This window comes from Saimiri boliviensis, chromosome 9 (genome assembly GCF_048565385.1).
Source record: "Saimiri boliviensis isolate mSaiBol1 chromosome 9, mSaiBol1.pri, whole genome shotgun sequence".
Lineage (NCBI taxonomy): Eukaryota > Metazoa > Chordata > Mammalia > Primates > Cebidae > Saimiri > Saimiri boliviensis.
Window position 1 is genome coordinate 41,652,327 of NC_133457.1, and position 72,089 is coordinate 41,724,415.

Below are 72,089 nucleotides of genomic sequence, written 5' to 3' on the forward strand. Positions count from 1 at the left end.
CTTAATGCTTTCCTCGTGGTAATGTGCTCATGGAAATGCTGGTTGTTTAAAGAACCTGGTGACTTCTCTCTCTGTCTCTTTCAACTCCTCTTGCCATGTGGCATGCCAGTTTCTCCTTTATCTTCTGCCATGATTATAAGCTTCCTGAGTCCCCACGAGGAACAGGTACTGGTGCCATGCCTGTGTAGCTGGCAGAACCATAAGCCAAATGAACCTCTGGCCTTTGCAAATTACCCAGCCTGGGGTATTCCTTTATAGTAATGCAAACAGACTAGCACAGGCTCTGCTTTCTCTGAATCCTTGCTAGCATTTGTTATTTTTTCTCATTTTTGATAATAGCTGTTCTAACAAGGCTAAGATGATAGCTCATTGTGGTTTTCATTTGATTTTCCTAATGTTGAGTAATATTGAGCCTTTTTTCCTAAGTACATTGGCCATCTGTATGTCTTCTTCTGAGGGATGTCTATTCAGCTCATTTGCCCATTTTTAAATTGAATGACTTTATTTTTTGCTTTTGAGTTGAGTTTTCTAAATATCCTGGATATTAATCCCTTGTTGTAGAAATAATTTTCAAATATGTTATCCCATTATTCAGATTGTCTCTTCACTTTTGATTATTTCCTTTCCTGTGCAGAAGCTTTTTAGTTTGATACAATCTTATTTATCAATTTTTCCTTTTGTTGCCTGTGCTTTTAAGATCCTCTTCATAAAATCATTGCCCAGATAAATGTTCTAAAGCGTTTCTGTAATGTTTTCTTCTAGGAGTTTCATAGTTTTAGATCTAGGATTTTAATCCTTTTTTTTTTTTTTGAGCGGGAGTCTCACTTTGTCACCCAGACAAGAGTACAGTGGCACGGTCTTGGTAGAGTGGCACGATCTCGGTCCACTGCAACCTCTGTACCCCAGGTTCAAGTGATTCTCCTACCTCAGCCTCCTGAGTAGCTGGGATTACAGATGCATGCCACCATGATCAGCTAATTTTTGTATTTTTAGTAGAGACAAGGTTTCACCATGTTGGTCAAGCTGCTCTCCAACTCCTGATCTCATGATCCACTCGCCTCAGCCTCCCAAAGTGCCGGTATTACAGGCATGCGCCACCAGGTCAAGCTGGATTTTAACTCTTTAATCCATTTTGAATTGATTTTAGTTTATAGTGAGAGGAAGGGATCTAGTATCATTTTTCTGCATGCAGTTTTTAGTGTTCACAGCATCATTTATTAAAGAGACCGTCCCTTTCCCATTGAATTTTTAAAAAATCTTTTTCTAAAATCAGTTGGCTGTAAATACATAGATTTACTTCTGATTCTGTATTCTGTTCTGTTGGTCTATATGTCTTTTTTTAGGCAAGTACCATATTGTTTTGGTTACTATAGTTTGGTAGTATATTTGGAAGTAAGGTAGTGTGATGCCTCCAGCTTTGATCGTTTTGCTCAGGATTGCTTTGGCTATTCAGCTACAGGATTTCTGTTTGGTTCTATTTAATGATTTCTATCTCTTTGTTCAATTTCTTGTTCATATTGTTCCTGATTTCATTGGATTGTCAATCTGTATTTTACTGCATTGCATGTAACTTCCTCAAGATTATTGTTTTAAATTCCTTTTCCTGGCAATTTATTGAATTCCTTTTCATTGGGGTCTGTTACTAGAGAGATAGTATGTTCCTTTGGTGGTGTCATATTCCCTTGCTTTTTTCATTTCTTCATGTGCCTGTGTTGATGATTCTACCTCTGGTGGAGCAAACTTTCTAGAGTACTTATATTGAGAAATGTTTTCATCTGCAGTTGGGAAAGGGGTGGTGACTCTTTTCACATAGGTGCAGTGGTATAGTTTCTATGTAGCTTCTTCAGCAGCATTCAGTGTCAGCAATAATTGTGAGCAGCCCAGGGGATTAGGCTATCAAAGTTTGTGACAGCAACCATGGCATCTGTATTAATTCATTTTCACATTGCTATAAAGAACTATCTGAGACTGGGTAATTTATAAAGGAAGAAGTTTAACGGACTCACAGTTCTATAGGCTGTACAGGAAGCATGGCTGGGGAGGCCTCAAGAAATTTACAATCATGGTGGAAGGTGAAGGGAAAGGACTCATGTCTTATGTGGCTGGAGAAGAAGGAAGAGGGAGAGAAGGGGAAAGTGCTATACACTTTTATAAATGAGATCTTGTGAGAACTCATTATTATGAGAACAGCAAGGGAGAACTCTGTCCCCATGATCCAATCACCTCCCACGAGGCTCCTCCTCCAACACTGGGGATTATAATTTGCCATGAGATTTGGGTGGGAACAGAGACCTAAACCACATCAACAGCATAGGTTGTCAGTATCCTCTAACTCAAGGGCTTTTGGAATTCTATTATCATTTTCTCCACAGTTGGGAGACAGCTCAAGTGATCTCTTTTGGTGTCAGGTCTGACATAGCCTACAAGCAGCTTCAGTAGTACTGGGTTCCTGGTGCTAACAGTTGAAGGACTATAAGCTGAGGTCCTAGGCTCAGAATTTCATGAACCTAGCGTGCACCTGGGTCTTGTGTGAGGTTCGCTTCCTGTGGCAGAATTAGTTGTAGATTGCCCACAGGGCCACGGTCTGTGACTCTGAGGCACCCCTAGCCGCTTGAGTCCAAGGAGCCAGGTTTTAGCTCCTACGGTTGAGGAGAAATGCAAAGTACTGTAATTTTACATTTGGGGAGAAAGGCACAGTACTTGCCTGACTCTGCAGAAGAAAAGGAGTTCTGGATGATTGGGCTGGGGAGCAAGGTATAGCTAAAATTTGGGAAACTCTGCAAGTAGCACTCCGTGGCAACTTGGGTTTCAAGGGATGAGGTGCCAAGTATTAGTGATTCTAGACCCTGGGGTTGTGGGGCTTGACAGTATCCCAGGCTCTGTGAGGCCAGGTGCCATGGCAGCAAGTACCCCAGAATGGCAGCACACAGGTGTTATTTGAGCCCTACGGGACAGGGAACAGCATAGCAATGACTTCACTCCCTAGGGAGAGGGGAGTCTCAGAAGCTCGAACTCTAGGGGAGTAGTCAAACTCCAAGGAAGCAGTTTAGTCAAGTAGTTTGGCTTGTAGGGCAGCATGTCTCAGCTCAGCCTCTGCACTGTTTATTTAGCATGTGGCATATTATGTCAGGTCAGCCCTGAGATGTGTAGCTGCTCAGCTCAGCCAGGGCACCAATTCCTCATGGGATGATACTTCACTTCACTTCAGGCCTGGAGATTATGACTATTCTGGGTGGCCCAAGCCCCATTTCCCTGAATACAGGGTACCACTTGAGCTTAGGTACTATGGTGCATGACTACTCTGGTGGTCAAGGAACCATTTCTTGGGATGCAGGCCACTGCTTCAGTTTGGGCACAGGGAAAGCGTGACTGTTCTGAGTGGCCTAAGTACGGCTTTCCCAGGAGGCAGGGCATCACTTTAGCTCAGGCCTGAGGAGGGAGAGGAAAGGGTAAGTTGAGTGGCTCCACTATCACTCAGTCCCATAAGAAAGGATGTAACAAGTGTTCAAAGCTTGGCTTAGCAAGGTTGGGCCATCAGGTAGGGGTGCTTTGGCGGTGGCTTAACTTCAGGATTGAAGACGTTCCATGCCTACTCACCCCTGAAGCAAGACACACTCCAGCCATAGTCCCATATCCAAGATGGCATAGTGCAGTAGCTACGGGCCAAAGGGGACAGAGTATAGTGTTGGCTCCTCTGGGGGAGCACAGCTATGTGAAACTTAGGCAGCTCCCTCAGCTGAGCATACTGCCTGTGATGATTTTAGGGGACCCCAGTGGGAAGGTCTGTAGGTGTTCAAAATATTGATGGGGATCATTGGGGTCCTCTTCCTTACCACCTTGCCATAGGGAAAAGTTAATCCTGGTTCTCAGCTGATTTCAGTTGGGGGAATAGAGTGGCCGAGACCTGATGTTTCCTTTCATTCTTGACGTGGCTATTCCAAGCTTCTGTGCTCATCAGAGTTTCTGTTATTCCTTTGATGCACTTTGGTGCTCTACCTCAGTTATTTTCGTTAAAATGTAGTTGTTTATTCATTATTCTGTCTGCTATTATGAAGGGAATGAGGCTTCTAATGGCCCATCTTGTTGACATCAGCCTCCCCTCCCAAATTTCTTAAAATCTATTTCTAAAAAGCTGTGATATCCTTACACTTCAACTACGCACTTGGCATAAATTAAAATTACGACATTATATTAAGTTGAACCAGCCAACGTTTCCTGTTTAAGGTCTAGGGTCTTTAAAAAACTGGAGCACGACCAACGAGATCAGTGGTTCACCAACATAGGCGTTTATACACTTGCACCATTGCACAGAGTTGACTTGTTGTAAAATTTTGTTGCAGTAGATTAGGGGAGAAAATTAAAAGAGGCATTGCTAGAGTTAAGCACATCTAAAAAGCAAATGTGAATACTAAGAGCCCGATATCAAAGAAAGAGTGAAAAATACATATAAAATGGCAAATGCCTATATGTTTGAAAAAAATCATAACAGACTTTTGGAAAAATTGGTCAGAGTAAATGAAAATAAGTTTCAATTTGGGATCATGTAGCATTGGGGCAAATTGTCAGTAGACTGAATCATTAGAACAGAGATGTTCAGAAAAAAAAATCACTTCTTTTGATAAATACAAGATTAAATTCAAAACACATGGCTAAAGAAAGCAGAGAAATATTTTAAGTATTAGAAAAATTTCATCTAAAGTTGTCAAAATATATTTTAAATTATTGTTTAAAGGGAGTGATAAATTCATTACTCATTCACCAAGAGCTTTAGTCTGATAAAATTCTACTGCAACATAACAGTTATTTTTAAGGAGTTTAAAAAATGTACAATGCTGTTAAGTCACATTATACACTTTGCAAACTTTCGACGAATATGCCATTAGATAGAATCATACTTATTTGGTTGATAGAAACTATTCACCAAATTGTTTAAACAATTTTATTAAAATCACAGAACACTGTGATGGTAGAACTAGCAGTCACATCTGTTGAATGACACTTGAACACATCCTAAATTTTCTGACCAATTTACTTCTAAATAAATATATCTATCTGTATGAAATATGTGAAACCAAAGTCATTATATCTCTCTACGTCTGTTTTTTACTGCCAAAGCTAGCAACCTGGCAATATCCCCAAACTCACCTCTTAGACCCATATGCCAGTCACCTACTGCTACTACCTATGTACTGTAAGTATGCCACCTGGACAGCTTCTGAACCTAGCCCCCAGAATCTTTCTTCAATTCTTTATCTTAACTTACCTTGTCTGCGACTCTAACCTTAACTCCTCTTCAGGATTTTTTCTCTCTTCACTCCTTTTCATTAGATATATCTATCTGTATCACTGAACCTTTAACATTATTTTCTCTGGATTCCAGTCTAATTACTTTTACTCCCTCACTTGAAAACTTCCAGGGCTCCTTATTGCCTCCAAGAAAAAGCCCAAATCTCTTAGTATGAGCTGAAAACTTTTCATCACATTGCACCTTGCCTGCATCTCTGATTATCTATCCTCTGCCATTTTTTTCATGAGAATGTCTTCTAACCCATATTCTTATGCTCCTTCCTGACTTCGTACTTGCTGTTATGCCTGCCTGCCCATGAATTCCTTTTCTACTTGATGCATTCCCATTATTCTTTTCCTCTGCTTAAATTTGATCCTGCTCAAACATATATTTATTTGTATAGATTTACTCAAATCCTCCAGGAAAAATTGGTTGTTTTGAGTTCCTTGCCTTCCTAGTGTTTAATCTACCTGTCTTCTATTACATATTATAACATATCCCTCCTTTTGCCCTCTATTTGTGCATTTTCCCCTTAGACTTAGTCCTTTATTCAGTTCAATATCTTCAGCACACTAGCACAGAAACTTGTACGTGGTAGATTTTTAATAAACATCTTACGAGTGGATTTATCATTTTTCAGTACTTTTGAATAGTAAAAGAAAATACTTTCTCTCAGTGCTTGTTTCTATCTTACAGCAGACTTGATTCTCTTTTGAATCATGTTATAATTAAGAGTAAAGGGCATCCATGTTTCTTCATGCTCAACTTCCTATTATCATCAAGCTGATGAAAGTGAGCTGATACCATTGCTCTATTATTAGCTGTTTTATAATTGGTCAGAAATTTCACGTTTTATTGACACAAGTCGCTGTACCTTTCCCACTAGCATGAATTATTGAGTGTTCAGTATGCATGACTCATATGGCTAGGAAAATTATATTTGGCATGCCTGGAAAAGTCAGACTATGATCTTGAAGTAAGTTGGAATAGAATTAGAATGAGTGAGGGGTATTAAAATATGTAAAATATCATAGTTCATTTTCCTAAAAGGGAACAAGAGACCCCACATCTCATCAAGTTGTACTAAATGCGATGCCTAAAAATGTTGCTACTAGGTTTTTAAGTAGCAGGTCAAAATTAGGAACTGCAAATGTCTGGCAGCAAAATACCTTCTTTTTAAACACGCATCACAAATGAGCTAATTAGATTTACTCCAGGACATTTCTGGCATGATTGAAGGCATATGAAAAAGACCAAAGAGAAACAGGGCACATTTGCTAGATCTGGAATAATACCAACAAAATGTGTTAGATTAGGAAATTTCCATGGCACTGCTTTTTAAATTTTTTAATGGATTTTTAAATGTCCAATACATATATAGTTTACAGCCTTGAACTTTGGATGTCTCATTTTAATCTCTCATAGTATCAGTAGAGTATGTTTTTATGTAATTCCTGCTGATATCATGTAATGTTTATTCCCAGAATGATTAGATGGTTGATTGGATAGATGGAAGCGAGATGGATTTTAGATATTTGATGCTGTTGTAAATGGGATTTTTTCTTTCCAAATTGCTTATAAAGGTAGAGTATATTCACAATTCTATTCACAGTATATTCACATGTACATAGTATAAATTAGAAAAAATATTATAATTAATTTGATCTGCCTCAATAGCTCAGACTTATTTATTTGTCAAGGCAAAGAGAAACTTCTAATCATATACATTTAAAAATTTAATCTATTCTGTTAACTAAGCATCCCTTTTAGTTTTTATTTTATATCTTTTTTTAAACAAAAAATTATTTTGAGATAATCATCAACTCGCATATATTTTATATGCAAGAAATAATAATGAGAGCTCTGTATATTCTTTCCCGTTTTCCACAGTGGTAACGTCTTGTAAAGCTGTAGCACAATATTCCAACCAAGATGTTGTCATTGATACTGTAAGATACAGAATCTGTCTGTGACTTAAAGCATCATTCATGCTGCTCTTCTTTAGCCACACCCACTTCCCTTCCAGCTCTGCTCCCTCCTTAACCATTGGCAACCACAAATCTGTTCTCCATTTGTATAGTTTTGTCATGTCAAGAATGTCATATAGCTGGAACCATGTAGTATGCAACATTTGGGGGTTGACATTCTTTACTTAGCATTATTCTTTTTTTTCTTAGTATTATTCTTTTTTAAAAAACTTATTTTTAATTTTTGTGGGTACATAGTAGGTTGGTGTATATATTTATAGGGTACATGAGATGTTTTGATTTAAGGATGCCATGTGAAATAAGCACAGCCTAAAGAATGGGGTATCCATCCCCTCAAGCATTTATCCATTGGGTTGCAAACAATCCAATTACACTCTTAAATAGTCCTTTTAAATGATGTTCTTAATTTCCAGATTTCTCTATCCTGTCTGCTTCCTTTTTTAACTTTTATTTTTACCTGAGATTTTATTACAAAAGCATGTGCTCATTGTAAACACTTCCAAGAATACAGAAATAAACAATGAGAAACTGGAACTATGGAATGTCAGCTTGCCTTATATATAGCCACAGAAACATTTTTAAAGGGACGTTTTTATTCTAGTTAGTATTCCTGGGTCGGTTTCTGCAGATCACCTTGGGAGTCCTACAGGCTGAACCCCATCTGTCCCCATTGTGACTGGGCAGCCCTCATTGTCTGCTTCCTGGGCATTCAAAAACCATGGTCCTGGATGAGGATGCCCTCAGCACGACTTGGACAAATGGAGTTTTGACCAAGAGCATCTCCATCACTGAGGGAAGGCTATCCCCATCACCCTCCACCAGCCAGGCCCTGCAACCCTGGTCCTTTCTGCAGGGAGAGGCTTTCACATTTCCTGTTCCTGACACTTCCGGACTTTCTTCAGGATGCTTGCTATTCCTTGCCCTTTTTGTTTTGTCTTAGAGGCTGCTACAAGGAGGGGGACACGTGAGCACATCTTGCAGGTGAGCACATGTTGGAGGGGTTCAGGAGGTGTGTAGGACGGGCTCTGCTGGGTCAGAAGAGGTACAGCCTCAGATCCTGGCTGCCCTGCTTTCCCTCACGAGGGAAGAGCAGACCTGAGAAGCTATTGAGCACAAACCTGGCTCATGCATAGCCGGGATCACATGGCCAGCCCCCTTCACCATTGTGTTTTAATTTTTCAGTGGGTGAAATGATTGTCTTTGTTTCCCCCTCTTTTCAGCTTTGGAGTCCTTATTAACAGGGATTCTAACTAGAAAGTTAAACATGACACCATCATTGCCGTCTAAACCTTTCATGGTTTTCTCTTTTACACACAAAGCTGATAACCTTTATTTTTTTCCAACTGGAAAACCAGTTTTTCCAATGCCTTTTCTTGAATAAATTATTCTTTTATCATATACTGAAAGCTCTGCACATAAAAATCCCACTTCTGGCTTTTGACTCTGTTCACCCACCCTTAATTGCTACCTAAACAGACCATTTGGGGATGTTCAGTGAAAGGGATGGCTTTAAAACTTCTTCAGTTGTAAATCATCCAGAATCTTTAGGTCAATCTGAAGGTTAGAGGTGCCCCCATGAATTGGCACAAGGTACCATGCCAGTCATGGACTGTGGCCACCCAGATGTGAACAGGAACAGAGTGCTTCTGATAGGCACCGGTGGCAATCCACACATACCGCTGGTGTGGGACGGCATGCAGTCGAATGCACTTCTCTGAAAGGCATTCTCTGTCTCTAGTGGAGCACATGGGCCCCAGGAACTCATGACAAGGCTGGTTCCAGCATGTGCACATGGCTCCCAGGGTCGGGGAGGTGGTGGGTCAGAGGCTGGCTGCGGCACAAGGCCCATGCAGAGGCCAGGGTGTCTTGTTCACTTGGCAGAGACCCTAGAAAAAATTAACGGGCCATCATCAGAGCCAGGGGTTCAAGCAGGGTGGCCTAGAGAAGCTGCAGGCCATTGGCCAGGACAGAAGATTGTGAGTAGAAAGCATGAGGCACTTGGAGAGGACCCAGAAGGGGTAAACAGCTCAGAGCAACTCCGAGTCCTGCATTTGACGGTTGCGTTTCATTCGGTAATTCCTAAACCAAGTATTATTATTATTATTATTATTATTATTATTATTATTATTTTTGAGACTGAGTCTCTTGCTCTGTGCAATGGTACTATCTCAGCTCGCTGAAACCTCCAGATTCAAGCAATTCTCCTGCCTCAGCCTCCTGAGTAGCTGAGATTACAGGCACCCGCCACCATGTCTGGCTAATTTTTGTACTTTTTAATAGAGACAGGGTTTCACTATGTTGGTCAGGCTGGTCTTGAACTCCTGACCTCAGGTGATCCACCCACCTGGGCCTCCCAAAGTGCTGGGATTATAGGCATGAACCACCGTGCCCGGCCAAAACCAGGTTTTTATCTTCACCTCTGAGAATTGCATCTTCTTGGCCAGCTTCTTCCGCTCCAGGCAGCCCAGGTAATGGTGGTGCTGGAAGACACCCTCCAAAGTGTGGACCTGAGCTGTGGGAAAGTTGTGTAGATGCGCAGGGCTACCAGGGGTTTGGCTCCTTGCTCAACTCAGACACATGTGTCTCTGGCACAGAAGGATATGAGGACTTAACCTCCTTGATGCTGACAGTGTGAGGAAGCTCTCTAGTGCTGGATGCCTGGCCTGTGTCATGGACACTCCCCCAAGAAACTTTAGCAGGCATGGAGGTGTGGGTCAGCCCTGAGCAGCTGCCTGAGAGAGCTAGTCCACTGAGCTAAAGCTGGAGGGCTGGGGACAGGACAGAGGAGAGAGACACGATGGTCAGGTGGACCCACCAGGAATGGCCCAGTGGGGTTGGCAGGATGCAGGATCTGCTGTCTTCTTTCTAAAATGACATGTGAACCTAGTGCCATAGGGGAATGAAGCTTATGTAATTCTGCTAAGAGAATAGTGGAGATACTCAAATGTGTTTTCTTAGGGCTTCATGGTTCTCAGAGGCGATGTGTCTGTTATTAGCTGTTCGCTGTTCATCCTGCAGCCATTCCCTACTGAAACTGGCAGTTAGAACTTAGAATCTGTCTCTCTGGTTGCTGAAGGAAACTGGTAACTCCTAGTGACCATATCAACCTTCGGTTTCTACTGACTCCTAAGTCTATGGCATATTCACCCCCAGCTTCTTTTAGGTCATCTCATCCCTCACCATGGTTAGTGTCATAGCAAGGAGGGTGGCTTTCAACTTGGCTACCTTCTGATTCCCCTCAAGGGGCTGAAGGAAGTTCTGGACCCAACTGATGCAACCTCTAAATCAGAAAAACATCAAGGGGTTTTGCCTGCCAAGTTTAGTTGATGGTTGTAATAATGAGAAATACGGCTATTGAAATCGGTTTCCCCATTTCATTAGAGCTCATAGAATTCTGGAGCTGATGATAAAGACAAATCATCTACAAAATGCCTAGAAAGGAATGGTCCTATAATAATGTCAAAGGATCAGAGTGAATTGGCCTTCGGAGAATTTTGAAAGTAAGTTATAGATCATGGAATTCCTAAGACCAAAATACAAGGTCAGTCTGTTAAAATCTTTCTTGGTCTGAATAACTGGAAAAAAAAACGTGAAAAAGAATGACTTACATTACCATCCTCAGAGCTGCTTAATACAATGACAGGTGGGGCCTGACACTGTGACTCATGCCTGTAATTCTAGCACTTTGGGAGGCCAAGGTGAGCAGATCACAAGGTCAGGAGTTCGAGACCAACCTGGCCAAAAGAGCAGCTTGGCTAATATGGTGAAAACCCATCTCTACTAAGAATACAAAAATTAGGCAGGCGTGGTGGTAGGTGCCTGCAATCTCAGCTACCTGGGAGCCTGAGGCAGGGAAATTGCTTGAGCCCCGGAGGTGGAGGTTGCAGTGAGCCAAGATTGCACCATTGCACTCCAGCCTGTGTGACAGTGTGAGACTCCAACTCAAAAAAAACAAAAACAAAAAAACAAATGACAGTTGAGTCCCCTTAAAGAAGAACCATGCTATAACATCTGAACTTGGTAATATGACTTTTCAGTCATCTATAAGGACAGCTGAGATCCTTTACTAATGAGATGGTGCCTTCAGGCAAGGGACATATTTAGACTTTGTGTACAATACTATACATTCATTTCATTTTTTTAAAAAATTAACATTTTTTATTTTTAATTAACAAGGAAAAATTATACATATTTATAGTGTAAACACAATGTTTTGGTGTTTATATACACTGTGGAATGGTTAAATGAAACTATTTAGCATAGGAATTACCTCATATACTTATCATTTTTTAATGTTGTGGGAGCACTTTCAATCCACTCTTTTGGTAATTTTCAAATATGCAATATATTGTTGTTGACTGTAGTCACATGATAGACAATAGGTTTCTTGATTCTTCCTCAGTTGTTCTTCCTATCTAACTGAAATTTTGTATCCTTTGACCAGTATCTCCTGAATTCCTCTACCACTCAGGCTCTAGTCACCACCATTTTTTATGACTTGAGCATTCATTTGGACTTGATGAAAATTCTTTGAGATTACCAATACTTCTGAGGTCCACTGGTCATTGGGAGGCTCATGAGGATCAGTTAATGAATGGAGTTTTGTTTCACGTTTCTCTCATGGTAGGCTTAGCAAGGCCATTAGGCAATTCTGTAGATATTTTCCAAATTTCTGAATGCAAACTTGGCATCAGGATCCCCGTAATGGCTTTTTGACGTAGGAAGAAAAGGCTTTTTTATAGTACAAAGGATCAAATGGAACTCCCTGCAGTGTCCCCTCCCTGTAAGAATTATACCAGAAAGTGATACTGCATCCATGGGAGAGTCCTAAAAATTAATGCAATTAATAAAGATTTGGAAGATAAAAAGTTATACTCTCGATCACATCCTCATTTCAAGTCCTTTACGAGCCTCTGCGGAAAGCAGATGGATTTTGAAGAATGGAAAAACGGCTGAGGCTATAATAAGGATTGTTCCAAATATACTTTTTATTTTTGTTTTTTCATGGAACACACACCCTGGCACCTGTATTTTAGTCTGAATATTCTACTGATTTTTATTTCAATTAATGAGTTCTTGCTGCTGTGTCAAGCCTGCTGTAAAAAAAAAATCTATTGAATTTTGTATTTTTGTTGTTGTATTTTTAATTTCTAGACTTATTAATTTTTTTGTTTTGTTTAGTTTTCTTTGAGACAGTGTCTTGCTTTGTGACCCAGACTGTAGTACGTGGCGTAATAATGGCTCATCATTTAATTTTTGTTTTGTTTTGTTTTTTTGAGATAGAGTCTCAGTCTTTCACCCAGACTACAGTGCAGTGGCATTATCGTGGCTCACTGCAAACTCTGTCTCCTGGGTTCAAGTGATTCTCCTGCCTCGGCTTCCTGAATAGCTAAGGCTACAACCATGCCTAGCTAATTTTTTTGTATTTTTACTAGAGACAAGTTTTCACCATGTTTGCCAGGCTGGTCTTGAACTCTCAACCTCAAGTGATCACCCACCTCCCGTCTTACAAAATGCTCGGATTACAGGCATGAGCCACCACATCCGGCCAATTAAAAAAAAATTCATTTGGCTCATAAAGAACTCCAGAATGTATTAATCACAGTTATTTCCTTGTATGTACCTAATTACTTATAACTAGGTCGCCTGTGGTTATAACCTATTGTTTGTTTTTTTCCTCTGGGTCTTATTTCATGATATAGTTTATTTAACTCTGTGATAAATTGTGGATGCTCTGGATGATGTAGAGGCAGATCAGCTTAATCCAATCAAGGACAGAATGGGCCTAGACTAGGTTTTTGTAAGACTTAGTCTATTTCTGATATCCTTTTATTTTTAGGACATATTTCTCCATAGTTTTTGACTGAGAGCATAGAGACAATACTACTTGGGAACCAATTCTGGAATTTCAATTTTTAGCTCATTAGCACCATGAAACTGCCAGAAACATCTTTGTGCCTTTTTTAGACTTTGTGTATGGAATTTTAACCTCCCCGATTGAATAGCTTGATAATTCAGTAAATGTCTTTGGGGGATACCAAAGTGTCACTATTCTGTATTATCTTTCTCTGGAATATTGGCTCCTCCATTCCTGGCTGCCTCCGTCAGTCCTGAATTCTATTTTTTTTCTTCCAATTCCTGAGAGATTGGCAAAGCCTTGCTGATTTTTCTGCCTCTTTTGAGTATTCATTTGCTTGTAACCCCAGGCTTCCATTCCTGTTCCATGAGTCAGCAGGTGCTCCAAAGAGAACAGTAAAGTACAGAGCATCAGCTCACCTCTTAGGGCTTCTTTCTTTTTGGTATTTCAATTCTCCAAGGCCTAAATGCCTTTGAATCTCTACAGTTACTTCACAAAGATGTACTTTGAATTGTAGCCTGAGTTCTCTAATTGTTGATGAGATCATCGTTTCTACATGTTCCTTTATGAAAGGTAGATGCAGTAATCCTGATTTAGTCTGCAGTGAGGCATCACTGTTTTTGGAAACCCTAGATGATTTTCAAATGAAGTCCAAATTGAAATACATTGGGTTTTTTTTTTTTTGGTGGGAGGGGTAGTATTTCATAAAACACTCTTTTTATATTTTTCTGGTTTGTTCTTACCATATCATCTGGGTCAATTTTAATTTTCACAGACTTTCAAATTAATTTATATAGAGAGAGTTGAATAAACTATCGCTTACATTAAATTTTTTTTAATTTTATCTGCAGTTTTTTTCCTATTCTTTCATTTTTATTATTTGTATTTGTACCTTCCTTTGTGGCTTGATAGCTATATATTAGTTTATTTTGTTTTCTACATATCAACTCTGATTATCTCTATTTGATATAAGCCCATTTATTTTGTCTATTTTTTCTATTTCATTATTTTTTGATTTTTAACATTGTAAACGGATTCTTCTTCCTTAGTTTTATCTACTTGTTTTCTATAATTATTGTACTTGAATGTTAGTAATTTTATTATTTTTATTAGTTAATATACATATTTAAGACTATGAATTCTTCTCTGAATACACACGCAGCCACATCCCATAGGTACTGACACGTACTACGTTCACTCACATTATTGTCTCTCAGTTCTGAACTTGTGGCTATTTGGCCCATAGTAATCTGGCCAGTGGGTTTACACTTTGAAAAACATTGAATGTTTATGAATTATGTCTTATTTTAATGGAGTTTTCAAACTGTTTAAAAGGGGACCATTTCCATAATAATGTGAAACAGAAATTAGTCCAAGTTTTGAGTAGAAAATGGATCTACTCACTGTTTAAAAAGATTCTGGGTTTTTATTGTAGGTGTCTTTTGAAAACTTAGTGCAGTCCACTACTTAAAAATTACTTTTTTAGCTTTGGTTTTATTTTCTCTCCTGAAATAGGAAGGCCAAGAACTAGCTGTGGCTGCCTAGCAGTTGGGTCCATCATATTCAAGTGAAGTGAGCCCCATGTCTGCTGGAAATCTCAATAACTTTTTGTCTTTAAAGAACTGGTAAAACTGTGATTTGGGGTTGAAAGTCAGGTTTACTTCTCATTATTGTTTAGTCCTGGTCCTTCAATAACTTGTAGATTATTTGATAATGAATGTTAATATACATTTGCAAAAGGGAACACAGATTTTTTTTTAAAGAAGGAATAGAGGTTACCAAGGGATTTATGAGTGCCCGAGACTTGGCTTTATTTCCCAATTAGTGATTTGTCACCATATTTCTTCAATTTATTTTTTCCTATCAAACCTTTCCTTGTATTTTTAATGGTTAGTATTTACTCAAAATGATTTTCACTGATAACATACTAAACGACATTACATTTACAGTTAGCCCTTTTTATTCACTGGTTTTGCATCCTTGAATTCAACTAACTGCAGAATTAGAGATATTAATATAGAAATAAATGTTTAAAATAAAAATACAACTCTAAAAATAATACAAATAGAAATACATATAGAAACTACCTACGTAGCATTTATATTGTGTTAGATATTAAAAATAACCCAGGGATGACTTCGAGTATATGGGAAAAGTTGCATAGGTTGTATGCAAATACTGCTCCATTTTATTAGAGGGACATAAACATCTGCATATTTGGGTACCCTTACATTGGTCTTGGACCTGGTCACCCACAGATACCGAGGGAAAACTGTACTACAAATATGCTGAAACTGTATTTGACTGCTATAGAGGGCACAGCATGGGGGAAAAGGAAAAGAAAAAAGCCATTGCCAGAGAGAAAAACAAAGGAGAAAATATATAAGTAGCTTCTTACCTAGGAGGAAAGCAAAAATAATTACTACTTTAATTTGATCTGAGGCAAATCTATAATTGACATTAGAGTGAAGGGCATTTTTGGCTTGTGTCAGGTGATTTCATTTCGGAAACCTTTCAACTAGGGCAATAATTCATCGCTTTCACTTTCTGAGCTATAGTCAGAGCTGTGGTCAATGATATCATAAGGAATGATCCAGCTAACAGAGTCCTTGGAAAAACAATTTTTTAAAAGCTATTTGCACATTAAGATAGCCTATCTGTCATTGCACTAATTCCTGAGGAAATCAAATAAGACAACTACTCAATTTACTCTTTAATTTACTCATCAAGACACACAGGATGAGGCTGAAGGAGATCACTGGGTCTGCAGGGAACAGGAAATAACGGTATAAAGAAGTGATTGTACTCGTCAGGACAGCTGTATTTGCTGTTTTAAGATCATGTATATAACAGAAAGGAATCCTGCTGTGAGTTTAAGATGGGTATAACATTCTGTTGGCACAGGAGTCATTTCTGAAGGCCCTGGGACACCCAGCCACCAGCTGTACTGCTAAGCTTCTTTTTAATATCTTGGTAGGCCAATGCATATGAGATTATATACTATGTATTAAGAAGCATATATAATTATGTCAGGAATAGAGGTGATTGAACCTTCAAATTCTGTGCAAGACTCCTCATTTAAACCTTGGCTTTTTTTTCGCTTTCTTCTCTGTCCTTGACATTACACAATTTGACAGATTCCAATGAACAGGACAGAGGTGAAATGTTTTAAGGTGAAAGCACACAGCCAAAAAGTGCTAACGCAGACCATTGGAAGGGAAATCTTTCTGTTTTCAAGTCCTAAAATTTGCTTCTTCTTTCCCTTCCCCTTTGTTTGCTGGGAAATTCTTTTTCTACCTAAGAAATTTCTAAAGGTAGATGATAAACGTCCATGGGGCATAGACTGAAGGACTGCATTTTTTCTCCAAATCTCTTTCTTGTTATTCTCAACTCTCCTTCCATGCACATTAGCACTTAGTATATGTTATGAGAAAAAGTAAATCAACTGATTTATCAAATAATCACAGGCCTTTTACATACTGATTTGTGTTTCCACCTTCCATGTGACCCTGTGTGGTGTCAGAGGTATTGCAGTAGTGATGCCCATGTGACACCATCTTGGATCCTCCCTTTTACGAACTCTCTTATGCTTGTGCAGTTGAGTTGTATAAATCCTTTAAGGCAGTAAAAATCTTCTTTGACTCAATATGCATTTTTAATAGTATCTATTATATCTCTGCATCTATTGTAGCTCTAAAACATGCATAGACAATCTACTATGAACTTATGTGTAATGCAAATGTCATCTCCATGGCTGGGAAGCCCCTGAAAGAGTCTGGATCATGATTTTTCAAAGCATCAGAACTTGTTTCTATACTGAAGGGGCAGTGTTTTCTCCCACATGTCTGTCCTAACAACTTTTCTTTAGAACCAAAAAGTTCTATTAACATATTAATTAAACTGTTGTATTATGTAATATATATCAATCATATGATAGATTGTAGATGGTTAGAATGCTCAAGCAATCTCAGTATTTTGACAACAGTTCTGTTCTTTTACTTTAACTTATTCTTAGCCCCATACTTTAGGATATGTGCGGTTTCTTCTTGATTTTTCTAAGCTTGCCTATTTTGGTTTTCAAGACTTTTGTCGGTCATTATTTTACATAGTCTTTGCCCACTCACTTCCTGAAGGTGGTACTGGCAAACAGCACATGCTTGTTTTGAGGGATAAACGAAAAACGAAAACAAAAAAAAAACACTCAGATTCATTCTAGGCAAACCAGCTGTATTAGTCAGCTCTCATGCTGCTAATAAAAACATACTTGAGACTGGGTAATTTATAAAGGAAAGAAGTTTAATGTACTCACAGATCGACATGGCTGGGGAGGCCTCACAATCATGGCAGAAGATGAAGGCAGAACAAAGATATGTCTTATATGGTGGTAGGCAAGAGGGTGTATGCAGGGGAACCGTGCTTTATAAAACCATCAATCTCATGAAACTTATTCACTACCATGAGAACAGAACTGGAAAAACCCACTCCCATGATTCAGTTACCTCCTACTGATTTCCTCCCATGACACTTGGGAATTATGGGAGCTATAATTCCAAATGAGATTTGAGTGGTGACACAGCCAAACCATATTACCAACATTATCTGGACTTTCTGTAATAGTCGCCATAGCATTCCCTGCCTTCTCAGTCTCTCTCTCTCCTCTCCACTCCACCTCCTTCCCACTGAAATGCCTGAGAAGAGGAAAGAGAAAGCCATTTCTGGCTGTAGGAAAGCCAGTCAGAGCACCCAACATGGCTCTCTTCTGCAATCAAGCCCAGTAATCTCTCCTCAGTTCTTCTGGCTTACACACCAAAAATTAATGAGACATGCTATCTCCCAGAAAAGCACGTCTTTCTAAAATGGATTTGATTTTGAGAGAATCAAGTGCCTTTCAAGGCTATGTCTAGAGAAGAATTTAGATGATTAGGCTGAGGAATTTAATCATTTGAGTTTTTTATGTCTAAAAAGCATTATTGTGTCCCAGGCTAGGTATCAAGTAGTAAAAAAGTAACATTATATCTTTACATATAATTTTTTTATTTTTCTATTTATGTATTTATTTTTGAGATGGCGTCTTACTCTGTCACCCAGGCTGCAGTGCAGTGGCACTTTCTCGGCTCACTGCAACCTCCCAGATTTAAATGATTCTCCTGCCTCAGCTTCCCAAGGAGTTTTTAATTAAAAGAATATACACTTGTCCCTCAGTGTCCATGGTGGCTTTGTTCCAGGAACCCTTGCAGATTACAAAATCCACAAATGCTAAAATGTTTTCTGTGGAATGGTATAATATTTGCATCTAACCTACACACATCTTCCTATACACTTTAAATCATGTCTGGGTTACTTGCCATGCCAAATATAGTGTAAATTCTATGTAAATAGTTGCTAGAATTTTAATTTTTTTATAGTGGTATTGTCACTTTTTACTTTTTTGAATATTTTCTATCTGTGTTTGGTTGAATCCAAAGATGAAGAACATGTGAATACAGAGAGCTAACTTTACACATACCTAGAAGTTAGGACTTCCAAAGGCTTCTGCTTTTCATGTGGCTAAGATAGTGTTCATAATGTCTTTGCTAACCAGTTATTTACCAGACCAGCAGTTCTAACACCCTCCAGTCACCTTCATTTGCTCACTTTCACTAGTTTTGAAGGGGAATTAAAATAAAGCAAGGCTCTATTCAAGTAGAACTGTTGCATTGGGGTTATAGCTATGCAAGGCAATTCTCATGCCATTTTGCTTTCTTTGTTGTTGTTAATGAGGATGACTAATGGGGAGGCAGTTCAGAAATAAATAAATCTCTGCATTTGGGCATTTCTGAACTGAAGTGATTTACCTGGGCATGTAATTGCTTTTTCACTTACTTATAATTTCCAGGAAGAAATGAGAGAGAAGAAAGAGAATATTAAAGTTCATAGAAATTACACTGCATATTTGGCTATTTCAACTTTGCTATTTAGCAGAATATTATTGCACTCATTACCCAAAGCATTAATATTTTCAGATCTGGGTCAATTTGAGTTATTTGAGAAGTAACACTGAATCCTGAGTATAAGAGGTTTATTGGGAGTAAAAGATAAAAATGGAGGAAACCAGATAGTGTAGGGAGGTCTTCTGATGATATGGAGACCTAACAAAGCAAGGATCACCCAATGGGGAGATCTACAGCAAAGATTTTCCTTAGAGATGTCCTGTTTTAGGTGGAAACAGCCAGGCCCTAGACAGCTGCTATGGTGAGTCATTGGCTGGAGAGGCTACAGGAAGAGCAAGGTGTCAGCTTAAGATCCTGTAGGCTCTGTAGCTGAATGCTGCTCAGCTAACTTTTACCTGACAGCTGAATGGCAAGTTCTTTCTTGAAGGGTTGTCAGGTAGCACACCCCCACGGCTGCCACAGTCTCAGGTGTGTCTTTCAGCCTTTCTTCCTTCCCCCACTAGGGCAACTGGACCTTGAAGACTTAGGTAGAGATGTCATACGGAAATACGGAGGATAAGAAATAGTTAAGTCTTAGCTTTGAGTTCTAAAATCATATGCATGGCTGTGACCATTGTTTGAGAGAAAAGTCATTACAGTTATCGAAAACCTAGGTCATAGTCAGAGAAATGTAGAATAGGAGAATTTTGTGATCAGAAGTATTGCCCCCTTCTAGATGAGGAGGAAGAAGAATGAAAATGAAAGGAGAGATGGAAGAAGCTGAAGTATCTGGGCTCAATCCTGGAGGAAAGGACAGAATGAGATGACTCAGGAAGATGAGGAATCTGAGAGCTTGACCTTAGGACAGCTCTCTGCACCCAACTGTGCAAGTCGTGCCCTGCTTTTGGGCTCCAGGCTAAGAGTGAGGCTGAAATTCTGTTTGAACTCTGCCCCACAAGCCATCAGACCAGGAAGAAAGGAGTCTTCTTCTCATTGTTCTACCTGCAAGGGGCATATCTTTGCAATTTTTCCATAAAGGAGAAACTTTTTGTTTTTCCCTAACTTGCACAGTTTTCTTGTATACTAGCAGGGGCTCTGCCAATACACTGCTTTCTGCTGAGAGTCTGAGAAACCACAAGGACACAACAGCCCCTCCATCCAATCAAGGTACAGATGAGTAGATAATAAATGTCAAGTGTATTATTCATGATCACAGGCCTGAAGATCCTCATCAGATCTTATACAATCCAGCACAGCACTGGGAGGTCTAGAATGTCTCCTCCTGAGGTTGAAAGCAGTGCTGAGGTTGTACTACAGCCAGAAATCCTGGAAAGGTCTTAAAGGAGAAGAAGGAGCTTTTCTAGAGAAGTAAGGAACTGAGAGTCAAAGAGTATGTGAGAGTTAGTGTTTGGCAAGTGGATAGGTAATGTTGACTTAGAGTTCATTTTTCCCTAATGAGTACTTGGGGGACTCAGTGACAGCTCTGGGAAGAAATGGGAAGGATCTTAAACTGATGGAGAAAACTCATTTATGTCAAATTAACTGATTTAAATATATGCCCTTCTGAAAAATATGAGACCTAAGTATTAATAGTTGAGTGGGAGAAAAATTATAATATTTACATTTGTTTTCACAGCTTAGTTTTTTACTTGAAAAATTAGAACCTCTTGGACATTAATAAATAACTGAGGTTCCAAGTTGAAGTGAATTGCTTAAGGTATGAGAAATAGTGAAAGTGTAGGACGTGGACTCAGGCTTTCTGACACCAACCACAGTGTTCTTGAATTTACAGCATCCTGCTTTCTCTCTGCAGTCTGTTTGGAAGGCCAGCTAGCACTGCACAGTGTTTGGCACATAGCAGATGCTAGATAAATGCATGTTAGTGAATGGTAATTGACTCATTTACTGCATCCCTGAAGGCTGAATTAGCCACACACACAAGGCTGAGAGGATTTAGTCCCATGCTTTAATAAGTAAGCCAGGACAAGCTAACGTGTCTTAGAAGAAGGGAGAGAGGCAGTTGAAAGTGGGATTTTAAACGATTGGAACGGCTGCTGTTTACACACATGATGCCAGGATCTCACTGGTGAGTATTATAGAAGCGTTTCCACAGCCAAAGTGTTGTGCACAGAACTAGAACCCTGCAATGACAGCTAGAGCTGAATTTACGTTTTTTTCTCAGGAGTATATCACCTACCATTTATTCCAGGCAGCAGGCCTCTCAGTGCTGGGACACCCCTTCAGCATAGTGTCTCCCTCTACCCCCTTATGTCTACCCCACCACCAGGAAATATGGGAGCCAGACCAACTTAATTTTGTATTTCAAAAGCAAAGGATCTAACATTCTTACATTGATTCACAAAGTAAATTTCACTTTAATATGCATATGAACACATATACACAAAGCAAAATGTGCATCTGCTGACAGATAATCTTTTTTAAATTAAAAAAAAAATTGTGTTTATATTTTTAGAGATGGGCCTCTCAATGTTGCCAAGACTGGACTCAAACTCTTGAGTTCCAGTGACCTCCTGCCTCAGCCTGTCAAGTAGCTGGGATGACAGGCATATACCATCATGCCTGAATTGCTGAAAGATTTCTTAATTTGTGGAGCCATTGCAAGAAAAAAAAATAGTGCTTAAAATGAGACAAAACCAGAAAAAATTCAAATGTCCATCAACAGGGAAATGGGTAAAGAAACAGGTGCATTTACACGTGGAATAGTACTCAGTCATGTGAAAGAACAAACTACTTACACCTACAACGGCGTGAGTGAGACTCAAAAACATTATGCTGAGCAAAAGAAGCCAGGAACACACACGCAAAATAATACACTGATATAAAGTTGTGGGGCAGGCAAAAGACGTGTTTGGTTAAAAATAATAGAAAATTGGGCCAGGCGCAGTGGCTCATGCCTGTAATCCCAGCACTTTGGGAAGCTAAGGCGGGTGGATCATGAGATCAAGAGATTGAGACCATGGTGAAACTCCATCTCTACTAAAAAAAATACATAAATTAGTTGGGTGTGGTGGCGTGTGCCTGTGGTCCCAGCTACTCAGGAGGCTGAGGCAGGAGAATTGCTTGAACCCGGGAGGTTGCAGTGAGCCAAGATCGTGCAACTGCACTCCAGCCTGGCACCTGGCGACAGAGCAACACTCTGTCTAAAAATAAATAAATAAATAAATAAATAAATAAATAAATAAAGTAATAATAGAAACTTGGCTGCCTCTAGAGTGAGGGTTGCCTGGAAAAGGATACAAGAAAACGTCCTGGAATGATAGAATTATACATATAAGTGTCATATATAATCGCACCTTGTAAATAATAAAGCACTATATAAATGTATACCACCTAATGTGGAAACAGCAATCAAACTTTTATTTGTATTCTTTTTTTTTTTTTTTGAGATGGAGTCTTCCTCTGTTGCCCAGGCTGGAGTGTAGTGGTGCAATCTAGGCTCACTGCAACCTCTGCCTCCGGGGTTGAAGTGATTCTCCTGCCTCAGCCTCCGGGGTAGCTAGGACTACAGGCATGTGCCACCACGCCCAGCTAGTTTTTTTTTTTTTTGTTTTTTTTTTTGTTTTTTTTTGTTTGTATTTTTAGTAGAGACAGGGTTTCACCTTATTGGCCAGGCTGGTCCTGAACTCCTAACCTTGTGATCCAACCACCTTGGCCTCCCAAAGTGTTAGGATTACAGGCATGAGCCACCGCACTCAGCCAACAATCAGACTTTTTACCTTTAAGTTAGAAGAATGCTAGAGACACCACAAGAATAATACATTAAATAAACATACTATTCTCCTACAGTGATTTTGACCAGTTTCATATAAAAATTGTGATGTATTTACATTTGGCTATGTGTATATTATATTTACCCATTCTCACCTAACATTCCAGTACATTTTCCATTCACCCTAATTTTTAGCAATGATCTCCAGAAAAAGTAACCAATTATGGTATAAATCTTCGTTTAAACACTGTTTTGACAAGCACCAGGTACTTAGTGTAGCATTGGCATAGGGGTACAGCATGAAGGGGGAGGATATGTTGGCTTTTTTTTTTTTTTTTGTAGACGGAGTTTCACCCTTGCTACCCAGGCTGGAGTGCAATGGATGGCACAATCTTGGCTCACCGCAACCTCTGCCTCCCGGGTTCAAGGGATTCTCCTGCCTCAGCCTCCCAAGCAGCTGGGATTACAGTCATGTGCCACCACGCCCAGCTTATTTTGTATTTTTAGTAAAGACGTGGTTTCTCCGTGTTGGTCAGGCTGGTCTCAAACTCCCAGCCTCAGATGATCTGTCCACTTTGGCCTCCCAAAGTGCTGGGATTGCAGGCTTACTGGATTACTGAGCCCAGCCTTACATTGGCTTTTCTAAATCACTGTGTCAGCTTATTTCAATGTAAAGTGCTTAGGTTTTTCATTTTTGCTGCGTCTGCTCATTTGTTTTCTTCCTCCAATTATTTTATGTGGTTGCCTTTGCTGATAGTATTTTATTTTAGCTTCACAAAAAAAGAAGTGTCAGGTAAGTAGAATTTGGCACCATCTGCTTGGAACTTAGTCATGATATATTGGTGCCTTTTTCTAGATGATAAAAATCTGGAAATGCTAAGTGCACATTGAAAGCAATATTGCAGTAATTTAATGCACAGGTGTCTAAGGCACTGTTGGCAAGATGGACAAGATCATTTAAATGCTGAATGTAACTGCCTCAGGCTTTAGGAAATTAAAGACACCCACTGAGAGAAGTTCCTCGAGATTTCCGGCTTTTCATTGTAATCCATATGAATTATCTTAGAATATATTTAGTCCACATTATTTGTTAAATATTTCTGGGATTTTAGAATTATTTGAAGGGAACAGATTTTTGTAATGCCCATGAAAGCTTAGAGGCTCTCCTCAAAAGAGAAAATAGTGTTCTAAATAAAATGCTGCAGAAAAATATGACTGACAATTTGGTAATAAGTTGAAAGGCAGTTCGCTAGAGTGCTTTCAAGTGTAGATTCTGGAATGTGAAAGACCTCTCTTCAGGTATTTATCCTACCATTTCCTTGGCGGGAATCTATAGTGATCCATAATTAACTACACTCTCTTAAGCTTCAAGTTTTAGTTTCTTTATCTATAAAATGGCTGTATTAGTAGTAACTATTTCAGTTATTAATTGTCGTGAAACAAAGCACCCGCCAGATTTATTTATTTTCTTTTTTTAAGTTCAGGGGTACATGTACAGGCTGGTTACATAGGTAAATGTGTGTTATGGAGGTTTGTTGTGCAGTTTGTTTTGTCACCCAGGTGTTAAGCCTGGTATCCATTTGTTATTTTTCCTGTCCTAGCTCATTCTTTGTAATGGCTGCATAGAATTCCATTTCCAAAATTCAAAATACCAATTGATTACATAATTATTTGGGCGGAGTGGATTTTATTTATTTCTTCATGAAGTGTCAGCTTGGGCACTAGAGAGACTGGGGTCATTTGGAGTCTCAGTGTGGACTTAGAGCTGGAAACTGGAGGCCCTTGGTTCTTCTCCACATGGTGCTTGGACTACCTTGCTGTATGGCATCTGAGTTCCTTAATGAAATATTCCAAGAGTAAACAATCCAAAAAGGAGAAAGTGGAAGCTTTCAGGCCAGTTAACAGTAGAACCAGAATTGGTAGCAACATTTCAACCATATTCTATTCATTGATTGTGAAGATTAATAAAATAAAATTTAAGAACTTTACACAGACCTAGTTTATAATAAACCTTTATTCAGGTTTTTCTAATGTTTATATTATACCAGTATGTAGTTATAACTAAGATTACAGGAAATGGTGTCAGAACAGCTAGATTAAGCCTTGAGACAATGAAATATATGTAGGTACTATAAATGGAGGATCTTTAAAGGTCATCTGGCCAACCTAACTCATTTTATAGAACTATAATTCTATAAAATAAGTCTCAGAGAGGGGTATGATTTACTCAAGGTCACACAGCTTATAGAAGAGTTGAAACTTAGGCTCCTATCCAGACCATTGCTTTTTAGAATGGACACGTTTCTTCCTTTCTCTGGGGCTTCAATTCCTTCATCTATAAAATGGAGATAGCAATAGTACTTCTCTTAAAGTATTGTAAAGATTTCATGAGTTGATGCATGCAAAGTGCTTGTTACTGTGTTCCAAAAGTATGTTCAGTGACTGATACCACTTCTGAAACAATTCTTCCAAGATTGTATTTTCATCATTATCATTACCCCATGCTGTTATAGGAGCTGCTTGAGTACATCTTGGTTGGATTGATGTTATTCTGGATTTTGAGTCCAAGTTTTATTTCACACGATGTCCCCCAAAAATAGGAGTTTGACATTAATTAAAGATGAAATTAATTTTGCTACACTCAGCACTGTTGCCAGTTCTGCATTCTTTCTTTTCTTCTTGTGAAGAGGCCACAGTGCACGGAAGTTCTGCCAATTCACACTGACGCTGGTTTGAGTATTTCCTGCAACCGGGAGTGAAACCATCCCTGTGACCTTAAAAACTATTTTTATACCAGTGGTCTCTATGTTATAGATGCAGTTTGGAATTAAATATTGAACACCACTCTTTAGGTGTCAGAGAGTCATCTCAAACACCAAAATTGAACTCCTGATTTTTCCACTGAAACTGATTCTGCTTTCCCCATTTCACTTGATGACAACTCTGTCTTTCCATTTCCTCAGGCTAAAAGATTAGAGGCCAAAAAACCCTTTATATTTGACTCCTCTCTTTCTCTCATACCCTGTGTCCAGTATTTTAAAGACCTTTTTGCTGTATCTCCAAAATATACTCAGAATCTGAAGAATGCTGCACTTTCACGGATACCACCCTGGCCTAACCCATTATCATCATCTCTCTGCCCAGTTTCTGTGATAGCTTCCCAATTAGTCTCCTTTTTTGCCCCTTGCTTTTCCCAAAACGTCTTCTCAACATGGTAACTATAGAGATCCTTCTAATAAAATGTAAGTCGGATTACTCTACGACGACTCCCCTACTCCCCAAACTGCCTTTTTCCTTCTCCCCATTTTGCAACGTCCTCTCTTACGACTCTTCCTCTCATTGCTCACTTTTTTGCAGCCACACCACCTCGCTTGCTATTCAGCAAACAGCAGGGATAGTCCAACCTTGGTCTCTTTGCTTACCTGATCTTTCACTTACAACATTCTCTACTAAATATGTACTTAGACAACTTATTAGTTTTCTCTCTCTAAGTCTGTGCTTGAAAGTCATTTTTGGCTGGGTGTGGTGGGTCACACCTGTAATCCCTGCACTTTGGGAGGCCAAAGCAGGCAGATCATGTGAGGTCAGGAGTTCAAGACAAGCCTGGCCAAAATGGTGAAACCCCGTCTCTACTAACAAATGCAAAAATTAGCCGGGCATTGTGGCAGACACCTGTAATACCAGCTACTTGGGAGGCTGAGGCTGGAGAATCGCTTCAACCTAAGAAGTGAAAGTTGCAGTGAGCCGAGACCGCACCATTGCACTCCAGCCTGGGTAATAAAACAAGACTCCAACTCAAAAAAAAAAAGAAAAAAAAAAAAAAAAAAAAAAAGAAAAAAAGAAAAGAAAGAAAAAAAAAGAAAGAAAGAAATTCATTTTCTCCATGCCACCTGTCTTGACCATCTTCTTTTATAATGCATTATCTTTCTACTGTTTCTACCCCACTGTCCTCCACATCTCTCACCCCGCTTTTCTACTCACTTATTTTTTGTTTTGCCATAGTACATATCACCCGCCAACACACTGTATAATTTTCTGACTCCTGTTTATTTTTTGTCCTCCTACATTTGAATATAAACGTCACGAGGTAAAATTTATTTACTCTGTTTATTTACAGGTATATATTCCGAGTGCCTAGAAGAGTGCCTAAAAGATGTAATTGCTTAATAAGCATTTGTGGATGAATGGACAATTTTTAGAGTTTAACAAAAGTAAATTGCCATCAAACCAGGAAAGGTGCCTCTAAAGGCCGTAACGTCTCTTATCTCATCCACTTATGTGGCATTCACAGAGGTTCCTCATAATCATTTCTCCAGCAATTCTTCCGTCTCTTTTTTCTCTGTTCCGTTCATACTCCAACTTTAATGTATATCTCCCTACAAAATATTTCCATGTGGATAACCCAAAAACATATGAAATTTAACATGTGAAACTTGGATTCTTAATCCACTGTATTCTCTTTCTTCTCCTGTGTGCACTATCTCAGTGAATGATGTCATCATCCATTGAATCATTTCATTCAAAAACTATTGAGGTAGAATGTTATTAGTCAGATTGAGGCCTCAGAGTTATTACCATCAGTCACAAACATGGAAGCAAAATAATGCTATTTTTTGGTCACTGTTTCAGATAAAAAGCAGACGAATACTTGCATTTAATCGTGGCTGCTGAGACAATGCAAGATGTATGCAAGGGTGTAATTTTAGTGATGGGCCATCAAATCGCATTTAGGTAAGGAATAAATTGAGTACATGGGGGTATGGTACAGAAAAAAGGGGTTCAGTAATTAGATTAAAAGTTAAAGTTCATGAGTTGAATAATTGTTGGAATCAAGATACCAAAGTTAGAAGGCTTTAAATATAGGAAAGTTTTAAATTTTGGTTTTGGCAATGGTATATCTATTAGTAATAAAATGTAATTTATTACTTACATTATATATTAATATTATTACTAAATTATTTCCAATTATAAACATTGAAAATGAGTGGAACTAGTATTATGGAAAACAAGAAAATTGGAGATGAGGAAGTTAAAAAATGAAGAAGCTAGAACACTGAATATGCCATATTGGTGGTTATTGGTTTCATTAAGGAGGTGACAGACATATTAGCAGAGAGGAAGATAGTAAGCAGGATATCGTTTTTCAGTGGCTCCAAGGAAGTGTTTGGGATGCAGTGGATAGCTTTAGACTGCCATAGACCAAGAGTTCACCCAAATTCCTTAAATCTGGTCTCTTTCCAGGGTGTATTTATCGATTTTCCTCTAATATAGCTCTGAAATCTGCTGATTTTCCTCCATCTTTTCTGCCACTGTCTTGGTTCATATTCATGTAATTTCAAACCCAGGTTATTACAACAGCCTCTTAATTGGTTTTTAAACCTCTAGGACTCTCAAACAGATTTTTTTTTTCGATATGAGAAAATTCATTAAACTAATAAATGAATAAATAGCATTTTTCTTAGTTGGTGATAACATAATGTACCGAACACTAATTGTTGCCTCCCCAGAATGCATTGCCAACTTGTTTTTCCTTAGTAGAAAAAACTATTCTTTTTTCAGGTACCTGCTCTACATTCATGTGCTTATAGGAAATCTAAAACCATTTCCTGTCCAAGGAATGCCAGGTTAGGTCATGGGCAGTATTTTCAGAAAAGGTCTCTTGACATTTTAGGTGGTACTATTCTTCCTTGTGCAGGACTGACGTGCATTCCTGGATATTTAGAAGCCCAGATATTCTCTGCGAAATATCAATAGAGTATCAAGACGTTGTGACAAGCAAAGTGCCTCATAGTATCAGGGTCTAATTTGAGAACCGTGAGTCCAAGCATGCAGAGCAGATATGTGATCTAATACTGACTATTAAGAAGTAAAGACAATTGTTTTGGGAAACGCTTATGAAAAGTTTCTTCATATTGTCAGGAAGACCACAGTAAGACAAGCCCTCCTCCTCTGGAGTATATCAGGTCCATACTGATCACCTTGAACTGCTGTCTTGCTACCATCCTGGAAATGAAACCATCCCTAAGCATGCTGAACTGGAAGAACATCAAAACGTTGGGTCTTTGAATTGTTAAATCAAATAACTCCAAGGTACATACTATGTTGAGATTTCCTATTGAGTCGGATAACAAAATTTTTCACACTTGCACTAGGGATTTTTTTATTATTCATAGCTAAAAGCACCCTAAATAAGCCATATAATACACTTACTTCTTAAACTTACCTGAATAACAGGGACATTTTCAACCACATAGCTTATTATTGTTGAGAGGTAAAACCAAATTTATATCACAAGACATTTCTCTCTCTCCTTCTAATCCATTCAGATAATTGACTTCAAGGCAAAGAAAAAACATATGGGAAAAATAATAGGCAGCTGTGTTGCTTCAACTAAATATACATTGATTTTGCTAGAGGAAATGAGAAATAAGTGTCTGTCTCCTACAGCTGATTGGTAGAATCAGTCCTTTGCTATTTCTAGATTGATCCATTATCTTCATTATCTATCCAACCCTTTTTTTTTCCTTTAAATGAAAGGAGACTGCTTTTGGGGAGCCGCTGGATACAAGGACCAACCAATGTATCAATTTCGACTTCTTAGTAGACACATGGAATAAGTCACAAGGACTTTTTGGTTATCACAAGAAAAAAAAGTCTTTCCAGGGAAAGACTTCTCTGCATCCATAAGTAGAAGAAAGGAGGCTCTATCCAGTCTTTAGGGCCAAATTTTGCGGTTCAGGTTTGTCTTTGACACACTCGCCACAGGTAGGAACAACGTGCAACAGAAACCAGAGAGAAAAGTAAAGAGGGGAAACTTGGCTGAAAGTAAAGAACTTTTACAAGGTCAGGTCTTTTTTTCTGAGTAATTCAAGGTGTAACTTACTTGAAAGCACTGATTATAAAGTTAACACGTTGTTTCAGAACTTATGCAGAAATAGAAACCGCATGTCTTTGATGTATTCCTTTTGGACAAGTCTTCATCTCGTAGATCACAGTGGAGGAATGTTTCAGTTCTCCCAGTCTTGATTCTGTCCCTAGAAGAGGTTAGGAAATTGGGCTATTAACTTCTTCCTGGAACATGTAAATAAGAGATAAATCTACATTCCTTTGAAGACTGTTTGGATATTCATCTGGCATTCCTGAAATGTAGTCACTCTATTTTAACAGCACCTAGACAGTTGAAATTGCCTGACAGTAAAAAGAGGAAGTAGCGGGATAGGGAGAAGCTGGCTTGGATTACAGGGATGAAGATTTAAGGGATGCTGGAGGTCCTAAAACTGTCCTCCAAGAATCTTGCCTATGATCATTCTCCTTCCAACCTCTCAGTTTCCCAGTGAGCACACTCTACTTTGATGCAGTGACATCTCCTCCTGTTTCTAGCAAGCTCTACTGGTAACAGAAACAAGCCACACAATATTCCACTACTGTGATATAATAGACCTCTTAGCTTTTCTTAGCTTCAATATTTATCTGAGTAAAAGATTTTATGTGTTTTTTTTTTCACAAAAATGATTTATTATCTTTTTCCATTCTTCAAAGGGTTAACACTGTTTGTTGTCTCTGGTAAAAACTTATAGTGGATATTTGTCTTTTTCTTTACTTATCTCTCTTTTTTTTCTTTCTCTCTGACTCTCTCTTTTCTCTCTCTGACTTTCCAGTGACTCTTCCTTCTTTCTGTTACTGCAGGGTTTCAGAGCCCACTTGTTACTGTAGAAACCTAAAATTGGAGATCCCAGTTTCCTATTCAGTCTTTTAGGAAAGACTCAGACATGTGACATAAGCTTAACAATCAGATAAACTTGAACCCAGAGGTAGTTACAAAAAGACGACGGTGGAGGAGAATCCCTCCTGTTGTTGGTCCATTGGTATCCTTTCCTGGAGTGCGCTGCCAGCAGCAGCAGGCTGTGTCTCCCCCCAGCAGCGGGAGGTGGTGAGCAAGGTGAGGCATCCAGTATTGGACTGTAGTTGCTGCCAGGCCCACAGTCCTGGTTCTGTGACATGGTCTGACTTATGAGCATGGCTGCCTAACTTACCCTATTTCTGCCTGTTTTCTCAATCCAATTCTTAAGGCTTATGTGCTCAGGAATTTATATATCGCTATTTTCAACATCTTTTAATATGTATCTGATGACTCATCAAAGTTAATATCTTCACTGTCTCTCGAATTCATGTTCAAAGTAAATTCATTCCTACTTCACTCTCACGTGAAGAAACTTTAAATCAGTAGTAATCAACTAGGGATGATTTTATTCTAAGGGGGACATTTGGGAATCTCTGGAGATAATTTTGGCTGTGTTTTTCACAGCAGAGAGGGTGCTACTGGCATCTAGTGGGGAGCACCAGACAGCCCCCACAACAAAGAAACATCTACCCCAGGCTTTAATTTGCTGAGGGTGAGAAACCCTGTTTTAAACACAGATAACTGAAGGCTTCTGTCACTGCCCTGGTTATTTACAGGTGTGTGAACTTGGACAAGACATTTAACTTCTATATGGAGTTTCTACATTTGTAAAGTAGGGGTGATGTTTGTTAAAATCAATTGAAAATATATAGAAAATGTCATGCCTGTGCATGGCAGATGTGCAGTGAGCATTGGGCTACTTTTTCCCTTCCCATCTTTCCTTCTTGGTCTTTTCCTACTATACAGAAAGGAGTTTGGAAGTTATTTTAAACTCTCTTGTCACCAAGATTTTTCTTTCTATTTTAATCTTGCCATCTTCTGTAACGCAGTTTCACTTTCTCAAGTATCCCCAGGAGAAACCTCTTTTATTAGCTCCCTATGAAACATCAAGCGGCATATATAGTATATAACTTTGTTTTTAATTTCACTATCAATTTTATCTGTGTACATCTCCCACTTGAAGCAAAATTTCCTTGAGAGCAGGGCTCATATCTCATAACATCATAGGGTTTAACACTACGCAATTGTGCATGGTAGATGTTAAATGTTTGCTGATAAATCTGTTGAATAAAATAATTCATTGGCTAGTCCCAAGTGTAGATATATTGTTCCAGCAAAGGGCAACCCTTTTGAAGGTATTTCCTGTATCTTCCCACTTCCCTTTCACTTTGCACTTCATTCTGGCAAATCCTGCCTTACAAATAATATTTTCCTGCACTTTGTTTTGTTAATTAACCTAAGAAGCAAGACAAATTTAGGAATGGTTGGAGTTGCCCTTTCTTGCCTCCTTTTTTTGCAAACCCTTGTCACTGTCTATCCAGATGTCTATGAAATATACAGGATATGCTCATTTTAACAATGGTTTCCTATTGTTTTATGCAGAGTGCTGATTATATTGGGAATGGTTTTAGGTTAGAAAAAGGAGGGTGACTGGTACTGTAGTCCATTTGTATCATGCATAGTGGCTGTTGGTTTGGCTCCAAGTGAATTATAACTACAGTTGAGTTTACCTGATTCTTTCTCCTGCTTCCTCCACTCGTTGGTTCCAATCTGTAACTCAAGTTCCTCTGATTTGCCTCTTAAACATGAAGTTACCCACCGGTGTGCATCTCTCTCACTCTTTCTTTCATCTCTCTTTAAAATCCCTCAGTGGAGTTTCACATTTTAGCAGGGAATGAGAAAGTGGGGAATAAGGTTAAATTTCCTATCAGGTCTTCCCAAACTGCTTTTGGATTATCTACCCAACCCCATTTATAGCAAATTACCATTTCAGAACTTTTGCCTCTAGAAACACTGTTATTTTTATATTATGCTTCCTTCATACACAACATACACATGTGCAAACATACACACACATCTCATGCTGTTATACAGTCAGTGCTTTGCTCATGCCATTTCTTCCTACTTGAATACATTTTCTTCTCTTCTGTGCTCAGCTCCTCCCTGCTCATTCATATGCCATTCGCTCAATAACTATCTCTGCCATAGACTTGACTAAGCACTCTACTTTAGTGCCTCTGCTACTGAAAGTATTTTTTTTTCCTTTGTATTGAAACAAGTTATTATAGAATCTGTCTTCCATTCTAGACTATGATGTCATGGAAGTCTCCAAATTCACCAGTGACCAGGGAAAAGCAGTTGGTTGCGTAAAACTGAACATGCAGTGAAAACTAGGAATCGTTTAGCTGCATGTTTGTTTTGTGGTGGGATGGTTGCCTAACTTTAAGTGGGAAAATAGTACCTGTTATCAATGACCTCTTGGAGTACAGTGTAGAAGAAATCTGATGCCGTAATTGATTGGTGGTGTTTGCCTATGGACAGAGGTGCAAGCAACAGGTTTGTGAATGGATCCTCTAAATATCAGGTTTTCAGACCCAAGCCTCTGAAAAATTTATACACTTTGGTTAAAATACCATCTTCAAACGCCATTTCTTTTATTTTGTAAGTGGTTTATGAGCTATCACTGCTGTGATATACATGTAGACGTGGTATTAATGAGCACTTTGTTTTTTGCGCTCAAAAGCATCATGTTTTGTTTTTCTGGCCTGGAATCCTGTTAAAATTAAGGAGTAGGTGCTTAATGCTTATTCTCAGACACTTATGAGGAAACTTCAGAGAGTTTACTTTGTGTTTTAAGACTAAACATTTGGAACTACAGGATGACCCTGAACAGACTAGGGGAGAAAAAGTGGCAGTTTCTTTGTGGGTCTGTGCCCACCCATTTTGTCTTTTCCCCGAAAAATCTGAAAAGAGGCAAGCCCATACCTCTAGCATCCTCCCACTGTTCAGATGTACTTAATTAGGCTAATTTATCAGAAGACAGATAATTAGAGCAACAAGTTGTGCCATACTAGTATGACATGAGGTGGCTATTTCATATCTTTGTTTAAATTTTCAAGGGAATTGATATAAACTAGTATGCTGTATTCCAAAATCCTAACTCCAAGGACAGAAATAAAGGAACAGAATGACCCAAGTCTATTACTGATACGTTCAGATCTAACATTCAAAGCTATGCAAAGGGAAACAGTGTCAACCTACAAAGGCCAGACCCTGGCCAGTGAATCTGTTTTTCATGCCTGGAGAACAGTGCATTCAGAAATGGAAGACTCGAGCAAATGGAAAGATTTACCCATCGGTGATGTGCAGAGCTCTACAGGCAGGGATGTAGAGAAATGCAGCAATCTCTGAGCTCATAGCACTTATATTTTAATGGGGGAGTCAAGACATGTACATAATTAATCGTAAAGCAGACTAGAGTATGTATTACACTAGCATTGCCAGTGAAATGCTGAGGGAGCACAGTGAATGAAGACTGTGGGGACCTTCAGGAGTCAGTATCTATTTAATCTTCAATAGGGGAAGGAGGAGAAAAAATAAATTCTGGATTGACTAAATATCTGAGCAGAGGTATAGAGGATTTTTAGATTAGTTCTCAGATTACATTCCAGTGCTAAGTACTGTGCTAGGGCCTAGAAATAAAGACATATGAGTAAAATATAGTTCCTGGGAATAAGGGAGAATATTTAGGCTAGTTTGAATGAAATATTGACAGAAAGGATAAATAGTTAAAAGAGTATGATTAGAATAATAATATTTGAATGAAAAATAAAGGAGTAGTGTTTACTTGATTTACTTGATTCCTTGAAGCTTATTAAAGACTTTGGGGAATGGAAGTGACAAGATGTTTTTTCTTTTCTTTCTTTTTTTTTTTTTTTTGAAATAGAGTCTCACTCTGTCACCTACACAGGAGTGCAGCGGTGCAATCAAGGCTCACTGCAGTTTTAAGCTCCTGGGTTCAAACGATCTGCTCATGTCAGTTTCTCACGTAGCTGGGAACACAGGTATGCATAACCACGCCCAGTTAATTTTTTAATTTTAAATTTTTTGTAGTGACAGGGTCTCACTATATTGCCCTGGCTGATCTCAAGCACCTGGGCTCAGGCAGTCATTCTCAGCCTCCCAAAGTATTGGGATCGCAGGCATGATCCACCATGCCCAGCCATAATATTTTTATTTGTTTTAATTGCATGTTATCCCTAAAGTTACTTAAAACTCTTTAATGAAAGCTATTTAATTATTTTAAAACTATACTGAAGTATCATTAATTTGGATCCTATTTTTTTTATAATTCCCACAGGTTTATATTAAAATTTGCTTTTAGATTTTCCATAAGGAAAGGATTTGATTTTCTAAGTGAAAAGATAGCATAATTGAGATTCTTGGAGGAATATTTTCATTTCAAACTTGTTTTAAGCACTTAAAACATTTGTTCGCATGTCCATGCTATATGTACTCATGGCTAGAACTTCATGAATGATGAGTTAGTTGAAGATTAATATAATTAATGGTACAGTCTGGCTCTGTGTACCTACCCAAATCTCATTTCAAATTGTAATTCCCAGTGTTGGAAGAGGGGCTAGGTGTGAGGTTATTGAATCATAGGGGTAGACTTCTCCTTTGCTGTTCTTGTGATGGAGTTCTCACAAGACTTGGTTGTTTGAAAGTGTATGACACCTCCCCCTTCTCTGTCTCTCCTTCCAGCCATATGAAGATGGACTGGCTTCTGCTTCACCTTCCACCATGAGGGTAAGTTTCCTGAGACCACCACAGCAGCAGAAGCCTGTACAGCCCACAGAATCATGAGCCAATGAAGCCTCTTTTTTTTTTTTTAATAAATTATGGGACCTTGGATATGTTTTTATAGCAGTGTGAGAATGGACTAATTCAATTAATATATCCTATAATCTAGGTTGTAATTTATTTGATACCATCGTTTCATAAAAAACGTATTGGATTGGTGAGATTTTTAATTTTCATAACTTTTAAGATAGAACTATTTTGGGAATTTACATTGAGTTTGAAGCTAGGGTTCTAAAAAATTATTTTTATGGAAAAGTTCACATTTCTACCTCCTATGTAAGGTCTTCAATAGTAGCAAAAAGCCTACCAACCAGAAAAAGCCCAGGACAAGGTAGATTCACGGCCAAATTTTACAAGTGGTACAAAGAAGATCTGGTGCCATTCCCACTGAAACTATTCAAAAACATTGAGGAAGAGGGACTCCTCTCTAATTTATTCTGTGTGGCCAGCATTATCTTGCTACCAAAACTGGGAGACACACAAAAAAGGAAAACTTCAGCCCCATAGCCTTGATGAACACAGATGCAAAAATCTTCAACAAAATACAGCAAACCAAATCCAGAAGCATATCAAAAAGCAAGTCCACCATGCTCAAGTAGACTTTATCCCTGGGATGCAAAGTTGCTTCAACACATTCACACCAATAAATGTGATTAATCACATAAATAGAACTAAACCCAAAACAACATGATCATTTCAATAGATGCAGAAAAGACTTTCAGTAAAATTTATCATCCCTTCATGGTAAAAACTCTCAACACTAGGCATTGAAGGAACATACCTCAAAATAGATAAGCCATCTATGAAAAGCCCATAGTCATCATCATACTGAATAGACAAAAGCTGGAACCATTCCCCTTACAAACCAGAACATGACAGTGATGCCCTTCTTGCCACTCCTATTCAGTATAGTACTGGAAGTCCTAGTCAGAGCAATCAGGCAAAATAAATAAATCAAAGGCATCAAAATAGGAGGAAAGGAAGGCAAACTGCTTTTGTTTGCAATCAATATGACATATACCTAGAAAACCCCACCGTGTCTGCCCAAAAGCTCCCTGATCTGATAAACAACTTCAACAAAGTTTCAGGATACAAGAGTAAATACAAAAATCAGTTGCATTCTGATACACCAAGAACATCCAAGCTGAGAGCCAAATCAAGAATGCAACTCCATTCCCAATAGCCATGGAAAGAATAAAATACTTAGGAGTACAGCTAAACTAGAGAGGTGAAAGAGCTCTACAATGAGAATTACAAAACACTGCTCAAAGACATCATTGATGACACAAATGGAGCAATATTCTCTGCTCATTGATAGGAAGAATCAATATTGTTAAAATGACCATACTGCCCAAAACAATATAATAATTCAATGCTATTTCTATTAAACTGTCAATGATATTCTCTAGAATTAAAAAAAAAAAGATTTTAAAATTCTTATGGAACCAAAACCAAAACAAAAAACAAAAACACAAATAGCCATGGTAATCCTAAGCAAAAAAAAAAAAAAAAAAAACAAAGCTGGAGGTATTGCATTACCTGACTTCAAACTATAATAGATGGCTGCAGTAACTAAAACAGCATGGTAGGGGTACAGAAAACAGGTACATAGACCAATGGAACAGAGTAGCCCAGAAACAAGACCACACACCTATGATCAGATGATCTTCAACAAAACTGACAAAAACAAGCAATGGAGAAAGGACTCCCTATTCAATAAAAGCAGCTGTATGCAGTAGATTGATATTAGACCTCTTCTTTACACTATATATAGTGGCCAGATGTGGTAGCTTAGGCCTGTAATCCCAGCACTTTGAGAGTCCAAGGTGGGCAGATCACCTGAGGCCAGGAGTTTGAGACCAGCCTGGCCAACATGGTGAAACCCTGTCTCTACTAAAAATACAAAAATTAGCTGGGTGTGATGGTGCGTTCTGTATCCCAGCTACGCAGGAGGCTGAGGCAGGAGAATCACTTGAATCCAGGAGGCGGAATTTGCAGTGAGCTGAGATCCTGCCACTGTACTCCAGCCTGGGCAACAAAGCAAGACTCCGTGTCAAAAGAGAAAAAAAAAACTTGGATTAAAGACTTTTAAATGTAAAATCTAAAACTATTAAATCCCTGGAATATAACCCAGAAAGTATCATTCTGGACATAGGACTTGGCAAAGATTGTATGACAAAGATGCTGAAAGCAATTTTGACAAAAACAAAAATTGACAAGTGGGATAAAAATTGACAATTAAACAAGAGAGTTTCTCTACAGCAAAAGAAACAATCAGCACAACCTACAGAATGGGAGAAAACATTTATTTGCAAACTGTGTATCTGACAGACGTCTAATATCTAGAATCCTTAAGGAGGTTAAATTAACAAGTAGAAAACTAATAAGCCCATTAAAAAGTGGGTAAAAAACATGAGCAGACACTTTGTAAAGATGTGCATGTAGCCAACAAGCATATGAAAAACTGCCCAACATCACTAATCATTAGAGAAATGCAAATAGAAACCACATAGGATACAATTTCCTATCAGTAAGAATGGCTATTATTAAAAAGTCAAAAAATAACAGAAGCTTGTGAGGTTGCAAAGAAAAGGAAATTCTTATACACTGCTGGTGGGAATGTAAATTAGTTCAGCCATTGTAGAAAGCAGCTTGACAATTTCTCAGAGAACTTAAAACAATTACCATTTGACACAGTAATCTCGTTACTGGCTATATACCCAAAGGAGCATACATACATCATTCTACCAGGGGAACACATGTACATGTTCATTGCAGAACTATTTATAATAGCAATGGAATCAACCTAAATGCTCATCAATGGTAGATTAGATTTTAAAGAATGTGGTACGTGGACACCATGGAATACTATGCAACCATGAAAGAGAATGAGATACAATCTTTTGCAGTGACATAGATGAAGCTGAAGGCCATTATCCTAAGCAAACTAACACAGGAAGAGAAAATCAAGTACAACATGTTCTCACTTACAGGTGGGACCTAAACGTTGAGTACATATGGGCACAAAGAAGGGAATAACGGACACTAGGGCCTACTTGAGGGTAGGGGGTAGGAGAAGGGTGAGGATTGAAAAATACTTGTGTGCTGTGCCTTATTACCTGAGTGATGAAATACTCTGTATACCAAACCCCCCTTACATGCAATTACCTATATAACAAACCTGCACATGTACCCGTGAACCTAAAATAAAAGTAAAAAAAAAGACTTCTCTAACAACCATTTAAATAATTTTATTTTATTGTTAATTGACAAATAATAATCGAATATACTTGTAGAGCACAATGTGATATTTTATACATGACTACATTTTGGAATGTATATGTATCAATTCAGGCTAACTAGCATATTCATCACCTCATATTTATCATTTCTTTGCAGTGAGAACTTTCAAAATTATCTTAGCTATTTTGAAATATACAATACATTTGATAGTCATGGTCATCAGTGCTTTAGGCTTGGGTCTCGATGCAGTCAATATTACAGCTTAGAAATAAAACTATTTTCTAATCCAAAGAGATGAGAATATCCTACTATTCTGCATTAAAATCCTAAGGATCAAACATACCAGTATCACATACGTAATTAGCATCTTTCAATGAACCAATTAAATTATTTACATTCTTACTAACATGTCTCCTTCAGACAGCACTTTAGTAGTTGGAAAGACACTAATAAATGCACCTTTGTGTAAAATTATGGCTGTTCATTAATTGTCATGTAACAAGTGATAATAACCGGTAATAATTTGTACTAACTGCTAATCTGCTAATCACTGGTAACAGTAAGCACAGAAGACAAAATTTATCCTCCCGGGTTTGAGTTCATGGCATTTGGGCTTATTATTATTACTCTTTATAGATAAGACTAGAATTCTTAAATGGTAAATATTTGAAAAGTGAATGTTATAGTAAACTCAACAATTTTTTTTAATTGACAGACATTGAGTACTACATGCTTTAATGTTAGAGGCTCACAAGAAGAATTCAAAAATGATATTAAGGTGAGTAGCCTTTAACTTACTCATTTGTCCTAAGTATTCTCACTTTTACCCTCATGATAATGCCTTATTATGGTTCACATTTTGGAGGACCCGATGATAAATGGTTCTGATTACATTCTCTATTTCCTTTATAGTTTTTGTTTGTGGTTTTCGTCATTTTAAGTAGAGTTGTTCATCTTCTCCATACCTGCTGTGAAGGACATATATAATTTTATCCATGAATGTCTTCCATGGGAGGACATGAATTATGAATTGTCATGCCTGGCACCAAGCCATATGACCACTGGAATGCTGACTGAGGCTCCCAAAGACTGGCTTTTCTATGGTTACATGAGAGGTGTTTCAAGGATACAGGGGAGAAAGATTGGGTCTGCATATTTGAACATCTCAACTGTAAACCCCAATGCTCACCACCTTTACCATCATTCCAATTACTCAATGAAGACTATGAATAAATATTCAAGTTATAGAAAGTTAACATAAAAGTTCAACTGAGCCAACTTTGTAAGCCAATGGAAAGATTGAACTTCCTTCTTCACTTAATTGCCAGGGACTTGAGATTTTCTTAAAACGAATACACACACACACACACACACACACACACACACACACACACACACACATCCAGATATCTGAATTCAGGCTTTGTTACTTTCTTGTGCATCTATATAGTTTTAAAACTACCCTTGCTAATTCCCTATATTATTTTTTATTATAGCCTTTTAGAATATTAGTGGTCCCCTAGAATATTAAACTAAAGCATGTTGAAATTGTTAAATATGATGTACTGATCTTGGCTCTAACAAGTTTAAAATGGTCAGAAATTTCTGAAGGTATATTGTGTTTTGTTTGTCATGCAAGATATATCATTTTGAAAAAGACAGACATTTGATTCCTCCTCCCATCTTCCCCTACCCTCAGCCCCTTCCCACCACACAGCTATCCAAGTAGAGGAGGTTTCTGTGATCCATACAACCTGGTCCAAATATATTCCTTCGAAGAAAGCTTGAATGCTTTATTGCTTTCTCTTGATGAGTCTTTTGGCTTCACAAGGGTAACATTTTTCTTTTGATACTATATACTGGCATTTAAACAACGATGATGGGAAGTTACTAAACTCAGAAAAAAAGCTAATGCTGCAATTCTTAGAATGCTATCTATCACCCTTTGCTCTTCAAGAGGGAGATCCTTTACTCCGTTATTAACTACTTTTCACAGTGGTTGGAGCTTTTAAGTGATTGGTAAGCCTGGTGCATTCCTTGGGCCTCATTTTACTACTGAGCCAGGTCCAATCTCAGACTTGGAGTCTGCTCTGTGGACATAGATCTGGGAGAGAAGAAAACCTAATTTAACTTTGCAAGCTTAAGTCAATACACTAGCAATGCATACCATAGAATACCCAGAGAACAGGCAACCATTTCTTGTCTATTCCTCAGCCATTAAGAAACTGGCATTATTGTTCTAGCATTTATCACCCTGTTAGCAGACAAGAGGAGTGGAGGAGGTGTGACTGGCAAGTATATAGGAAAATGGAGAGAAGTTTGTTGCACTTGAATTGCTATGAATTCTTATTCCGTCGAAGTATGAGAACAGTAATGCTTTGTCAACCCTTGTGATGCCAGCTGGCATTCTGAGTTCTGTAGTTTCCTAGGATTCAGAAATCCAGAGGAATTTCTGCCTTCACAGTGTTACCTCATAACTACTGGGTTGCTTCTATTTCTGGTAACTTAGACACTCAAATGTGTAAACATGAATAGAACAATGCCATTTCAAGGTAAGTTTACAGTTTAATTAGTAAAGAAGAGAAAACCTTATAGAATCAGTAGAATACAAGACAGAATGAATTAGTTGTTAGGTAAGTAGCAGAAAAAAATGAAATGGGTGGTCTTCATGGACTGGGGTGGGGAAGCAAGGACTGATTCCCAGAGGAGGAGGAATAGTTGACAGACTTCAACTAGGCAACTCATAGAATTCAACTAGGCAACTCATAGAATTCAACTAGGCAACTCATGCACTGTTGGTGGAAGTGTAAACTAATGCAGCACTGTAGAACAAGTTGGCAAAATCTATTAAAATTATATGTGGGCATAGTTTTCTGTCCAGTAATTATTCTTCTTAGAGGTTATCCTGGGAAACATTCACAAGCTCGAAGAGAGGCAAGCCCAACATGAATTGTAACAGTGGCTGTAACAGTGGAAACTGGCTGTAATCCATCTATTTCTAAGGGAATGGCTACATAGATAAACTAATATATAGCCACACTACAGAGGCTTACACAGGTATGATGAATAATCAGCTCACTCTACACAAAAAAAAGATAAAAAGACATTCCAGACACGATGTTAAGTAAGCAAAATCGCATGCAAAATGACAGCACATAAAACAGCATGAATGTATATGCAAATACATAGGAAAAATAGGAGGTGCCGCAACAAATTGTTGGCAGCAGATACATTCAGGTAGACGCCTAGGATTGAGCATATGTTTAAATGGGACATAAGCCTTAGCTGTACCATGTACTTACATTATTCAAATAATCAAAGAAAATACGCAAATGTGCACCCAAGCTTCAAACTGATTCTTAATTCCTTATTGCCCATCCTTCCAATCTGACTCATCTCAAGTTTTACTATCTAAAATGCATATATGAATCTGTCACTCCCCTTCTTAGAAGGGCTATCTACAAACTCCTTCTAAGGACGTCCAAAATCTCCCTTTACTACCCCTCTTCAGCTTCACCTTTCTCTAATTCCTTTCCAGCATTCTCAACTGTAGCTGGACCAAACCACTTGCAGTTTGTGCCTGCACCACCCTAGTTGCACATCTGTGATTTAGTGCATGCTGCTGGAAAGTTCCTCTCCTCTTTGGTCACCTGGTAATCCTCAAGACTATCAAGTCCTGGGTGAAGGCTTTCCTGAGAGCATCACCTCTGTCACTGTGAATTACCATCTCCTTCTTTTTTGCCTGCATTATAGGCTGTATATACTTCTGTCACCTACATCAGTCTCTTGACTCATTTTTCCTTGCCTTTGGACAGTTTAAAATTTTTATGAGTAGGGACTATGTGTGTCAAAAATTTATTCATTCCCTCACTCTTTTATTTAACCAAAAATTTAGTGTCTGCTACATTCCAGGCATTATGCTGGGTGCTGAAGAAGACAAAATTGAATAAAACATATTTTCTGTTCTCAAGAAACTCATAACAGAGGGGTTAAGGAAGAAATGGGTGGAAAGGTAAGAGCAAAATTAAGATGGTGTTATACCAGGGGAGGAAAGAACTTCAAAACCGAGGACATGGTAGACATTGGACATTGCTTTAGCAGGCCACTTCCCACTCCCATTTCCTCACCATGTACTGACTTTCCTATGGGAAACAACCTCACCCACATTGTGTCTGACTTGCCCCCCGTAGTAACAGGCATATAATCCAATCAAGGTCAGACACCTCTTCACTCCTGTCATTATAATCTTGAGTAGCGGGACACAAAGACAGACATCTCGGTTGCTTCCAAGGCAGCAGCAGCAGCCCCATGCCATGTGGCCCAGTGGTTCCTGGAAGGGTCTTATCTCTTATTCTACTTCTTGTCCCAGCCTCTTGTCTTCTTTTGACTCTGTAAGATATCATGCATACAATCCTATTTCCCTTTCCACTGTAACTTCCTGGGGAGTTAGTTTCTGTCCCTTATAACCTATAGCTCTATCTGACACCTTGAGTGAGCTGTAGGTAATGCCACAGAATGGTAGAGTCCAAAGCTTGAATGTCATTTAGATTCCAAATTGAGAGGCACTGGTGACTTTCTTTCTAAGATGCAATTCATGTTTTTGGTTGGGTCAGAGTTTGATTATAGGGTGCAGCCAACCAGCATATGTAAACAGATTATTCATCCCACCATGTCTCACTGCATTCTCTCTTATGATTATTTGCATTCTTGAAGATTCTGATGACTATGGAGGTAAAGAATTCCAAAGAACTAATTTCTCTATAGGCTGAATGTGCCTACTTGTAACTGTCCAAAGGTCACTAATATAATACATGTCTTTTTTACAAATATGATCAGTCTAGGTCAGCCAGCTTGCTTTGGAAGCCAAAAGGTGCTGACCGTCTCTGGAATTTGTCTTACCTAAGTAAGTAGTTCTTTCTCAGTCAGTTAGTTTATTCACCTTGGCTTGTTTTGGGAACCAGTCAATTATTAATAAGGCTTTATAATGCCTCATGAATTTGATGAGATGGGAGAAGTCTGGATTCCTGACTGACTTCATGAAGCCAAACTCTCCCTACCACCCACCCACTCCTAACATAGGCAGAAGGGCTGGAATCAGCCATACAGTCTTGCATCGCTTTTCTTTGAACTTGTACCTGAGGGTAGGACAGTGGTGGGGGCCATACAGAAATAAATTCAAGTTTAATTAAGACTAAATTCACACCAAAAAAAAAACAAATTGATCACTCAGTTCTTTACTGAGTGGGGATAATCAGTGTTACACTTTGCTCTGTTAGGCAAGCTTCCTTCCAACTGATTGCCTCAGAGATGACTCAACAGGGACTCTCTCAAAGGACTTTTCCTCTAGGAACTAATTCGCAGTCCCATCACCAACTAGGTGAATTTTTCTCTGCCAACACATACACTCCCTCCAGTGAATTGTTAAAGCACCTTTACAGAGTTGATGTTAAGATCTCCGACTATGGATACAAAGGGACCTCCATTCAAATCACTGGCTCTACTTCCACTGGTTATACTGTCTGACCTCAGTAAAGCTCTTTATCTCTATGAATCTATTTTTATATTCTGCAAATTGGGTCTAACAACTAGCTCAGAGTAATTCTTTTGAGGACTAAATAAAGAACTTAGATGTAAAAGGCACATTGGTGGGCATGTAGTAATTTGATTATTGATCATTTTAAATAATTATTATTTATGTATTCATTAATATTTATTTGATTTATTCATTAATAAATATGTGATTAATATTTATTTGATAATATTTATCAATTTAGGACTTAACGAAATTGATAATATTTGTTTTATCACCAGGAGAACATAAAAGCTTCATTCTTGTATGCCAAACGGGGCTAATATTTGTAAAGTAAGCTTTTACTACCACTGTTACTCTGTTAGTCTATTATTATATCTTACATGATCGCTGTTCTAGACCATGAGGCCAAAATTACTCATTTATGCCTGCTGAGTGCCTAGCACAGTGTTCGGAAGTGTTTAGAAACTCAATATCCGTTATTGAGTGAATGAGTAGAGAAACGAAAGATGCATTGTCCCAAGTGTCCTTTTAAATAGAAACTATCTTGGTGACAGAGACTGTGGCTATCTTTGTGTCCATGGAACCTAATAGGTGTCCAGTAAACATTTGCTGAATTTATTCTGTTAAAATTGAGAGAAGGGATTTGTGAATTAATCAAAGAATTGTGGTGAGCTGAGTTCAGTTCTGCTAGCCCTTCTATTTTCTGTCTACCTTGGTTTATTTCTAGTCCCTATTGTAGAACCTGGCATGAGAATCTATCAACAGGAAGACAAAAGAGATTAACTCAATACGAACTGAATCGAGTCCTCAGTAAGACTCAACAACATCCCTTTCTAATTCCTACTCAGCCCCCACAATTGTATCATGGCAGGTGAGAGAAAGAAATCATATTGTATTCATGCTTTCTTGCCCATTCTAAATTTGTTTATGACATGGAAAATGCCAGCAATGAAGGAAGACTGGAAGGGGAAAATTACTCACATGAGGGTAATAAGCAGTCTTAGAAGGTGTCAGAGAAGGAGGGGTTTGCTTTAGTTGGGAGTGGTGGTACTACTGTACAGGGTCGATTGTGTAGGCATGAATCTTGGGCCTTTGTAAACCCCAGACAGTTTAGCTGACTTCTTACCTCCAAAAAACCTGCTTTTTTATTCACTGTGCTGGATGGAAAGGGAAAAGGTTGACATCGAAGAGAGTTGACTGCTTCTCTCACTGTCCAGGACTATTCCTCTAATTGCTTTATCCATGAAACAGTTCTGCCTTCACCTTCAATGATTAGGACCCATTCAATGCTTTCCTGCCAAGATACCACCAGAGGAGTAGCCAACTGTGTCCACCAGAGTGGGGAGCAGTCAATGAGAAAACAATTGGATTTCTCAACTCATATTTAACTTGCAATCAGTAGTTAACTTTCACCATCACTCTCATCCCATTGGCCATCCAAATTCTACTAGGTCCTAGGATCATGACTAAGTCCTAGGATCATGACTAGCTATGTGACTTTACAAATATCACTAAACCTCTCTGGGTTTTACCTATATGTATAATGTCATATTTGCCGGAAGGTGCTAGGTCTGTCTTTTGATGTCTCTTGTGACTCTCAAATTGTCTTGCCATTAAACTGCTCTAGATAGTCCCTAGTTAGACTAGTTGTGGGAATTAAGTGGGAACATATTGGTGATATTTTCACTGTTGACTCCTTTTCCTTGCAAAATTCCTCCAAAGACCTTGGTTATAGATGGACTTTGTTTATACATGTAAACAAACATCTTGTCAGAGACACATGCAGCTGTATTAAAAAAGGAAAATATAGAAAGGCCTCTGGACAAGCCATTTCACCAGTGCCCTGTTAGGTGGATAATAGGGGACCTTAAAGATGTTTTAATGGCATGTACAGGGACATTCATAACCATATAATCTCACAGCCAGAGACTGAAAACAATCTCAGTGTCCATCAACATAAGAGTGGACAATGAAATTTTGATACATTAATACAGCAGAATACTACTTGCCAGCGAAAACAAATTACTCATACATGCAACAATGTGGATCAGTCTCACAGATCTGTAGGAAAGAAACCAGATGCAAAATGATACCTGTCTGATAGCATTTATATGAATATAAAGAACAGGCAAAACGAAGTGACAGTAATGGAAGTTGGAAAGTGGGTTACCTAGGTGTAGAAAGTAATGGATATTGACTGGAAAGGGCATGGGGTTATGGACATGTTCCGTATCTTCATCTGGGTGATGGGTATTTGAGAGTTTACATTTTTAAAAAAAATAAATCTATATACTTAAGATTAGTACACTTTATGTATGCTGTATTCTGATAAAAGTGTGTTTATGCATTTATATACACTCATTCAGTGGTTAGGATATATATATATATATATATATATATATATATATATATATATATATCCCACAGTGGTGTTAACCATCAATAAAAAAAATGGGCTTTGGATTTAGATGCCTAGAGGCTAGATTATACTGGTGGTTATTAGGAAATTGCTTCTAAGAAAGGCCAACCTCTACTAAATTAGTAATCAGTCTTTGGCAACCCTGAAGGTAGAATATAAGTCTAATGAAATTTATTTTGACACAATCAAATTGTATTGACTTTCCAGTAATGGCTTCTGTGACTCATTAGTTAGCACAGGAAAGATTATGGTAAACAATCAATCACTAAAGCTCATTCAGAACCATCTTTTAAAATGTAGAATCCTCTGCTAAAAAAAAAAAATAAGCTCATTAGTTAAAAAGCAGTTGATGCCTCTCTATTCTTCACAAAAATTGTGATTTGATTTATCTGTTCACTCATACTTTAAGATCAAAGATAAATATCAGCAATATTTTAAAAAATCTTTAAAAATGTATGTGGATCTAGAACTTTTTTCCTTTTTTGAATGTAATAACAAAAAACAAAAGATAACAAAGATTTATAACATTAATTTGAAAATATACAGATGTGATCAACATTGTTGGAAAACTTACTGGTTTATTTACATAGTGCCCAAATAATTCAGTTGGCATGGCAATATTAATGTGCCTGAATTCTCAAATCTATGCTTATAATTTTCTAACAAATTATTAAATTTCAGAATTTGTTATACAGTATGTTCATTCCGGTGAGAAAAAGAAAAAAAAGGAACTGACAGGAATTCACTTGATACGGATCAAGCAAAAGAAGGCATGAATTATTGATGGAGAATTTTTCTCTTTAATGTAAATTCCTGTTTTATAATGTATTAGAGAACTTGGAGGAAGATGACAGTCACATGGCAATATCAGGATTTGCTAAAATGTATGGAATGCAGCCTGGAAATCCATAACATTTATTAGAGTGGGCAGGAAACAGGTTTCTTTCAATCTACCTAATTCTAATAAGATGCTAAAGCGAAGGTTGTCATGTAGCAAATGGTTTTTCAACAGCATCTCCCAGGACTCCGGGGTTATTTGGAGGGCAAGATTTCCCATTTCCCTCCACTTTCAAAAGAAGTACAGAGAGAGGGAAAACAATGAGAATGCATTTTCTCAGGAAAAATAAGTTGTAGAAATGCTAAGACGACAACAATGTATTCTTTCCAATAAAAGATACTTCAGGTTAGTTTCAACTCATTGCATGCTCGCAAAGAAAGGAACCACAATTGTGATAAGGTTCTGGTAAGAAGAGATAATAAAACCATTTTAAAGATAATCCTTCATTACTTTTTGGTAGGAGGGAACAAACTTTCCGAGGGGATAGAATACCACTCTTGTGTTTACAAAGGAGAACACTAAAGTCAGGTGGGTAAAGTTACCTGTCCGAGTCATCTTATTCTATTGTTTCTCAAAGTATCTTTCCTGTACCAGTGACATCAGAGTTACCTGGGAACCTGTTAGGAGTGCAGATTGCCAGTCTCCACTCCAGACATAGGGAATCAGAAGCTCCAGGGATAGGGCCCAGCAATCTGTGTTTTAACAAGCCGTTCAGGTGATTTTGATTCAGCTAACATTTGAGAACCACTACCCTAAGTTATTAAAGAGGAAACTAAAAGTTTTACAGCTAGAGCCAGCTTCTTGTTGGAAGTCCTAGTGACAAAGCTGAGAAGAGAGCCAAGTAGTACATCAAAACTTATTCCTTCCCACTCTACGCACAATCTTTGAGAACACACATTATTCATATTACATTAAAGTGGACCTTGGGAAAGATAAGCTCTCCGTACTCATAACAATAGAATTGTGGGAAAAAAGCAAAATGAGTCTATTTAGCCAAATCTTTTTAAAAGTGGGTAATGTAGCTTAATTTTAGAGATTTCTCATTGGGGTTGTCAATATTTATATTTCTTACACAACATATATATGGGCTTCTCTGGAAATGTAAAATGTTTATTACCAGCAGAATTCATCATGCTTCACCAGTTTTGCTTTACAAAGGTGTATTCTTTGGAAGGCTTCAGACCAACTGCCTTGTTTGCCGTGGATCTGTCTTAGAGGTCACAAATGCAGGCAGGTGCCCTTACTGGGTGGAAGACAAGCAGTAAAATTGTTGATAACCAAAAGCCACTGACACTATCTGAATGAAGAAGCTACTCACCTCTGGCCAGTGACCTCTGGGGCATTTAGTGTCACTTTCTGATCACAAAGTAAAGAGAAATGACATCAACAACAACAGCAGCAGCAGCAGCAAACAACAAATAAATCTAATAATCCTCTCTCCACTGGAGTGAGAGCCCAGTTAAAAGATGGTGCTAATTTTCCAAAAAGGAAATACATTATTTAAATTACCATCAATTACCAACCTATTTATTGTCTTCTATGCCATATCGTTATTCCAAAAAAACAAAATTAAGTGCCATATATTGGTAGATGCTGAAATGTAGTATCATAACATTGTAATTCTTGTTACATGAGAAAATATTTTGGTTTATGTTCATTTCCTGATCAGCCTATTTATATACTTAGAATAGTTGGTTTTACATGTTGTGTTTTCTAATAGTTATTTTGTTATTTTTATTTTTGCAATTGACCTTTGAATCACAAAATCTTCTTGCTCAAATTAAGTAATAATCCACTCCAATATTTTCCAAACTTTTAGCTGGGAAACCCATTCTTTAAGTGAAAGGTCATGAGATTGACCAATATATAAACAGAACTGAAGGAGCGATGAGATTTCCAGAGGCTCTCCAGCAATATTTTCCCCTAATATTTTTTTCTTTGACAGTTTTTGCTGCATAGAACTCCATAAGTTCACTGACTTACATCAAAAAGCATTCGTTCTCATGAGAGTTGGCCGATGTCAACTGGTCTTATCTGGGTAGCTCTCCATTAGGCTGTCATCTGAATTGGACTAAGGTTTGCCCCTCTACATGTCTCATGTGAGTCCAAGATTAAAGGGACAGGCAATACCAAGGAGAGGCTCTTCTTGTGGCAGATTATAAAGTATAAGAGGGCAAGCTCTACCATCATGCATATTTTAAGGCTCTGATCACATCATGCCTGCTAATATCTCCTTGGCCGAGACAATTTATTTAGCCAAACCCAGAGTCAAGGAGAAGGGAAGAGCACCTTGTTCACCATGGGACCACTGCAGAGGGTGTGTATATATAATTCCGTGCCAGGAGAGTGAAGAATTTGAACTATTAATTCAATTGTCTACATTATCCTACCCTATTGTAATCTCTGAGCCAAGTCATAAAACAATAACAAGTAGTTACCATGCATTGAGAGCCTAACCATCTCATTTTGCAAATACATAAAACTGAGGTTTGGAGAGACTAATAACTTTCCAATGTCTACACAGCTGGAGACAGGTCCAAAATCCTGATGGACTACTCAAAGTTGAGAATTTTCTCCAGCACAATATAATAGATCTATCTTAAAAACATGTTCCAAGTCCCTTGAATTAAATAGCAATATTGCAAACATAATTTTGAATATACAAAAATGCCTTTATTTTGCTGTTGGGTTTAGAAGACTGTTTAATACAGAAACAGGAGGCTGCCTTAGGTACAGTGCAGATAATAGAGCCTTATTTTTCCAAGATCTGGCATTTACTGGCATTGTGGCCTTGCAAACAGTAATTGCTTCATTTAAGTATCTTTTCTTACATTTGTCAAATAGGATAGTAATGATTTCCTCAAATAATTGTTGTAAGGTTAAACATCTGACATTCCATAATGATGAGTTTCTTTTCATTGGTTTATCATTCAGTAGCTGAGAGCTATGTTTTCCTTGTCTTACGTACTGTTAGGAAACTGACATCCTGTTATTCAGGAGCACAGCTTCCTTACCGAAGACATGTATATTATAGAAAATGGGCCAACCAATTCTCTACATAGCAAAGGGCAAAGAGGTCAGTCTTCTTTGCCCAATTCTCATGTTATTTCTAATATTGAATTTCTTAAGGCACAAAGAAAACTTGAAATGACTGCTTTGAAGTCAAATTCCAGATTCAATATGTGTTTGGTAATTACTAGAAAAAATGGAGAGCAGAATTCAAAAGGTTTGAATAATTTATCCGGCAGTGGAATTTTTAAAGGCCATTTGGTCAGCAGGGTGCTTATTTGACATGTGGCTGGTGTGCTTTCTCCATTTTTTATTAATGGTCAGGTGGTATAAGCAGAACCTCTGTGACACATTTGTCTTACTTGGATGTTTTCTCACCTTGCACTGCTCTTTCAGCTTGAAGCTAGTACTTGTCCTGCCATGAAAACTTGTCTATTTATTAGTCTGTTATAATGTCTACAAACATTAGATTTCTTTTGAGGAACAAATGCCTAACTTGTAAAAAGAAAAAACATTAAAAAAAATTTCCTACAGTTTCTTTCTGCAAGAATTTTGATAAACATAATTATATTCATAGGATATATTAATACCAACTAGGTATATTGACTTAAATTATCTGGTGATTGAAATGTTTTGTGAAAATCACTCTGTTAATTGAAATAGAAATCCTGATGAAAATTCCTATAAATACCTTTCCTCAGAATAAAAATATATGTTTCAATATTTTGCAAACAATCATGCACTCCAGCTGTTTTTAGCATCTGCTACCCTGAATTATGTGGTTCAAATATAGGTTTTCTTTAACCTGGGAATTTCAAGAGATTCTTTTGTATCCTTCTTCTCAGTAATGAAACTTTGCAGTGTTGGGTAGACTGTTACTCAGTGAGTAGTTGAATTGAGTACAAATAATATTTAGAACTACACAGACGCTATGTCTTATGGTTTTCTTATTATTGAAAGTCAACTACTATTACAAATTAGAGAAAACGGGAACATTTGAACCAGTTTGAATATTAGCACTTTGATATTCACACTCTGCTTCTCCATTCATTTATTTGCTACCTTTCATTGGGCTCATAGGACCTATTTGCCAACAAGAATACTTCCCCTGGTGTTCTACAACTATGCATAACAAAAGGGCTTTTACCTCCCAAGTTTTGCTTTTGAACTTTGTATAAATAGAATCATATAGCATGTCCTCTTTTGTCTGGTTCATTTTGTTCAAAATTTCATTTGTACAATTCATTTTTTTTTTACCTTTAACACTAATTGATAGGTTCCTATTGATGTATAGTATTACATGTTTGACAAAAACACCATTTCATTATCTATTCTATTCGTCATAGACATTTGAGTTGTTTTGGGGTTTTAAAAAAATGCTTGTGGGTATTGCCAATAGTTCTATTAGGAATATTTTGGTGCATTATTTTAGTGAACATATGTATTAATCTCTGTTGGCTATACATGTAGGAGTGGCAATGTTATGTCTTAAGTCATAAATAAGTTCAGCTTCAGTGGACAGTTGCTCTACACACTTTCCAACACTTGGTATGATCAGTATTTTTGTTTTAACCACTCTGGTGTGTCTGTTTCCTTGATTACTAATGAGGTTGAGCACCTCTCCATAACTTAGGGGAGATACTTATATCCTCTTTGTAAAGTAACTGTTTCAGTCTTTCATCCATGTTTGTATTCAAATAGTGAATTGACATTTTCTTTTAAGTACTTCATTAAATATTTGCACTGTGGAGATATATATATATATATATATATATATATATATGCAAATATATATATGCAAATATATATGTGTGTGTGTGTGTGTGTATATATATATATATATATATATATATATAGAGAGAGAGAGAGAGAGAGAGAGAGAGAGAGAGAGACAGAGTTTCACTCTGGTTGCTCAGGCTGGAGTGCAGTGGTGCTATCTCGGCTCACTGTAACCTCTGCCTCCCTGGTTCAAGAGATTCTCCTGCCTCAGCCTCCTGAGTAGCTGGCATTAGAGGTGCCTGCCACCATGATAGGCTAATTTATTATTATTATTATTATTTGTATTTTTAGTAGAGATGGGGTTTCACCATGTTGGCCAGGCTTGTCTTGAACTCCAGACCACCCACCTCAGCCTCCCAAAGTGCTGGGATTATAGGCGTGAGCCCCCACGTCCAGCTGATATATATACATATATACACACACATATATATATATATATATATATATATATATATATATATATATGTATATATTTTTTTTCTCAAAGAGTTGGTTTTTCACTGATATCTTTTAATGAAGGTAATTTATTTAATATTTTATTTGTAATTATTTTTGTGTGATTATGGATTTTTGTATCAGTTTAAGAAATCATTACTTTCCCCATCATCATAACATTAGCATCAAAACATTTATTTTTCCCCATGGGAGCTTTATCTTTTGACTTTTAATACTTAGATCCCCAGTCTGGAATTGATTTTTGCATAGAGTATGAAGTATGATTGAAATTTTACTTTTTTTTTGAACTGGATTTCAGTTGACTCAACAACTGTCTCATGTTTCTTCTTGTGATTCTTGTATCTTATGTGACACTTTCTCAATTATTTTGAAATCACACTTAATAACTAGTTGTATGGTCCCTATGGCTTTCTAGTTTTCCTGCTTTAAGATTCTCTTGGTTATTTTTGTCATTCGTATTTTTATATGTAAATTTAGAATCAAATTTTAAAAACTAAAGCAAAAACAAAGACAAAAACCAATGCCTACCAAAATTTTGGTGGGAATCGTGCCAAGTTTATGAAATCAATCTGGAGAGACTTGATGTCTTTAAAATTCTAAGTCTTTCATTCACCATACCAGGTATATTTTTCTATGTATTTCAGGTTTCTTACATTTTTCTCAATATTGTCTTCTAATTTGGGGTGTAGAGCTCTTCCATGTCATTTGTTAGGTTTATTCAAAGCCATTTCATGGTTTTGAGTTATTTAAATTGTACAGTTTTAAATGTTTTTATTTCTATTCATTTTGCCAGAATATAAATACAAAATATTTTGCATATTGATATTCTGTCTAGCCCCATTGCTAAATTCACTAGTTGATTCAAAGGGTTGTGACCCTTTTGGATTTTCTGTGCAAATATTCATTTCAGTCTGTCCTTTCTGTTTCTTAATTTCTTTTCCTGGGAAAAGAAATTCTTATAATACTGGCTTAAACCTTCTTTTAAATAAAAGTAATGATAACAAATATTTATCTCTTTTAATTTCAGGCCAAACACTCAATATTTTACTATTAAGCCTAATGTTCACTGTGGAATTTTAATAGATAACATTATAAGCTCTTTTGTTGATAACTAATGATACATATATTTTAACCCATATTACCATTTTTATGTAATCTTTTAATTTACTTACACATTTACTTTTATAATTGCTTTTTATTCTTTCTTGTATTTTTATGTTTCCACCTTAGATCATTTTATTTTGATGTAGTAGATATCTTTAACAACAAATTATCTTAGTTTTGCTTATCTGGACATTTATATATTTCTTCTTTAAAGGACAGTTTCGCCTTTTTCAGAATTTAGGATTGGCAGTAATTTTCCACTAACATTTAAAAATGCTATTTCATTACCGTTTAGTTGCCATTTTTCTGTTGAAAAGTCTGGTATAGTCTACTTGCCCTGTTGAAGCTAATGTGTCTTTTATCTATGGCTGCTTTAAGAAGAAATTTGTTTTCTTTGTTTTTGGGTAGTGTTACTATGATCTTGACAGGTACAGTCTTCTTTGTATCTAACCTTGTTGGAGTTTTAAACGTTTTAAAAAATTGTAGCATAATGTCTTTCACCAATATTGGAAAATATTTGGACATTGTCGCTACAAATTTGTACCGGTCCCACTATCTCTCTTCTCTTCCCACAGGTCTCCAGTTATATATATGCAGGATCTTGCCATTGTTTACCATATATCTCCTATGTTCTTTACCAAATTTTCAGCCATTTTTGCTCTCCATGATTCAGTCTGTGCCTAGAATTAGCAAAACCTTGAAGGAGAAAAACATCTTATAGTATTGTGGTTCATCTCTGAAGTTTTCTTTCCTTTAGAATATTAACCCCTCAAGTCCTGATTGCATTACAATCTCTCTTACTACCTTCTGACATATTTTTTCCCCCGATTTTGAATTTTATTTACTTTTTTATTGCTTTCAGTGAATTTTGGGCCATTACAGTCTACTTCACTATAGCCAGAAGCACAAGTTCCATGTTTCTTTTTAACTTAAAAATTGAATTCCTCCTACATTTATTAAGCCATAAACTTCTACAATTCAGTTGTTCTAAGTACAGGAGTTTCTCTCAATGAGATTATGCTATTTCTTGTTACACAATATTGCACCATTTTCTTAGAAACTTGAGAGAAGCAGTGACAGCTCTCTTCTTTGAACTAGGCTTTGTTCTGGTATTTTTTTTTTTTTTAATGCAAAGAGATGGAAATATAGAGAAACCCAGAGATAGAGACAAGTTAAGTCATCTTATTGTCACTTCTTTTTTCTACCCAAGACATAATATGTTGCTAGGATCTGTGCACACAACACAGGCAAATTGGGAGTGGGAGAGAGAACAAGGACTGGTGATGACTTAGAACTAAGGAGGACATCCTAACATTCATTACCTCTCTCATGTCAGAAATGACAGGTGATATTCACTTATCTGCTACGTCATTGGAAATGCCAATGGACAGTTCTCTTTAAATTATTTCTGAGAAACCTTTTATAGCTAATATGACACATGTCTGATAAAGACTTTGTTTTACTAGCTAAACTTTAATAAATACTGTATGTGCTCACATACATCATGGAATACTATTGCAGCCATAAATAAGAATGAGTTCATGTCCTTTGCAGAGGCATGAATGAAGCTGGCAGCTCTCATTCTCAGCAAACACAGGAATAGAAAACCAAACACTGCATGTTCTCATGCACAAGTGGGAGCTGGACAAAGAGAACACAGGGACACAGGGAAGGGAACATCACACGTCAGTGTCTGTTGGAGGGTGTGGGGCAAGGGGAGGGAGAGCATTAGGACAAAGTTATTAAAGCAATACGTATTTATTGTATAATTTTCAGAACTAGAAAAAAGTAAAAAGAAGAATATGCAGTAAAAATGCATGCAGGGCCTAAAACCTAGATAATGGGTTGCTAGGTGCAGCACACCATCATGGCACATGTATGCCTGTGTAACAAACCTGCACATTGCACATACTATCCCAGAACTTAAAGTAAAAAACAAAAGAAAAAAAATTACGTTTGAATTATGTATAATTAATACCTGGTAGGTGACACATAAAACCTGGTATAACTTGCTTAATGTTATTAATTTTGCCTTTTTCCCTAGAGAAATAGGAAAAATAAGTGATTAATTTTCAGAATCAAGGGCCTTTATTGCTCATGAAGAAGGATTCCGACTGGTCTCTCACAACAAATATCAAATCTCAAAGCCTGATGCAAATTTAAAGAAAGGGGTGAATACAGTTGATTCTTGGTTTAAAGACTCTTCTTTTTAATTTTTTATTTCTCTACTTAAAGTATCAGGTAAAATATGTTCTCTTACATAAAAGAAGAACATTCTTCCTGTTTGGTCAAAATGAAGAAAGTAATCTTTTCTCACAGTTTTCTATGCTTGCTAATGGTGCATATATAAATTAATGAATTGGGGCCGGGCGCGGTGGCTCACGCCTGTAATCCCAGCACTTTGGGAGGCCGAGGCGGGTGGATCACGAGGTCAAGAGATCGAGACCATCCTGGTCAACATGGTGAAACCCCGTCTCTACTAAAAATACAAAAAATTAGCTGGGCATGGTGGCACGTGCCTGTAATCCCAGCTACTCAGGAGGCTGAGGCAGGAGAATTGCCTGAACCCAGGAGGCGGAGGTTGCGGTGAGCCGAGATCGCGCCATTGCACTCCAGCCTGGGTAACAAGAGCGAAACTCCGTCTCAAAAAAATAATAATAATAATAAATAAATTAATTAATTAATTGAAAGTTTTATAAAAATTTCTAGGCAGTTGTCATGTAATTTATTTTAATGAAAATGGAGAAATGTCTTCTGCCTAAGACCTGCTGTAGTAAGTCCAGCCATGTAGCATGAAGCACTAAAGCCTCTGATTCACTAAGAGACGGTTTGATTTGCTGTTTTAACTACTAGAATGGCACATAGCCTTTAAAACATATACTTAACCAAATAATGGCAATTTAACAAATGTAAGAGAAAAATGTTAAATACTATATTTCACACATCTGTTTAATTTTTCATGTAATTTTACTCATAAAATATTTCAAACATAAAATTAGAGAAAATAATGTGACAGGCACCTATGAGCTCTCCAACTCCTGATTTTAAAATGTTAACATTTTGCTATGTTTCTTTAATCATATACCATAGAAAATATTACACAGTAAAAAAGACAAAACTTTACAATCATATGTGTTGAAGCACTCTTGTGAAAAAATGGGAGGAAGCCCTTGTTCGTCCACAGGAGAATTCATAAACGGTGAAGCAGCAGATCAATTTTCCCAAATGTGTAAAAGAGAAAGAAAGAGCGGTGCAGTGGAATTTTACCTCTGTCTATGGCATTCTCTATTTCTTTGTGATTGCGTTTTAAAAAGCAAGTTATTAAAGTAATACATATTTATTGCAGAATTTTCAGAACTAGAAAAAAGTAAAAAGAAGTAAAAAGTAAAAGAATATGCCATAAAAATGCTGCCACTCAGAGATAATTATAACTATTGTTGATGTAATTCTCCCTTTTCTAAAAATGTAAATTTCTTTATGTATATATAATTACACGGTAAATCGTATAGAAAGTTAGATATCACAAACACACAACATTAGTTAGATTTTGTACATGTTTATGCTGCTTTTACCAATTCATATTGTTTCTGTATATTTTTCTTAGTTGAGCTCAATTTTCTAGTACAAATTCTTAATTTTACTGGTTGCATACTTAAATCATTTAGCTTTGCTATATTTTACTTAACTGTTTCCTTGTGATTTGATATCTGTTTAAATTCTTCATAAACAATTTTGCACAAAAATCTTTGATAAACCTTGATCATTTCTCAGTATAAATATCCAAATGTGTAATGTGTCAGTCAAAGCATGCAAATATTTAAGGCTGTCTCTTGAGGCATATTACAAAATTACTGTCCAGAAAAGTTATAATGATAAAAAATCTTATTTTCAGTTATGAGCACACCCTGTCACTCATCTTGGATAACAATGAATTTTTTTTACATTAATTTTGTCTGATAAATAAGAAATCCTGTTTTTTTTCCATTTGAGTGAAAAATTAGGCATGTGCTGCAATGTAATAAATTATGACTGACACATTATCAAGTTAAGCATATCTCCATTTTTTAAAGGAAAAAACTTGCTATCTGTTTATCTGTAGGTAAAAGTTCCCCTTTTCCAATGGGTGAGCAAATGCCTGCCGCAGAAACTCAAAGAATGTTACCAGCTTGAATTGAGTCTCCTAGAGATAGACTATTCTCTATAGTGAGTTTACTATTGAAGTTACTATTCTTGCAAAAATTGATAAAGCATAATAAAAAAATTATACTTACACCACCATAGTATGCCAGAGAATCTTGGGTGAGGATAGGAGATTGCTCGTGAGGTGAGAGAAACAAGAAGAGGGAACAGATATCTGAATTGTCCTACAAGTTGAGGAAAGGTCATCTCCAGAGAAGAGAAGCAGGAAAGCCCAATTTGTTCCAAGCAAGAAGAAACTCCTTAAGCACATGTGAGCAAAGAAGGAAGGAGAATCCCAAAGCCAGTTAAATAAAAGAGAATTTGTAATTAAGGTATAAATTGTGGAGAGTTACAGATAGAGAACATAGAGAAAATCAGAACAAACAGATGCATAGAAGTTGCCCTTACTAATATGTGGCTTCCCAAATCTTTTATATATGTCTGCTAAATGAGTGAGTAAACTCATTTTATTATATACAGTTTTTTAATTTAAAAAATTTCTAGTAGTATTCACATATTTACACGCACACACACACACACACACACACACACACACTTTGCATGTGTAACTATATACGTGTTAAGATAAATTTTTTTTGAGGGAGTGGGGACACTTTGTCTCTTCATCTTCATCAACCTCTCCCCTCCCTCATAGCCCATATTAAAAACATAATCATGTAATAATATGGACCCATTCATATTTTTCTCTTTGCTCAAATAATAATTCTGCATGGACACACAAACACACACACATACACAAAAGCAAAGTACTTATGAATGTTCTTGGTAATTATGAATGTTCAAACAGTTGGATGACGTGAGATCTCATTATTCAGACTTGCCTGCATCTTGCTTTTCTTATGAAAGCATACATGATGAAAAGTCTTCAAGCCATCTGATGTAGCTCTGTTTGATTTTATTAATGGCAGCAACATAATGTATAATATTGCATGGCTATGCTGTGACTCCTCAGGTGTTCTCTTATTGATGGCTGTTCATCTTGTTCTAGGTTTTGCCTGCTGTGTATGTTTTTACCCATCCATGCTTATATTTCCATGAGATAGATTCCCAGGTGTGAAAGGGCCTAGTCAAATGGCCTAGTCAAAGGATATGTATATTTTTAATTTTAGCATATATTGTTGAATTGCTTCCAAATATTGTAGAAGTTAATACTTCCCCCAACAGAGTTTCATTTCTATATGCAGTCGTCCCTGGGTATTCTTGGGGGTTGGTTCCAGAGCACTTGGCATACCAAAATCTGTGGATGCTCAAGTCCCCAATATAAAATGGCACAATGTTCTATATCCTTCCACACATCCTCCTGTGTACTTTAAATCATCTCTAGATTACTTTCAACACTTAATATAATGCAAAGCTTTGTAAATTGTTGTCATATTATATTTTTCAGCAATAACAGCAAGAAAAAAAGGTGCAAACGTGTACAGACACTTTTACCCCCAAATATTTTCAACCCACAGTTGGTTGACTCTACAGATAGAAACCCCACAGATACAGAGTCCACAGATATGGAACCCTTAGATACTATATTTGGAAACCTGTAAATGTTTAATTTTGTATATGCATATGCATACTTCATATTTAAATTATCTTTTTACTATGGTGTGGATTTTTAATATTTTTATTACTTAAAAAAATCTGCTAATGGAAAGCTCTAGGGATGAGTGAGATGCAATTTTATCCCCATTGGAGAGGAGGATTTCTGATTAGGTAAAGCAGCCACAATTGAATTATGTTATTAGAGTTTGTGCTTTTTGTGGGAGGAACAAGGTAATTTAATGTCTCTTTTAAATGCCTCCTCCAGGCTGTTTCTATTGCTTAGGGAAGTCTTCCTTTTGGGTCAGTCAGGTTTCCTGATTGAAGGTCATAAAACTGACGGGAAAGCAAGCCCAGAATCAGAATGGGGTCTTGAGGAAAAAATGCCCATGACCAATGGCACATAATAATCAGATTTTTAAAATTTTCTTAAGAATCAGAAACGCTTGGCTGGAGGTGTTGTCCCTAAAGACAGAGGCTAAGGGTCCGGTACTATTTACCACCACATGTAGGCTGTGTTTTGTCTATGGCCAAGTCTGCTTTACTCATTTTCATTATCTGCTTTCTCTGTAGAGTCTTAGGTTTGTGATCCCTGCCTTAGCACTTAGGGCTGATTATTAAAATTAACAGTAAAAAAGGATTTTGTGTCCTTGTGGATCACATAATAAGTAAAAAAATTTTAACCAAGTTAAGAACAATTAGATTATCTAAGTCTGATTATATTAGAAACAGTTGAGATACAAACTGGGTAGAGAAATAAACTTAGAAAGATTTTTCTTAAATAGATCGCCTCAATTTTGGATTATTTTCTATTTTCCCTTTATCCCCTTATTGATTAAGCTAGAGTTTCTTTCTATGTGGCACCCTCTTATTTATGTTCTTTTGTATTATTTTACTTCTTCCTTCCTGGGCTCCTTGGTATTAGTGGGGTGGTGGAAGCAAAGAGAGAGAGGAGAGGGGAGGAGAGGGAAGGGGAGAGGAGAAAAGGGAAGGAGGGGAGGAAGGGAAGGAAAGAAGGAAGGAAAGGAAAGAAGGGAGGGAGGAAGAAAGGAATGAGGTCCAGAGTTATGGGAGTGAAGAGTGCAGAGGTCAAGACCACTTGAGTTATATTCCATCAGAACATCTTCGATGTTAACAAGTATTATCAATAAGAAGATAAAATTGCCTTATTTCGTGCAAGTGAAGGTAAATTTCAGTTATTAAGGACTTTCCAGCATTCTGCTTTTCCAGTAATGAAAAGTTTACTTTATTTCTCTTCTCATCTTTTATAATGATCTGTGTATGGACTCGAGATTTGGGCTTTGATACATTTGAACATTAGAGTGAGAACATAATTACGATTAGGACACAACAAACCTCACACTGAATTTTGTCCGTTGTAAAGCAGATATTCTCCTTCACTTCAGCTCTTGTCTTTGCATGGGTGTGTTTTCTGTTCTAAAATTCAAGCAAATCAAATCTTTCCGTTAAAAAATGTCTCTAGAATTTCAAGGAATATAAACAAGAATTGCTGAAGAGAATTAGTTCATTGGAAAAAGAAGGTAAAAATGGAAATTAAAATAGGGAGCCAAAAATCAAAACAAAACACATCAAAGAGAACTCCCGGAATAATCACAATGTTGTAGTATACTTTGTAATAGTAATTTTACCTATTATTCCCAAAATAACCCACCAAGAGCTCAAAGTGATGTTCCAAGATTATAGACTTAGTCATTTAGCTTAGAAAAGTGGCAGCCATCTGCATAAAATCTGAAATGTGACCTCTTTCCAGCTTTCCTGAGGGATGTGTTGAAGAAGCAATGTTTCATGCACTTGCACACGGCTTCTCCTTTGTTTGTGCAGTAATAGGCAAGAGCAAACTGCTTGGCTTGCACTGTGGCTCTAAATTATTTTCAGCTACATACTCTTGGACAATTAATCTCTCTGTGCCTCATTTTCCCCATCTTCGACACAGCTGTCTTTCCACCATCTCATTTCCTCTCCATAGTATTCCACTATATACTAACACATATCTGGCATGAAGGCAATAGTCATTATTGTATATTGTTCACTCGTATTGCTGAGCTGAGTAGTGCACTATAATTTTTTATACTTTTGTTTTTCTCATAACTGAAGACCAGCTAATATGCAAATTATTATGTTTCTTGTAAAATGACATTGTTTTGCTATTTTAAGAGTATGAAGGAATTAAAGGTGCAGGTTATTTTAAAAGTACTGTATAGAAGAGCATAAAACAAATATGTAGGTGCCTACCTCTTATCATTAATGAATATACAATATAAAATATAGAGAATATGGTAAGACAAAGGAGAGACAATGTTGCATGTCTATTTCTTGGGTTTTTGTATGAATCATCAGCCCATATAACCCAGGTTTTTGATGGTGGCAATAATCTCTGTCTTGGGTAGCAGCAAGCCTGTGCTGGTGGCACAGGCAGTAAAGGAATTCACCAAGACAGTTGTAGATAAAGAAAGGCAGATTTACTAAAGACAGTGTGAAAATATGCTGCAAGGTTGCAACAAGCAGCACAGCAGAGAAGCCTGTCTGCAAACAGGCAGGGCTGAAGGAAAGTTTTACAGGGTTGTGCTGGAGGAGGCTGAGTTCAGAACAAGGTTGTTGTGTCTGCCAGTTATTTCTCAGAACATTTCTTCCCTATATGGAGCCCTCCCATACCTGGGATCCCTTTCTTGTTGCTTACTTATCTTTTCAGGACTCCACCACCTCTGCAAATCCTCAGAGAGTGGAGGTTTCATTAGCTTACATCTGATAAACATAATAGTCCTTACTCTGTGGTCAGGGATCCAGTGTGGATGCTGCCCATTAACTAAACATATTTCTTCTCCTGATAGTAGAAACATAATATTATAACGTATCTGTGGTAACTTTGGACCTGCCATTAGATGGGCTTGGGCCAAGTTTCTATCTGTCACCCGATTTCTCTATTTCCTTTCTGACTGGTGGATCACATTGGCATTTAGGGTCTTCAAACATTAGCATGAATTCAGTGTCAGTATCTGATAACCCCTAAAATGTCAGGCTATTTTCACTTTTCTAGAGCACAGTCAGTCTGGTAAATGGTTACATGGAAGTCTCTTCTGGAAAAGCATGGCGAAAGAGTCACAAGATACATGTTTTGTCAGGCTGCAAGATTCTTTCTCAGTGAAGGGGCTAAGAGTCTGTGAACTAGTTTAGTTCTGAAAATTGGTAAGAGGCCAAATCTCTGTCATGGTAACATGAGCTACATTCTTCTCAGGCAACCAAAGTTATTTCCATCTATATATGTCAAGCAGTACTTTAATAGACTAGCAGTCCATTTCATCTTTATGAACTCTGTAATTGATTAACCATATCTGCCCTTTTACCAATAGAGATGAGAGACTCCTTCAGAGCTACCAAAAAGCCTTCACCACAGGTTCATAGCCTTTAATTTCTCTTTTTCCCCATGTTTGTTCTCTAGGACCATAATGAGCCGGATGCATGGCTTATCTGTTTTCTGTTTCCTGCAGAAAAAAAGGAATATACATATCTTGCACATATGAATAACTAAATCCCAGAACTCCACTTTGAAGATTTGATCATTGACCCACTCTTAATACCAATTAAAATATCAGTCCACACAGATAGCATGATCAAATGGGATAATTTGAGGAGTTTAATAAACAGACAATTTACAAAGATGTGGACAGTGTATATAGAGGATCAATAGTTGTCTAGTTTGGTAGTATTGAGGTGGTATCATTGGGACCTAAAGATTTGAGGTATAGAATTTCATCCAATCTCCTTGTTATCAGAGGCCGCCTCACCTTGCTTTCCACCTGTGCTTTTCATAGTTCCCAGAACCTTAAATATGGGTCCTCTTAGAGTTCCTGTAGGACAAGCTTGCTGTCTTATCCCCTGTATCTTCAGGACAGGCAATTAAACCAGAGACACGTCCGTGTTGTTACACTGGTTAGCACTTTTCCGTTGTTGGTCCATGTCCAAATTCTTGAACCCTTTCAGCTACAATTGAACAGAGGCTGAAAGTCTTCTCCCAGGCTCTGTTTTGGTTGTACAGTAGCATCTTTTAAAATTCCTTGTGTGTGTGTGTGTGTGTGTGTGTGTGTGCGCGCGCGCGCGCGCGTGCACGCGTGTGTATTTAGTTTTAAAAAAAGCATTTGTTTTGGAAAATGTGGTTTCATTATGTAATTTGTTAAACATATAATTGGCAATCAACATATTTATTATAATTCTTTAACCTAATTGTTTAGATTTCAATTCTGTAAAATCTTAGGGCAGAGGCACTTTAAATGTTAAGTAATGTATCTGTGAAAAGTGAATCCTGTTCTTGAGCTCATGGTACATCCTTGTGAAGCATATTTCTATTCTTTGAACAACAGATCAAGCTTAGCATGATATTTTCTGTTTGACATGAGACGAGGTGCTGTTCTAACCTTTTCTGTCTCCAGCAAGCAATTGGGAAATCAAAGTCTGTATGTGTGTGTCTCTGTGTGTGTGTTTATGTGTGTGTGTGTGTATGCATGCATAGTTGATTACATTAAAATTATGTTGCTATCACATTGAATATCTTTGGAGGCATTCAACTTTTACAATAATATAAACTGTTGATGCAAAGAAGATGATTATTTTATTTGTGCCCTTACTCTCCAAATGGAGATTATCAAATATCAACAATATCCATATAAGAAAAAAGTGGTCCTACAACCTAGATTATAAATGTCAAAATGTCATACTACAGTAGATTATTTTTGAAAAAAAAATCTTAATTTTTTCTTTAGAATAAATTTTCAGGAAAATTTATAATCTAGATTATAAATGTCAAATTGTCATATTGCAGTAAATTTTTTTTAAAAAAAAGCTTGAATTTTTCTTTATAATAAATTTTCAAGAAAACCCTAGTGAAAGTCACTAACATCAATCAGTGACAAAAACAAAAGCCCAGCTGCCAAAATAGCATAGACATTTGAGCTAGTGTTCCAATCCTTTTATGTTTATTATAGCTCAAAGGGTTCTGAAATAATTATTCCTTTAGTTTCACTTAAAAAGCTGGGGAAAATGAAATGGAATTATGTATTCCCTTAGACAGTAATAAATAAACCATAAGATACTGGTAAATCCAGTGGAGAAGACACATTGGGCAATAAAATCAAAAATATCATTCAAAATTGATTGAAGACGGTCACTTTTCAACTGTTAAAGAAGGCTTTAGCACTATGATATTACAGCATTGTGAAATAAAAATAACCAGAATTATCTATATGTGTAAGTCTGCTGCACTTGATCTGAAAGAATCAAGGTAAGTTTCTCCTTGTTTTGTTTTTTTCTTTCAAAGTAGCTTTGGTGATAAACTAGTTTGCTGTTCAAGACTTTTTTTTTTTTTAAGTTTGCATTTGAAAAAAAGAGCATTTATGTAACCTGATTTCCTGGGTTTTCACATGAAGACACCTATTGATGTCTCATGATTTATCCAAAACTTCAAGACATGTATAGCAGAATTTGTTTATTTTATTTGCTTACTTATTTAGTTTTTTACATATTTGTATGCTTATTTACTCCTTTGTTCAATACGTAGAATTTGGGGCTTAGCATGTGGAAGCAATTAAGCCACTCTGGGGTGCCACACATGGTCCCCGTTCCCAAGAAGTTAGTTGCTTAGTGTATGAGTTAGACATAAAAATGTGACTTTACACAATGGAGAGGATTGATGATTATTGGTTAGACTGTACACATCACAAAGAAAATAATGATAATGTCTTGTTTATTATTCCCCTAGTGCTTAGTGTGAATAATACTGAATATTTATTAAATACTATTAGATAATTTAAGGCAATTGATAAACATTAAATGTCAAAGATAATATATAGTCTTAAAGGAAGTATAAGGTGGAGCATCTCAACCTGCTTATGGGGAGTTGGTGGACGCTTCCTAAGGAGGTTTGCACAAAGACTTATTCAGATGACTATATGCATGGGCAATGTTACAGATGTAGAAGGCATCAGAAGCAAAGGAACAGACAGGTGAGGCAACATACACATCTCAGGAATGGTAGCACATGAAGAGTAGAGCAGAGTGATGGGAGCTGGAGAAAAAGAGATCTGATAATGAGGGGGCTGACTGGATTAAGAAACAGGAGAAATGGGAAGTCACTGAAAGTATATTATTCAACTCTTACTGTGTGATGCAGCATAACAACCTCAAAATCTCAATGGCTTACAATACCACGTATTTTTTTCTTGCTACTTTACATTTTGATGGCTTTGGGTTACCTGCTGTGCTGCTTCTCCTGGCTGTGAGCTTAGACCTGCTCCTCATTCCAGGATGCAGGCTCAAGGATCCGTCTCTAGCTATGTCCTTCTCATGACAGAAGGCATAGAAGCATAAGTGCGTAAAAAAATTTACAATTCTTCTTGCCAGATTCGGCACATCTGCCAAAACAAGCTACGGTGTTGGCCTGGTGGGGTGGCTCATGACTCTAATACCAGCGCTTTGGAAGATGAAGGCAGGAGGGTCTTTTGAGCCCGGGAGTTCAAGTCCAGCCTGGCAATGTAGTGAAACCCATCTCTTAAAAAAAAGAAAAAGAAAGAAAAAGAAAAAAAAAAATAGCTGGACATGTTGGTACGTGCCTGTAGTTCCAGCTACTTGGGAGGCTGAGAGAGAAAGATAACTTGAGCCTAGAGCCCAAGAGTTCAAGGCTGCAATGAGCTCTAATGATGCCACTGCACTCCAGCCTGAATGAAAGAGTGATATCCTGTCTCTGTAAGAAAAAATACAGAAAACACAAACCAACAAAACACAAGCTACAGATTAAGTCCAACATCAGGGGGGCAGAGCATGTGATGTAATGCTTTTATAGGAGACAGACAAAGACATGTTGCTGGATTTCTGAAATCTACAGATTTCGGAAAATGGCATTGTGGATTGCAGCTGACATAATTTGAAAGTAAGATGTGGAAATCCTTGAGTCATCATTGACTTGATATCTCATCAGGGAAAACCAAGGTCTGAGGTAATGTACATGTTACGTAGCAGACTATCTGTGCTTGTCATTCTCAAGGCAAATTTGAGAGCAAAACATTACATTTCCTTGCCCTCTGCACTCTGTGCTTTTATATACTGTCATTGCACGATCAGTTACCCTCAGAAAGGGGTAAAACTCACAAAAAGGCAACACTCAGTGAAGACTTCTCAGCCATTGGTGTTCATCTGGTTATCGAGTGATCAGCTGCCATGTTGACTCCCCAGGTTGGAAAGAAAATAGCAGGAAGCAGTGAGTGGTGTGATGGTTCTCAGTAGAACATAGAAGATGTCATGACCCTAGGCTAGTATCATGAAGAAACGCATTAGAATCAGCACTGTGTCTCGCTAAATCTTTCTTTAAATGTGTATCTGTTTGCTTCTCTTCCATTTTACATCATTTCTGTTTAAATTCCTAAATAGTGTTTGATTACTTAAAAATGTTTATTGTTAAGAGTCATTTACAGTCTATCTTAAAAAGCAGCACTATAGTATGGAAAGAAGTAAATTAATTCATGAGTTTATGGGCTTTAGAATTTAATGAGCCTGGTATATGTTCTTGCTCTTTTACTGGCTTTCGACACATTCTAAATCTTTTTCTTGAGCTCTCAGTTTCATCATCTGTAAATGGGTAATTTATTCGTGGAACCTCACGCAAATTTACAGAGGCACATGACCCATGAGAAACAGTATCGCGTTAGAGCCTACAGGAAGGGGAGCCAGTCTGACGGCAGCTGAGTCCCACTTCTGCCATTCACTGACTGGGCTCTGGGAAAATTCACTCCATCTGTGTCTCAGGTGTTTCATCTGTAAAATAGGTTTTTCATAGGGCTTTGTGAAAGCATAAATGATTCAATACATGTAAAATACTTAGAATTGTGCCTGGCATAAAGGAAGGGTTCAGTATATCTTAGCAATTATTATGAGCAGTTAAGTATTTTGACTCCAGATTTTTCAGTTTAGATTTACTTAGCTGAACTCAGGGAAATGTCTTAAGTCTAAGGCCCTAAAACATAGACACATTGCTTTGCTAGCCTATGGAAACCTATTTCAGGCAGGAGTTGAATTACCCATGCACAGGCATTACGAATAACATCCAGATTTCTAACCCCATGACGTTAAGTTGTTACTCACCCTGCGTAAGTGTCTGTTTGTGAGGGCCAATACATTACCGTGAGAGTCTTAAGTAATCAAAACCATAGGGGCTTGAGAGCTGGGTTCAGCAGTAAGGACCTCTTCACTTGAAAGTGTAATTATTTTAATTTTTGAAGAGAGTCTCCCTTTTTAGGACCTTCTTAAAAGATGGATTTCTTTTTTTTTTCTTTCCTTTTTTACTTTTAATTGTATTATATTCAGTATACCCTCACTGATGAATAGCCATGCTGGGCAGGCAATGTGTAAGGAGTGAACACCTCTGTTTGAAGTGGGTCTTGGGAAGTAAAAAGTGAGAGAGGCAATTAAATACAAATTCTGCCATCCAGCTTCTTTTGACACTTTTCATATTTTGTATAGAATCTGCCACATGCTGGGAATTTATCGACTACATTAAAAGGCCACAAGCTCTTCCATGTAGAACATTTCTGTACCTGAGGCATTTGTTACCATCTGACTACTCCATCTGGCAAAAACAAACCTCTTAAATACTGTCTCCTTGACCAAGCTATTCATGATTAGATGAAAGAGAGGGCTGGCCATCCATACCATCCCATTATGTTAAAAAAAACTGTTCTTCATTTTTTCCAGGCTGCTTTCAGGATTTGTTTCCCTGTTAGGCCCATTGTAAAACATTGTTGTTTTTTTTTTTTTTTTTAAATTTCAACTTTTATTTTAGGTACAGGAGATACATGTCTAGATTTGTTACATGGAAATATTACATGATGCTGAGGTTTGGAGTCTAGATCCCATTACCCAAGTAGCAAGCATAGTACCCAGTAGGTAGTTGTTTTTTTTTTTTTTTTTTTTAACCCCGACTCTACCTGCTAGTAGTTCACAGTGTCTGTATTTTCCATATTTATGTCCATGTGTGCTCAATGTTTAGATTCCTGTTATAGGTAAGAATATGAGGTGTTTGGTTTTCTGTTCCTGTGTTAATTATCTTAGGATTTTGGCCTCTAGCTCTACCCAGATTGCTACAAAGGACACGATTTCATCCTTTTCATGGCTGCATAATATTCTATAGCATATATTTTCCCTATTTTCTCAGGTCACTGCAACCTTGAACTCCTGAGCTCAAACAATCCTCTCACCTCAGCCTCCTGAGTAGCTGAGTCCACAGGCATGCATTGCTGTGCCCAGGTAATTTTTGCATTTTTGGTAGAGACAGGATTTTGTCATGTTGCTTAGGCTGCTCTCAAACTCCTGGGCTCAAGCAATCCTCCTGCCTTAGCCTCCCAAAGTACTGAGATTACAGGTGCGAGCCACCATGCCCAACCCAATGTTCTGTATTTTCTTTATCCAGTCTACCCCTGATGGGCACCTAGATTGATTCCATGTTGTTGCTATTGTGAATAGTGCAGCAATGAACATATGAATGCATGTTTCTTTTAGGCAGAATTCTTTCTTTATTTTGCCACTTAAAATTCATTTGCCACCTTTATTCCAGAATCACACATCTTTCCAAATAAATGAGCATATGAAAAAACACACTTTTTAGTAAGGCTCTGAACACCTGGTTCCAGTCTTATGATCTCATGAATCAGTATATGTCTGAAAATTGGAACATTAAAGAATGTGAAGCAGTTTTTAGCCTTAATTTGAGAATTTTTTCATGTTGATCTTATTTCTTTCCTTGAAAATAGAGCAAAAGACCCCCAAGTTTAGAGAGTGAATCTGTTTTTGGTTCAAAATAGTTGTTGAGTGAAATGATAATTTTGTATCTTTCAGGAGAACCCAACCAGAAAACTGTTCTGATTATTAAGCTTCTTTCTCTAAATAAGTTAAAGTGATTGAGTCCGTGGTGGTGGGTTAAAGCCTCTGTGTAAGTCAGGCTAGGTTAGGCAATACTGTAATAACAAGCAACATAAAAATTTCTGTAGTTTAATCTAACAAATGTTTATTTCTTGCTCTTCAAAAAAGCCCTCTGAAGGGTTTGGTGAATCCCAAAGCAACCACATTCTATGCAACAGCTCAGTGTTTCAGGACACTTTCATTTGGTGGCAGCTTTATTTCAACACATGCTTACATGTTTCCTGTCACCAGAGAAAAATATGTGAAGAACTGGATTATAATCAAACCTATTGATTAGGCTAGTTACATGGCTCTACTTACTGCACAGAGGATTGGGGAAGTATAATCCATTAGGGGAAGGGAGGAGAACTAGACATATCAGGTAGATATCTGCTACCCATCCCCACTTGGGAGACTTAGGCAGGAATAATCTAATAAGAGATGATTCACCTTCTACTATTACTATCTCAGGCAGATAAACTCTGAGAAAACTTTCTCTGCTGTGATGGACAAGAGTGGAACAAGGGTACCAGTAGGTCTGAGCTGTGTTTACAGACTAAAGCTATTTCAGTATTACAGCCATTGCATTAGGGGGTCACTCAGAGACACAGCCCTACTTGTCCAACACCATTGACATGAGAGAGAAGGAGACATTACCATCAGGTCTGCCTTGAGCCATGTCCAGCCTACCAGACCCTTGGGTCTCCGCGTGGGTCTAGGCTTGGGCAGGTTATTGGAAGGAGGGTTGGCTGGCCCTATTTCTCTCTTCCCTCCTTTGACCGTAAACCTACTGAGTATTGCCTTTTTGATTGTATGTATGCTATTACAGAAAGCTGAATTCTGTTGAACCTCACAGATTGGCTGGGAAACACTAAAGTATGTTGTAAATTATTAGAATTAACTCTCCAACAGTCAGTCTTAGTCTCCATCCTATTTAGGTTACAAAGAAATACTAAAAGGTGCAAATCTTTTTCCTTTCAATTACAGCTATAAAGCATTAAGACATGTTTTCATTAGTCTCATTATTGATGGGGATACAAAGAATTTCACAGAGTCTGTTCCCCTAATAAGACTACAGTGAAGGGCAGAAGCAAGAACTCTCAGTACACATGATTACTACAGACAGAGGACAAGTCCAAAATCCTGAGCTGGTGAGAAAGGCTGAATTATTAACTGGAGGGAGAAGGTAGGAGTACAATCAAGGAAGACTACACAGTAAGGAAAGATTGGACCAGAGTGTTGAAGCGCAAGTATAATTTTTAGCATGGAGGCCTGAGAATCAGGCTGGTCTTCCCATGAAAGACACTTTTCCCAGGTGTCAGAACCAGCAACTAATTTGTTTTTGTCTTGTAGAAATAATGACGCTTATACCTTATTAGGTTGTCTTCTTTATCTTTGCTTAGAGGAAGTGCAGATGCAAATATAGATCTGAACATACACAAACAACAGTACTTGTTTTAATGACATGCATCTTTCCCTCTGATTTCATCTTTTTTTCTTACCATTCCACTCTTCACCTGAGAGAGATGGTTTTTTTTTTTTTTTTTTTAGATCCTCTTGTATATTTCTCTAGAAGTTAGTTACTTCCGAACCCTTTTGAAATAAATGTCAAAAGAAAGAATGACATGCTATTTTGTAGAATGTGGCGTGGTTTGCTCTTTTTGGAAGGGAGATTGGAAAAGAAAGAGGCACCATATTTCATTCATCAACGTAACACGGGAGATGGATTGGAGAAGGTGGGGCTAGAGCCTGGGAAGCAAGTTAGGAGCCTTTGTCATTTGTAGAGATAATAAAGCCCTGTTCCAAGACTGCAGCTCGGGCAGTGTAAACAGAGAATTAGATTCAAGAGATAGTTTGAAGACATACTGCGCAAGACAGGAGAATGGCTTAAATATCAAGGAAAACTTTCAGATTTATGGCTTGAGTCACTGGGTAGGTGGTAGGGCCATTTACTAAAACAGAGGAACAGAATAAGGGGGAAAAATGTGGGTCTGTAAGGAATTCATTTGGAAATATTCAGCTTGAAATTTCCATAGGAAATCAAATGTGGGGTTTGTAGCACAGCTGAGAATAGATCAAAAGCCAAAGGAGTTGCGGATGCTGTTCATCAGAGTTGAGATGAAGATGGATCATCAAGTTCAGTTTCATAAAGGAGGGATGCAAGGTGAAAAGGGGCTGAGAGCAGAGAGACCAACAGAAAATTGTGAAATTCAAGAGATAAAATTATATTTGGTATAAATGGAGAAATTGTTGAGAAAGAAGGATGGAACATTGTGGTCAGACTATACAATTTAAGGACATTGCAGCTGGTCCAGGATGTGGCCCTAGGAAAGAGTTGCTCGTGAAGATTATAGGTGATGATTATTGTGATAAAGGAGGTTAAAGGTAAACATGTGAGTAGGGTGATGTGACATGAAGACAAGATTTCTACGTATGTATTGAACATGTAAGAATGACCTATTGGGTATTGGTAGGTGGAGGTATGGACAGGTAAAGTGCATTATAGCCAGGTGTTAAGAGATCCAAGTGAGAAGAAGATTTCATAGACACATAATAGTGAAGAGTTTAACATCAGAAGTGGGGCTAGAAGTTCGCAAAGCCCGTTTTCAATTAAAGTTGCAGAATAAAAGTGGCACTCCAACATTTTAGATAATACAGAATGATGGGTATAATTCTTCTTGCCTGGATGCTTCACAAAGATGC